Source organism: Pleurodeles waltl, chromosome 3_1 (genome assembly GCF_031143425.1).
Source record: "Pleurodeles waltl isolate 20211129_DDA chromosome 3_1, aPleWal1.hap1.20221129, whole genome shotgun sequence".
Classification (NCBI taxonomy): Eukaryota; Metazoa; Chordata; class Amphibia; order Caudata; family Salamandridae; genus Pleurodeles; species Pleurodeles waltl.
Window position 1 is genome coordinate 1,508,819,369 of NC_090440.1, and position 72,089 is coordinate 1,508,891,457.

The following is a 72,089-nucleotide window of genomic DNA, read 5'->3' on the forward strand; positions in this document are numbered from 1 at the left end:
GAGTGCAAAGCCAAAGTCTCTCAAGTCTATACAGTGGGTGGCTTGCCCACTGGGCCATCCTGGGGAGTGCAAAGCCACAGTCTCTCAAGTCTCTACAGTGGGTGGCTTGCCCACTGGGCCATCCTGGGGAGTGCAAAGCCACAGTCTCTCAAGTCTATACAGTGGGTGGCTTGCCCACTGGGCCATCCTGGGGAGTGCAAAGTCACAGTCTCTCAAGTTGATGCAGTTCTCTACTGGTACTGGGTGGGACTGGTGCCCATACTGGATGAGTCTCCATGTGAAAGTGCATGTCCTGTCACTGTCACAGCTGCACCAGGGATAAGGATGCCTGATGTGGCGGTCCATTGATTCCTACACAGTGCTTGCCCTGTTCAGCGGTGCTTTGCCATGGCGGTCTTTGCCCTGTTCAGCGGTCTTCACCATGGCGGTCTTTGCCCTGTTCAGCTGTGCTTTGCCATGGCGGTCTTTGCCCTGTTCAGCGGTCTTCACCATGGCGGTCTTTGCCCTGTTCAGTGGTGCTTTGCCATGGCGGTCTTTGCCCTGTTCAGCGGTCTTCACCATTGCAGTCTTTGCCCTGTTCAGCGGTCTTCACCATGGCGGTCTTTGCCCTGTTCAGCTGTGCTTTGCCATGGCGGTCTTTGCCCTGTTCAGCGGTCTTCACCATGGCGGTCTTTGCCCTGTTCAGCGGTGCTTTGCCATGGCGGTCTTTGCCCTGTTCAGCGGTCTTCACCATTGCGGTCTTTCCCTGTTCAGCGGTGCTTTGCCATGGCAGTCTTTGCCCTGTTCAGCGGTGCTTTGCCATGGTGGTCTTTGCCCTGTTCAGCGGTCATCACCATGGCGGTCTTTGCCCTGTTCAGCGGTGCTTTGCCATGGCGGTCTTTGCCCTGTTCAGCGGTGCTTTGCCATGGCGGTCTTTGCCCTGTTCAGCGGTGCTTTGCCATGGCGATCTTTGCCCTGTTCAGCAGTGCTTTGCCATGGCGGTCTTTGCCCTGTTCAGCGGTGCTTTGCCATGGCGGTTCTGATACGGACATTGGTGTGTGGAATGACGATCTCTACACTGGGCACTGGTGTGTGGCATGACGTTCCATCATTGCCTAGCGGGGCTGTGGCAGCCGGGGCCCTCCTGGGCTGTGACTCTGGCGGTGGACTCAGGACCAGTGGCGATAGTGGGACCCTCCTGGGCTGTGACTCTGGCGGTGGTCTCTGGACCAGTGACGATACTTGTGCCCTCCTGGGCTGTGACTCTGGCGGTGGACTCAGGACCAGTGACGATAGTGGGGCCTTCCTGGGCTGTGACTCTGGCGGTGGTCTCTGGACCAGTGACAATACTTGTGCCCTCCTGGGCTGTGACTCTGGCGGTGGACTCAGGACCAGTGACGATACTTGTGCCCTCCTGGGCTGTGACTCTGGCTGTGGTCTCTGGACCAGTGGCGACGGTGCTGGCGGTTGTGTCTGGACCGCCGGAAATGATGGCGCACCTCTCCGCCGTGACACTCACAACAGGCTGGCGAGACTTCCTCTGGACCTTCCCCACCTTTGGTGGGGTCACAGCTGACTCTCCAATCCCCTTCGAACCCAGGTCAGTTGTTGTCCCAACAGGACTCTTAAAACGGTCCCGTCGTCCACTCTCCAATTTCAGAGCCTTTACAGGGGGTGGGCTGCCAGTGCCTTGGCTCCGGGTCCCACTGCCTGCCCTAGTGGCCGGTGCACTCCACAATCCCTGAACACGCACCACTGATATTGGAGGCTTTTTGGCTAAGGCGCTACGACGGGACTGATGAATTGGAGGGGGGGGCAAAAAGGTCAATTTTACACTGGGACAGTTTCTGACGAACACAGGGATAGGTAGCTGGAGGGGGTCTGGGAGTGGAGGAAGAGGAGGTGGTTGTAAGAGGTGTTACTTTAGCTGTTTTGGGTGCAGGTAGAGGAGGCTGTCGTGAGGTGGATGGATGTTGGGTGAGTGATTGGCGGCGTTTGTGTACTTTGGGAGGGGGCGTCACAGACACACTGGGAGAGGACACAGGGGGATGTGTAAATGGCAGTGGAGGTGGTGAGTGCAGGTGAGTGGCTTGTGGTGCTGGGCGCGATTCCTGGTGCCTGTAGATGTGGTGCATGCAGGTGTGTGTGTAGACGAGACTGGGAGGGAGGAGGGAGAAGAGGAGGAGGGGGACACAGTGGAGACAGTGGATGTTGCTGTGTCTGTATGGGTGTGATGCTTGTGTGAGTGCCTGTGGGATGTGTGGTGCCTATGTTTGCTTGAGCTACTTTTGGGTGTTGACTTGTGTGCATGCTGGTCTGTAGGTGGGCTTGGGATGGGCTGGGGTACAGGGGATTGGGTCTGGCTGCCATCAGTGCTGAGGTCAGAGATTGCAGGGTTCGCTGAAGGACAGCCTGACCAGAATGAATGCCCTCCAGGAATGCATTACCGTGTTGTAACTCTCGTTCTACACCCTGGATGGCATTCACAATGGTAGACTGCCCAACAGTGAGTGACCTGAGGAGGTCAATGGCCTCCTCACTGAGGGCAGCAGGGGTGACTGGGGCAGGGCCTGAGCTGCCTGGGGCGAAGGTGATGCCCACCCTCCTGGGTGAGCGGGCACAGGGGGAATGCTGAGGGGCTGCTGGGAGGGGGGTGCTGGTAGGGGAGGTGGCGGCTGTACCTGTAGAAGTGGTGCGCACAGATGGTGCCGCCACCACAGGGGAGCTCCCATCGGCGGATGAGTCCGTGTCGCTGGTTGGTGATCCGGTGGCTGACGTGAAGCTCCCCTCGCCCTCCGTCCCACTGGTGCATTCAGAGTCCGTGGTGTGGCCCTCCATGGCCATGTGGGATGCAGCTCCCTCGTGCTCCGGTGCCACTGTACCTCCGCGTGTTGATGCTGATGTACAAAAGGACAGGGAGAGCAGGAACAGGGGGGGAGACAGAAGAAAGAGAGTTTTAGTGCATGTTATTCTGCTACCGTTAGCGGACAAGACAGACGCAGCAGCCCCCTGCATTACGCCGTGCTCCTGCACTCTTCACACGCAATTTCTGGGTTATGGCCTACATGGCAATGGTGGACATCTGCGCACATGGATGCCACAGGGCAAATAAACCTTGACTTGGCACTCTGCTGAGGTGGGGTTGAGTGCCACATGGCCTACATTACAGAGGGGCCTTGCCTACCTAACTCGCCCTGGCCTAGGGACATCCACAGCCCACCTCCCCCACCAAGACCCCTCCACTGCACGCAAAGTCCACAGAATGAGGTTGTACTCACCCCCTTGTGTCTGCTGTGATGTCCTCAATCGCCCATCCAACTCCGGGTAGGCCACCGCCAGGATCCGGAACATCAGGGGGGTCATGGTGCGACGGGCACCCCTCCCACGTTGGGAGGCCATCCCCAGCTGAGCCTCCGCGGTCTCCTTGCTGCAGCGGCGAATGTCCTCCCATCTCTTACGGCAGTGGGTGCCCCGTCTCTGGTGGGCCCCCAGGGTCCGGACCTCCTTGACGACGGCACGCCAGATGTCCATCTTCTGGTGGGCGCTGACCTACATGACATGCACAAGAGAAGAGGAACAGTCATTACCAAGTGCCCCGTCGTTGTGAGTGGCCCCCCTCCCTACTCTGGCCATGCATAACTGTTCTATGTACTCTGCCCCCTTCCCTCTTCCACCCAGCCCTCTCCACCCAGGCCTAGCCCATACAACGTGCTCCCTCTGTACTAACCTGTTGGTCTGGAGAACCGTAGAGTAGCGTGTACTGGGGGAGGACCCCATCCACAAGTTTCTCCAACTCCTGTGCAGTGAAGGCAGGGACCCTTTCCCCAGAAGCAGCAGCAGTCGTCGCTTCCAGACCGAGGTCACAGCAGCACTAGCAGTGTAGGTCCTCTCCTGTCGAAGGTCAGGTATCTAGTGATTGAACAGATAGAAAATGGCGGTGACGTCCACGGAGGTGACGACCGCGGCGGTGCGCATCATCACCGCCAGCGCACCTGTTCATTGGCTCCTGGGACCCATAGGGTCCAATGTTAACCAATGCAGCATTGCGCCGCGGTCCACGACCGCCTACCGCGACGGTGTGCAACGCCAGCGCAGTTACCCCACAATACCATTGTCCCAGTTTAGAGGTCAGGCAGCCGCCATTTCAGGGGCCCACATGGCTTCATTTACTACTGCGTCACACATAGCTAGGCCTACACTCAACACACATACAGGAAGGGTTTTGTGTCTGGTGTAGTCTTGTGTGTAACAGTGGGTACATACCTGGAGGATTAATGACTGGTTCTTCGCTGTTGTCCTTCGTAGGCACCGTCAGCTGGGACATATGAGAAGAAGACGGAATCCTCCGGTGTACCGACCGCTGGAGGACCTGTTGACAATGGAAGAAAGACATGTCATTGTCACCTACCGGTTTGACCGTGCCACTATCCAGGAACTATGTACCCAGTTGGAGCCAGACCTGATGTCACAGATCCGCCATCCGACTGGAATCCCCCCTGACGTGCAGGTGCTGTCAGTGCTCCATTTCCATGCTAGTGGGTCTTTTCAGACAACAGTGGCCATGGAATCAGGGATGTCCCAGCCTATGTTTTCCAACGTCTTGTCCAGAGTGTTGTCTGCCCTGCTGAAACATGTAAGGAGATACATCATATTCCCTCAGGTGGAGGATTTACCTACAGTGAAAGGTGACTTCTATGCCCTTGGACATATCCCCAACGTCATAGGTGCCATTGATGGGATCCATGTAGCTCTGGTCCCCCCCACAGGAGTGAACAAGTGTACAGGAACAGGAAGAGTTACCATTCAATGAATGTACAGATGGTCTTTTTGGCAGACCAGTACATCTCGCAGGTAAATGCTATGTTCCCTGGCTCTGTGCATGACGCCTACATCCTGCGGAATAGCAGCATCCCTAATATGATGGGTCAACTCCAGAGGCACCGTGTATGGCTATTGGGGGACTCTGGTTACCCCAACCTTTCCTGGCTATTGACCCCAGTGAGGAATCCCAGGACCAGGGCAGAGGAACGGTACAATGATGCCCATAGGCGGACTAGGAGGCTTATCGAATGCACCTTCGGCCTCCTTAAGGCCAGGTTCAGGTGCCTCCATATGACAGGTGCATCCCTATTCTACTCACCGAAGAAGGTGTGCGACATCATCGTCGCCTGCTCCATGCTCCATAATTTGGCATTGCGACGCCAGGTGCCTTTTCTGCAGGAGGAGGATCCAGATGACGGTGTTGTAGCAGCTGTGGAGCCTGTGGAGCCTGTGGACAGTGATGAGGATGAAGCTGAGGAAGAAGAAAACGACAACAGGGATTCAGTCATACAGCAATATTTCCAGTGACACACAGGTGAGAACATTTTCTGGTTTAACATTACATTAACTTTCACAAGTCTACCTCTATCCTGTACCTACATTTCACTCACTATTTGTTAATTGAGTTGTACCCTTCCATTTCAGTTTCACAAGTGTGGTAACCTACGTGTCAACTGCTTGCATCCTTCAAGGGCTTGTGATGTGTGACATAGGTATGTTAGCCTTACAATGGGTAACCCATTATGACACTGTGATTGATAATACAAAGTACCAAATCATAGACTGACTACAGATTTTTTGGGTTTTCAAGGGTGTTTACATGCTCAAAAAATGAAGGGGGGTTGTAAAATGGTGATGGGTGATGGTGGAGGAATGTCATGGCAGAGTCCAGTCTATTAGTCTCACAGGTGCACTGCCCATCTGGGCATAGGAAGTGGAGCTGGGGCAGTTCGAATATGGACAGGGTAACAAAGTGGGACAGTGGGAGGACAATCAGGGTGGTCTAATTTCCTGGCGGGGGTCTTGCCATCTTGCTCTGTCCTGTTCCTGGATCTCAGGGACCGCTTGCGTGGTGGTTGTCCGTCTGCAGGGGGTGGGGTGCTGGTGTGTTGGTCCTGTGGTGGGGCGTCCTGTCCACTAGCACCGGCGAAGGTGGTGGGCAGTTCATCATCGTGGCTAGTGTCTGGGCCCCTTGGAGTGCCACGGTGTCCCTCAAGGTCTTTTGAATGTCCGTCAGCACCCCTACGATGGTGCCCAGGGCGGAGCCGATGGTCCTGAGCTCCTCCCTGAACCCCAAATACTGCTCCTCCTGCAGGCGCAGGGTCTCCTGCAACTTGTCCAGGACCGTGGCCATTGTCTCCTGGGAATGGTGGTATGCTCCCATGATGGAGGAGAGGGCCTCGTGGAGAGTTGGTTCCCTTGGCCTGTCATCCCTCTGTCGCACAGCAGCCCTCCCAGTTCCCCTGTGTTCCTGTGCCTCCGTCCCCTGGACCGTGTGCCCACTACCACAGACTCAAGGTCCCTGTTGTTGTTGGGGTGGTGGGTTATCCTGGGTGCCCTGTAGTGGTGGACACACCGCTGATTGACCTGTCCTGGGTAGGGAGGTTTGGGCCCGCTGGGTGGGTGCTGTGCTGGTGTTACCAGAGGGTGGCAGCTCGGTGTTGGGCTGTGGCTGGGCAAGGGGAACCGACTGTCCTGAGGCCCACGATGGTCCGGGCTGGTCATCAAGATCCAGTGGGGCAGAGCTGCTGTCGTCACTGTGGGCCTCTTCTGGGGGTGGAGTGGTGTTGTCTGGACCCTCTGGTGTGGTGACGGTCCTTCGGTTTCCTGCAGGGGTATGAGAACATGATTATTGCATGTGTGTGTTTCATGGTGTGCAATGGGTGGGTGTTTGTGTACCCCAGTGCAAGCATTCCTGTTTGGGGGCTTGTGTGATGATGGTTGGAGGGGTGTTCTGGGTATGTGCAGTGAGCATGCTTTAGTGAGGGGTGCCTATGCTTAGTTGTGTCATGCAGGGCTTGGTGTTGGGATGGGTGGTTTGTGTTATGGGTACATTACTGAGGATGTGGGGTGATAGGGGAGGGTGTGAGGGTGGGGGTGTGTGATAGCATGCAGGTAGGGTGCGGGATATGATAGGCAAGATTTGACTTACCAGTGTCCCATCCTCCACCGACTCCTCCGAGGCCCTCAGGATGCAAGATGGTCAAGACTTGCTCCTCCCATGTTGTTAGTTGTGGGGGAGGAGGTGGGGGTCCGCCGCCAGTCCGCTGCACCGCGATGTTGTGCCTGGATACCGTTGAACGCACCTTCCCCCGTAGGTCGTTCCACCTCTTCCTGATGTCCTCCCTATTTCTTGGGTGCTGTCCCACGGCGTTCACCCTGTCCACTATTCTGCGCCATAACTCCATCTTCCTGGCTATTGATGTGTGCTGTACCTGTGAGCCAAATAGCTGTGGCTCTACCCGTACGATTTCCTCCACCATGACCCTGAGCTCCTCCTCAGAGAAGCGGGGGTGTCTTTGGCGTGACATGGGGTGGTGTGTGTGAGGTGTGGGGTGGTGTATGTGGTGATGAGTGTGGTGAGTGTAGTGGTCTGTGGTGTTTTGTGCGTGGATGTTGTGTGGGTGATGGTGTTGTGTGCCTCTGTGTGATGGGGTTGTCAATAGCTGTGCTCTCTCTCTGGCCTTCTCTCAGAATTTCTGGTCGTAGGGGTTTGTGGGTGATGTGGGTGTGTGTTTTATATTGTGTTGGGTGTGTGGGAGTGTTGTTTGTATGTGTATCAGGTGTGTGTATTTGGAATTGTCCAATGTGGCGGTGTTTTGAAGATGTGTGTGTATTTTGAGCGCGGCGGTGTGTACCGCCAATGGAATACCGTGGTTGAAAGACCGCCGCGTGGATTCGTGGGTCGTAATAGCATGGGCGTGTTTCTGTTGACGTGGAGGATTTGTTTCCGCATGTTTATCGCTGACCTTTGGTGTGGCGGTGTTGTGTGGGTGTCTGAATTTCGGCGGATTCCGAGATGTGTGTCATAATAGCTGTAGCGGTCTACCGCGGCCGCGGCGGTGTATTGGCGGTCTTCTGCACGGCGGTAAGCACCTTTTACCGCCAATAATGTAATGACCCCCTATGTTTGAGTGTGTTTGTCTTATATATTGCATTACATGTTGTCTTGATTGTTGTCTGAGTAAGTTTATGTTGTGTTGTTATTTACATATATATGACTTTTGTTGGATGATAATTGTCATGTTAAGATTAGGATTTGGTTGCTACGTTTTGCTTTATTTGATATAGGATTAAAGGTGGTTGTCTTATGTTTGAGTTGTTTTTCATTTGTATATTTTTTTCTTTCGTTATTTAGGTAGGAGAGGCATTTTCTTCATTATTTTGTGTCATATGTCAGTGGCCATAGAATGTCAATACAACTGCGTTGAAAGATTGTGGACTGATAACTATGCACTGGGGTCTGGATAGAATCATCATCAGTGCTTCCTGAGGCTTATTTCTGAAGTAAATTGTAAACTAACTGTCACGGTTTCGGGCAGGGCTGATCAGGACTTTGGTTGGGACACCCCTTGAGGTCACCGAATATCCTACAGAGGTAGTGTACTGGGGCAGAAGAGCAGCTAAAGGCATACACGGAAAGGACAGCTATGGATAGGCACAGGAAACAGGAAAGTAAAAGCAGAGCAACCCTTGTGTGAACAAACAGGAAACGGATTACCAGTGGACAAACACGCTGGGGTTGTACACAGAGTAAGGCGCAGAACCTCCCACAGTGACAGGGAATCTCAATGCCTCTGTGCAGTTTGCTCTTACAGATAGTCACCCTGCCAGCCCCATAGAAAGGAGGCAGCAGAAGTGATTCTGTCTCTGGACCCTAGAGCACAAACAAGGATAGTACTTACATACACAGGACACGCTCTTGTGGGTCCAGCTGGAAACACAGTGGCGATTCCTGAGAAAACAGCAATAGCACACTGTCACTGTTAGGCACGAAATACAACGTATAACACTGGACAAGGATGGGGGCTGGAATTGCCTCCTGGAAACCAGGAGCCAACCCCAGTACACAGGAGGACACGTATACACTGGTGAAGACTGATAGAACACTTACCAGACACAAAGAACCAAGAAGAAACAGAAACAGAAGGGAACAAACAAAGAGGCAGAGGCAAGAACTAGGAACAGGCTCAGGCTGAAGCAAAGGCGGGACTAGGACTTGAAAACAGGGCGCAAACTTCTGGCTGGGACAGACAGAGACAGGACTGGGAAACTGAGAACAGGCTCTGGCTGGAACAGGCAAGGACAGGACTGGAATACAGGGAGTAGGAAATGAGCAGTAAACAGGACTGGGAAACAGAGAGAAGGTTCAGGCTGAAACAAGGCAGGAGCAGGGCAGAGAAACAGGGAGCAGGCTTTGGAAGAAACAAACAGGTACAAGGCTAAGAAGTAGGGAGCAGACTCTGGCTGGAACAATCAGAAGCAGGGCAGAGAAACAGGAAACAGGATCAGGCTGGAACAGAACAGGAACAAAACTGGAACACCATCCGACAAGGGGTCTGTAACACAAAGGAATTGAAGTCCGATGCACGACGGGGAGCTTGAGGAAATGGCTGCTTATAAGCAGTTCCAAGCTGGGCTGCACAGGAGAGGTTTCAGGTGTGTGTGGTTTCGGACACTTGCAAGTCCTGGAGGAGAGGATCCAGTGAAAAGGAGCAACTGGACTTCTCCCATTGAAAACAATTGGAAACAGAATCCGGGTTTTCCTGACTACCAAGCTGTGCATTATGGGATTTGCAGTCCCAAGAAGCAAATGTAGTCCTACTCAAGTGTACCATGGAGAAAAGAGAAACACACAGGAGTCAGCAAGGGACTCTAGATAGGTGTTCAAGGTGATTCCCAGGCTTCTGACAGTCCCCTTACAGCGCCCCCTGGAAATGGGACGACCGAGTCGTAACAGTATACCCCCTCCCACCAGTCTGCTCAAGAAGAGAAGGCGATCCTTTGGCTGAAATAAGTTGAAGAGGAAAAGCCACAACAAGAAAATCCAACACCAACCTTGGTTGATAAGTTTACAGTCCTGCCATAGGTGAAACTTCCAATGAGCAAAGCATGTATTAATATCCATATGGGCTCCGATGTCTTTCCTCTCTATTGTTCGATTGATATGGGAGGAGTGCATGGAGTTGGTTTCTGGTGAAGTAGATTCAGGAGCAAGGAGATCTGGAATGGCATTACGGGCAGTTATCTTTATGACATTAGTTTCCTGTTCAATACTTTCCTCTTTGGAGGAGCTGATTGGTGTATTAGTAACTGTAAGGTCTGTAACTCCTTCCGACAAGCAGGATATGTCTGTTTCTGCAGCAGTATTTGCATTGATTGTGGTCTGAGGCTTGCAAAGCATAGAGACTTGGGAGACATGGGTAACTGGTGTTCTCAAGGTAAACATGAAAAAGTCAGAATTGTCTTTCATCTTGGATGACATTGGAGTATCAAATTCAGGAGCAACAGGAGTTTTCATGTCTTTAGAGACTGGATTAACATATGAAAATGTAGAAGTTCCACAAACTAATTCTTTACGGTGATCTTCAGATAAAACTGGGATTTCCTCATTGCAAGTGCTCTGTGGTGTGTTCGTGGTATCAGAAATGGTTTCTTTGCAAGGCGTTTCTACTACAGGTAGTTGATCTTCAAGTCTGTTAACATTGAAAGGTTGTTCTTTGGAAAGAAATAGAACTGGAGTCTCTTCAGAAATCACCTTTACACTGTTATCTAAATTTTCAGCTCTAGCCTTTGAATTGATGATGGTTTCTTGCAATAAAACACTAAGAACAGTACTTATCATCAGATCTTCGAATACAAGATTAAAATTCAAGTCTTTAGTTTTAGTGGGAAATAATACATCTTTCAGCACTTGAACTTCGGTTTCAGATTGCTGTTTTTCAGGAGTCTTTAGTTTCAGGGACACAGCAGGTGACATTCGTGTGGCTGGTTTTACATCAAGATCAGATACCGGTAGATCAGAGATCTTGTCTTCACTAATCGTGGAGCTGGAAACAGGATACACATTGGCAGGGATCAGCAGGTCAGGATCAGTGGTTGAGGCTGCAACTGTGTCCAGTTCTAGGCGAAGGATCTCATTTCTTATGACAGGCTGCTTGATTTCAGATTGCTGGCTTTGTTCCTTGTCTGAAATCTCCACGGTTTGCTTTGACACAGAAGAGATTTTTAAACTTTCTGAGAAGTCCATTACATTCTTAGTAATTGCGGGTATTTCTTCATGGTCAGAAAAATCCATTAGTTCACTTGAAACAGGAACTGTCTCTTTATTGTCTGAAAATTCTATGATATTGTTTGAAAGGGCAGGAGTATTCCCACAATCTGAAAATTCTGGTGTGTGCGCCATTTGTACAGCACTATCTGCAGGTTTGTTCACGGCAAGGCAGGAACCACTGTCATCACTAGATTCAGATTCTTCAACACTGTTGCACAACTTGCCATTAATCTCCAGTAAAGTCATATCTTGGTTTCTTAAGGTGCAGCTATTGGAGTCTGCATCAGAACTCTCTTCTTCCTTTGGCTTTATTTGTTCTGATAGAGGGGCTGAGACACTTCCTTCTGAAGACTCTGATCTATCCTTTGAATCAAGAGGTGTCAAATCTCTCAGAGATGTCAGAGATTCAGTCAACTGCACAGGGATATTCTCTGGAAAACTACAAGCTGAGAGAGAGTCTGAAGAAGAGGCTGATATATTTATAACTGGAGCAGTCTCTTGACATTCATTCATAGCAGGGAAAATCTGCTTTATAGCAGTCTTTGGAGAGGCACATGAGGTAGCATACTGTTCTTTAAGCGAAAGCTGGTGATCATTTTCTTTTTTCAGGTTTTCAAATTGCCTTGCAGTAGTTTCCATCAGCTGCTCGGTTACTTCTTCTACCTTACAGATAAACAGAATGTCTGGTTCTGCCAACAGTGAAATATGCATTGATGAGAAGAGCCCACGTGCACGATTTCTTGTGTACGTTACAACATATTCATCATAGAAGTCCAATATCTGCCTTTTAATCTGCCAAAACTGCTCTTTTAGTGTGTGTATGTCCATATTGTTATCAAACCCCCTCAGAATAGAAAAGGGTTTAGCAGGGCTTTTAGGGATTGAGACTGGTGTATTATCATCCCGTTTGGGAAGAGCACAAGCCTTTTGTGTCGAACTAAGGAATCCCACAGTCTTTACTGATCCCTTTGATACAGGTTCTATCCTGCTGACTTGAAAGCACTGAGGGACTGGTAGATCCTTACACGAGTCAGCACAACACTTAGGAATTGAGACTGATGTACTGTCATCCAATTTGGGAGGAGCACAAGCCATTTTAGTTGAACTAAGGAATCCCACAGTTTTTCCTGATCCCTTAGATACAGGGTCTAGCCTGCTGACTTGAAAGCTCTGAGGGACTGATAGGTCTTTATAAGAGTCAGCACTGCACTTTGAATTCTGAGAAACTGGCCTAGATGGGCTGAAGCACTCAACAGAAAACAAGGGAATCCCTAGTGTGGCTTCTTGAACAGTGTCCGGGTTCTTTGTTTTGACAGAGTCCTGGAAGTGAATTTGGGATGCACTAGCATGAAGCAAGGAATTAACCAGGTTTTCTTGAGAGTAAATGTCTTGTGCAGAAGTAGCAAAAGCACTTTCACTGTTAGGAACATTTTCCTCTGTTTGAGGTAATAGAACCTCCAAAAACTCATTATTACTTTGTAATTCTTCTACAGACAGGGATTGGGGGTCATAATCACAGATATTATAATAGTTGAACATTGATGGATCAGCAAGCCACGCAATGTAGTACTGCATTTGCAATCTTTGATTTTCTTTAACAAGCCTATCCTTTAAACTAAGGCCTTTTTTAGAGGTCTTCAGAGAATGTCTAGGTTTAGAAAGGGGTGTCTTAACATGACAGGAAAGCATTTTAGGTCTGTGTGTGCCTTTACTGCCTGGAGAGCTTGACATTTTTGGGTCGTGCATTCTGTCACGGTTTCGGGCAGGGCTGATCAGGACTTTGGTTGGGACACCCCTTGAGGTCACCGAATATCCTACAGAGGTAGTGTACTGGGGCAGAAGAGCAGCTAAAGGCATACACGGAAAGGACAGCTATGGATAGGCACAGGAAACAGGAAAGTAAAAGCAGAGCAACCCTTGTGTGAACAAACAGGAAACGGATTACCAGTGGACAAACACGCTGGGGTTGTACACAGAGTAAGGCGCAGAACCTCCCACAGTGACAGGGAATCTCAATGCCTCTGTGCAGTTTGCTCTTACAGATAGTCACCCTGCCAGCCCCATAGAAAGGAGGCAGCAGAAGTGATTCTGTCTCTGGACCCTAGAGCACAAACAAGGATAGTACTTACATACACAGGACACGCTCTTGTGGGTCCAGCTGGAAACACAGTGGCGATTCCTGAGAAAACAGCAATAGCACACTGTCACTGTTAGGCACGAAATACAACGTATAACACTGGACAAGGATGGGGGCTGGAATTGCCTCCTGGAAACCAGGAGCCAACCCCAGTACACAGGAGGACACGTATACACTGGTGAAGACTGATAGAACACTTACCAGACACAAAGAACCAAGAAGAAACAGAAACAGAAGGGAACAAACAAAGAGGCAGAGGCAAGAACTAGGAACAGGCTCATGCTGAAGCAAAGGCGGGACTAGGACTTGAAAACAGGGCGCAAACTTCTGGCTGGGACAGACAGAGACAGGACTGGGAAACTGAGAACAGGCTCTGGCTGGAACAGGCAAGGACAGGACTGGAATACAGGGAGTAGGAAATGAGCAGTAAACAGGACTGGGAAACAGAGAGAAGGTTCAGGCTGAAACAAGGCAGGAGCAGGGCAGAGAAACAGGGAGCAGGCTTTGGAAGAAACAAACAGGTACAAGGCTAAGAAGTAGGGAGCAGACTCTGGCTGGAACAATCAGGAGCAGGGCAGAGAAACAGGAAACAGGATCAGGCTGGAACAGAACAGGAACAAAACTGGAACACCATCCGACAAGGGGTCGGTAACACAAAGGAATTGAAGTCCGATGCACGACGGGGAGCTTGAGGAAATGGCTGCTTATAAGCAGTTCCAAGCTGGGCTGCACAGGAGAGGTTTCAGGTGTGTGTGGTTTCGGACACTTGCAAGTCCTAGAGGAGAGGATCCAGTGAAAAGGAGCAACTGGACTTCTCCCATTGAAAACAATTGGAAACAGAATCCGGGTTTTCCTGACTACCAAGCTGTGCATTATGGGATTTGCAGTCCCAAGAAGCAAATGTAATCCTACACAAGTGTACCATGGAGAAAAGAGAAACACACAGGAGTCAGCAAGGGACTCTAGATAGGTGTTCAAGGTGATTCCCAGGCTTCTGACAGTCCCCTTACAGCGCCCCCTGGAAATGGGACGACCGAGTCGTAACACTAACAGTATAATGCTGTGTTGGACTGAAAATGGCCGCTTCAAGGTATGTATAATCTGAAAATCAATGTGTCCACCATTCCCTTCAAGACAATCTTTATGTACGTGACATCTGACTATAAACTTTCATCACACACACACCATACAGCAGGAATGGATGTGTACAAGTGTATGGACAATTATGTAACCTGGGAGTACAATGTAAGAAATGATAGGTGTGAGTTAAGTATACAATACTACATAAGATTATAACATCATTCAGTTTATCAGGGTTCACATGAACATCAGGCTGCAGGCAAACGTAGCACAGTGCCCAAGATTCCAAATCAAGTCTCAAACGATGACAGATTAAAAAATGCAGGATGGAACACAAATGCAAATACTGAATTGACACTGTTCACCCATGCCAAGGCCCTGATCCCCAAGCATATGACACATACTGTAAAGGAGTACCTAAATATTTATTTAACAGTAAAAAAGGATAATAAAACTAGGGGAAACACCTTAACTAACCTAAACTATCCTAACTACACATTACCCACAACTGGCTCTAACTACCCTAATCTAAACTTACCTATCACATTTAACTAATCATTCTAAACATCAACCCCCCGCCCCCGGTATATGACGGGACACATGTAGGACAACATATACTAACCTAAACACATACTATCTTATCCTAAACAATATATATATTTTTTTGTTTTTTGTTAAAATATTTTTATATTTTCTTTTTTTTTTTATACAAATAAACCCCAGAATCATAGCCCACCCAGCAACCCACAAAAACCCACATGTATTAATATAACCCCCTTCACCCCCCAAAACACTTATACTAACTAATCTAAGAGCCTACTCTAACCTAACACAAAGCCCCCTAAACCCACTAAAGATAAGAACCAGGAAAGAGGAGGGAGGGGAGGGAATCATGGCTGAGGGTCCAAAAGTCACAAATTTGTCCTCCGCGGGATCTTCTTTATACCTCGCTGTCTCCTGCTATTGCGGGACACCTCCTGCTGCAGTCTGTCCATCCTGCGCAACATCCGTTGCATGTTACGTCTCATAGACTGAAATTCGGCATTGTATATCAATGCAGCTGGGGTGGTCTGTGTGCCACTAGTGGATGGCATTGCTGGTGCCGGTGCCGTGCTTGCAGGGGGAGGTGCAAGAGCTGCTGTCTGTGGGCCTGGAGCTGATGAGGTTGACGGACTTGCAACAGTGGCTGTCATCCTTTGGGCGACTGTGGTCTGAGCGGTTGTGCTGGTGGTGGTGGCTGTTGTGGTCAAGGATGGCCCCCCTTGGGCAAATGCCCTCCAGACCCCTGTGGCTCTCTCATGGCGATAACGCCGTGCCATATTGCGGAACCCAGACTCTACATCTAGTATGTAGCAGTAACGCATCGCCCGCCTCTGGAATTCCCTGATCTCATGGGCATTCATGTTGGCAGCTGTAAAAATAGAGAAAGCCAAACATTAGTGACATCATTGTGTGATACAAATACAGATGATATTCTAACACTTCCTCAAAATTAGCTGAAACAGTCCAAATCACAGTAAGGATCATAGAATGTCCCTGAGGAATGAAAGGCCAGCGCAGCCTACACATCTACTATCTAACAGCACAGCAATGCTCAAAAAGGTGTGTACCTACTTAAATGATCTGTGCTTCATTGTACTGCCATTAGTCACATAACAAATGCTGCAAGTACTCCACATGTGACAGGCCAACTAATGACTATCTTCTGGATGACAATCAAGGCCCACAAGATCTGTGATTTGTAAATGGAAATTCCTGGACAATATGCAGTTGCTAATCATGAGGGGCTATCCTAGGTTGGAACAATGGAATTTTGGAATTACATGTCTGTCTTCTACACTGGGATCCTCACACCTAGGTACCCATATTTCATAACCCTAACCCTGTGCCTCAGGGGCTGATGGACATGCAGCACATACTTTCAAACATCAAGGACAGCCAGGAAGCTTTGGACAGCTGTCCATGGGTTTAGTCAGTCCACCACAGGTAAGGAGGGCTGCCAACTAGGATTGACTCAAACATTGGACAATCACCTCCACATTTATGTTCCTAATTGCGGACAATCGTCAACATTATTGATCTCATAATACCTTTCCAAAAACAAGCACATAGATGAAAGCACCCATCTGGGCTTGAGCTGCATGTACACCTATGACATTCTACTCAAGTGCCACATAAACGTAGCACAACATGTGGAGCTAGATGCTGCTAGGAAGTCAAACACACAGTTCTAAATGTTCATTAGTTAACAGGGAGCTCAAGTCTGTGAGTCATACTTCGGCATCACTGGTCTGTGTGAATCAGGGTATGACTTGATGACTAAATCATTAAAATGGCCACCTCCAAATTTATCATTGGCATCAATTTAGCAACAAATATCACCCTGTTCACCTGCCCATTCCTATAGCGCAGCACTAGAATCCCAAAATATGACTCTCTGCCACTGATTGCCCAACTCAAACAAAATGTCAAACTTCAGGCAAGTCACATATCAGATCATGTGCCCGCACATCATACCTTGCAATGTGTCCAACACACAGGAGTCAATCACACAGCAGCTGCAAACACAACACAGAACTAACATATCAACACTTACTGGATCAGTCTGGGTCCGCAAATTGAGCCACTTCTCCAATTGTGTAGGGGGCTGGTCCACCTGTAAAACATGGAAGGGTGAAATGTGCTCAATGTCTGCTCACTGTACAAAACTTTGAACAACAAATTACTGTGTGTGACATTTTATATGATAGAGCAGCACACCAGGCATGTACACACCCCAACAGACCATCCGTGACAGAATGCATGAGCACAGGTGTAGTCATTGCACCTGGAATGGGTACTCCGAGCCCTGTGTACCTATATCAGGTATTGTAGATCATAGTTAGCCAAATTCATTATCTTACATTTGCCAAGTTGGGTGATCAGTGGTTATACAATGAGCTGACACTGTCGCCTAATTGAAACATGGTTTAGCAAATGGCCTACTTTGTCAATCTTGATGCGGTAGGTCTCAATTTGTATGCAACTTAGGAATGCCAGCACTCACAGGAATGCTGGTCTGCTGATCTTAGCATACACCCATGTCTGTGATAGCCTTCATACTGAGAACTTAACAATTGTACTTATGCTGCACTAGATAAGCAGGGGTGTACCAAACGTAAACTAGCAAACTATTTCATCACTTTAAATGTATGATGGAAGCAGTCAGGGGTCCCTTGCACATCATCATGCAAATAAATAATTTGTGACCATGCATTCACAAAGTTCAGGGATCCCATGATGACCCATTAACTTATGAAAATTGCTAGGCTATAAAGTGACACAGATGACAAATGCATCAGCTCTGTGCCAGCAATTGTGCCCAAGGCAAAATAAAACACACAGGAACAATGAACATAGGGGCAGATTTATTTTTTATTTTTTATGTGTTTCATTTACTTCACTTTTTTATGCTCCAGCTATGGAAATTAGCAAAAAACATTTACATATTATCAAGTGTGCAATACCTTGGCATCCATAATTAATTTAAATACTGCACAAACCAATTCAAAATATCAGCCTAAGATATTACCAGAGGTTAGGAAGATCTTTGTATGTATGGCCATGAATACAGTTCAGACATGTATTCAAAATAATTGGGGACTACATTCGTTCCTTGCATTAGCATGTGAAATACATCTCATTCCTGGTACACTCGCAGGCCACGAATAATACTTTTGTTTGTGCCACATTACCATCATCTATTGATGTCAAAGCGCCACTAATTTACAAGATCAAGCTGTCTTTTGTAAGTTTGTGCAGCTTTTGCGTCAACAAATGACGGTAATGCGTGGCAAATATTGTATAAATTAGGGCCACTGTATGTTCAACTTGCATTCCACATGTCCACAAACATTGCATGCAGCATGTCACCAAATCTGCTACTGTCACCACAGAGCATCTTACTGTACACATTAGTCTGATTTGTACTCACCAACAGGGCCACCAATCACCACACCCAGGTGGTCCAGCAGGTCTTGTTCTCTGGCCACAAGGTCAGCCCAGCAATGTTTGAGTTGGTGTTTTTTGCGCTGGCTGTTGAACACTATCTTTAGGTGGAACAGCACCTTGGACCACCTGAGCCTCCTCGCCTCAGTGTGATACACCTGTATCACCCTGCCACCAGCCTCTAACATCAGGGGGAGGAAGTGGCACACCAGCCAAATGAAAGACCCCAGCTCCTCCTCACCCATACTTCCCAGACGTGGCCTTCCCAACCTTACAAAAATAATAGGGGTAGGCAAGGGAAAAGAGGGAAATACAGGGAAAGCAGGTATGAAAATGAAACTTAAAGAACCCACAAACAGCCCAACAATACCCCAAATAACAATACCCACTACACACTCCCAACAGTACAAATACAAAATTAGACACAAAAAATGACAAAAACACACTTATACTGATTTACAGAGATAATTACAAACACAGCAGATGGCAATTGAAATGGCACACAGGAGACAAAAGCACAATTTTGACAGACACAACTCTCTACACAGCCACACAGTCTAGAACAATCACATAATGCAAAGTGAAAGTGAAAGTACACCCACTGTACCATTTCTGTAAACAGGATATCCTATTACATCACTTCCTGTCTCAAGTGCGGTGCGTTATTATTATGATGTGTGTAATTTTAAGATGCTTACGGGCTTTGCGTCAATATTTCTTGATACATATGCTTAAAAATTCCCCAGCATTCAAGGATGAATATATTTTTCATGGATAACAAATTTCATGGGGTGCAGTGTTGGAATTAACGCTAGGGAACAATCGATGTATAAAGGCTGTGAGCGTAATTTTTTAACGCATATGCAGCATATTTTGATGCATATGCATCTTTTTTTATGCTTTTGCGTCAAAATATCTGTCTTTAACTGTGTTTGTGTCATTTTTCTCATTTTTAACATACATGAAGTCTATAACTATACAAAGATAGGTTGTTAGGGCCTGCTGTGTGTGTTCTAGTGTTTGGGCACATGTGTCAGTCCACACTACTGCGGACCGTAATACTCATGTTGTTGTGCCGGATTTGCACTCTTAATTGACGTAACAGCAACCCAAACATTTGGAATTAAAATTGGTATTCTCTAGTTTGAGCAGGTCGTGCATCAATAGAGGATAGCAAGGCTACGCAACTTAAATAATTCACTCATGGCCTGTGTGTTTATGTCTGTGAATTGGCTATTTCAATTGTTGTTGGGCCTCTGTGTGAACGTCACAAGACATGTTTTGCATAATGTGCTTGTATGCATATATTGTAATTGTGGTTAGCCATCAGATGCCACTCATTGAGGTACATCAGTCATGATATGTGTTTGTCATATCTGTTGCGTCTTATGCTGTGTGAACTTACCTGACTTTGGGACCAAAACATCTCCCATGAAAAACTATGCACAGAATACATAGAGGTTCGTTGATAATGGCAATTTTACAAATGTAAGCCATCACATGTAATGGATACCACTTCATGGTCACCTGTGTGTATACTACCCATGAGTCCATCATTTGAACATGCTAGGCAGGTACAGTGTTTGTGACACAGAGTCCCAAATCCAATCCAAAAAAGTTATGGTACACCACAGTTTGAGTCATGTAAATGACCTATGTTTCTCCTGTGGCTGTGGAGGACCAGCAGACCATGCTGCATGTGTTCCCATATTCCCAGTGGTTCAGTGCACAAAGGTGTCCAGTTCAAATGTGTAGCCATGTGTACTCTGTGTCAGTATAGGCCTCCATGTTGTTACAGTTACGTGCAGGTCTAGTAATAAGTCTGTAGAGCCATTCCCTGAATTAACAGTGAATGAGTATCCTTCAAAGCAGATTTGACCTAAAGCCAAAGAACAACTAATGACACACATGGGGATAGTCCAGCTATGGCACTGCAGAACTCTAATAAGGCTGACGACAGGGCAACCTTGGTGTGCTTAAAAACGTTATGGATCAGTAATAGGAAACAGTCAGCTTTCATCACAACATTTGTACACAGGGTCGCCTCTAAAATTCCCACTGCAACAGGGAACATCAGTGCCTCTGTGCTGTTTATCTCACAGCTAGTCACCATGCAAGCACCATCAAAAGGTGGCAGCAGAAGTGAATCTGTGTGTGGACCGTCATACACATTGGCAACCCTTGTTTGTTGTGCTGGAGGCACCGTACCAAATCCATGCATACAGCCATAGCACACTGTCACTGTTTGGCACTAATGAATACATGCAAAACCCGACAAGGGATGGATTAGGCAATTTGAATTCATGTCTCAGAACAGAATACGATAAGGAAATTGATTAAACTTACTATATATTTGAGGATTCAAAGTAGACCTACCAGACACAATACCCCAGGAGGAAAGAGAGGGCATGGAAAGCAACTATGAGACAAATGTAGCCACAGGGAATCTCTATGGTTAACGCAAAGACATGAACCAGTCAGGCTAACAGGGTGCAGGATCTGTCAGGAACCAACATGAACATGGCAAATACACAGTGAGCAGACTCTGACTGGGAAAAGCTGGAACAACACTGTGGGAACTAAAAACTGTTTTTGTGGTGTGGTCTGCAATGTTACACAATCCTCCAAGGGCTCTGTTACACAAGTGATTTGTACACCTATGCACAACAAGGAGATTCAGAAAATGGCAGCTTCTAAGCAGTTCCAGGCAGCCCCAATGTCAGGGCAGGTTCAATTTGGCTGGTCTGAATGGAAGTGCTCACAGGTGTGTGCAGCTTCAGTCTCTCACAAGGAATGTTTTGTGAGCAATGCTTGTCATATCTGGGGCACTCGTGCTATCCATTTTCTGCTTAGATGGACTCCTTGTCACATATGTTCCTTGCAAAGATAGCTGATGTCACACTTACTGCTGTCAAGGGTCTGGTCATGCATTCTTGTTGGCAATGCAATAGCACATCCACTGCCTTATGTATGAGACACTTTTTTTTCTTATGATTGACGGTGTCTTAGTTGTGTGTCATGTGCTGCAATGGACCATGTGGGCAACATGGATGTGTGTCATAGCTGTGGTCCTCTGATATTGCCCTTCACATGTGAAATAGACAGGATATATGTAATTTACACTGTGTGTGATGTTGGCTGTACATTCATACACATCAAATGTGATGTGGCTTTTTCAGTATCCTAATCTGTATTTCTGGAATGCTCCATGAAGTGGTGACGGTGACTATAGTTAGAAGAAGTTTTGTACGATGTGTTGTCTCCGACGCAATCCTGCTGCAGTGTTTGGATGTTCCCCCTCATTTTCATGAACAGCATCCTTCTGTTCCTCCTCTTCAGGCATTTGTGGGTCTGGTTCCTAGAGGGGAATGTTCTTCCTTACACAAAATGGTGCGCAGGATGGCACAGGTCAAAATGATCTTGCAGACCATTTCAGGTGAATATAGGAGGCTGCCTCCGGTGATGTCGTGGCACCGGAATCTGGACTTCAGGATGGAAAAAAGTCCTCTCTACTATGGTGCGTGTCCTCCAATGTTGCTCATTATAGGCACGCTCTGATGCTGTGCTTGGGTTGGCAAATGGGGTCATGATCCATTGCTGGATCCCGTAACCCTGATCAGCTGAAAGAGAAAATGAGTGTAAATATTTGGATGTTGCTTGCACCTTGATTATCACATGAGGTGACATGATACTTCCACACAAACAATCGATTGCACTGTGGTGGTAACACGTTTGCCCTATATGGCCTGAACATCGCATCCAATTCTACATATGTAATAGCATGTGAAAAACAACAGTGTGGCCCTTTGATTTGGCTAGGTGACAATGTACAACACATCTCCATTAGTTGGCAGCACTGAAGTGTTCACAAATGACAATGCACAAATATCCCATGTGTGACAAGTTCTAGGCAAATCTATTTTTGTGTCCTTACAGAGTTGGCTCATGTACTAAACCTGCTCCAGGTATGCTGGCTAATTTGGTTGTGGGGGTGAAGGTTTAAGTGTCATAAGGACCATGTGCCTGTACATCTGTTATGTATATGTGTAATTGCCTCAATCCGTATGTGTAGCAGTGTGCACTTTGCATTATTGTCGCATCAATATGTGTTCATAGCACAGTCCATTTCCTTATTGCTAGCGATGTTGGTACTGCCTCAATGATTCCATGTCACCTTCATTAGAGTTAGCATCATCATGCTATGTGTCTAATGGTGTTTGACCTTCAGCAAAACACACTACACCCCTTACATAGTACGCAAGGAAGGGTGTGTGATTGAGTGTTTTTGATGTGATATTGGAAGATTCATCTTCCAGGTTGTACTGCCAGTTAAGGCCATGTAATTGTCACTGTGTGGTTTTAAATTTGCCCCTTGTGGCTCTGGAGTGGCATCTGTTGTTATTTGCATCTGTCATTTGTATCCCATTGGGTCAGGATATCAAACATGACTAGCAGTGTCACAACCTCAGTGTCTTCCTGGCCAAGTGTCGATGTAGTGGTGTACGTGTTGTGTGTGCTACAGGGTTGCTGTGCTGTGTGTGTATAACTAGGTTTCTGTACTTACCAAAAAGTAGGCCATTGCTATATCGTCCATCCTGGAAGTGTTGACTGATGGTGCAGTGGCGGAAGATGAATGAATCATGTACACTCCCAGGATACTTTGCCACGATGTTGGTGATCAATCCCCAGTGATCCACAATGGCCTGCACATTGATGGGGTGTGTGTGCTTTCCTGTTGCGGTATAGATGCTCATTTGCAGCAGGTGGCACAATCCATACATCTGTGCAGTCAATGGCACCAAGCACATATGGGAAGACATTGATTTGAAGGAAGCCCTGTTTGGTCTCCTGCTGCTTCTGCTGTGTGTTTGGGAAGCTGATGTGGCGGGGTGTGAGAGAGATGATGGCATCCAGTACCTTGGGAAGGAAGGCAGAGAATGAGGGCAGTGAGATCCCGGCAACCAGGGCACCAGTGGTTTGAAAAGAGCCACTTGCCAACATGTGCAGGACACCTAGCAGCTTGGTCTCTGGTGGAATGATGTGGGGTGTCTGCAAGCTGGGTGCCAACTGTGTCTCAATGTGGCGCCAGATTAGTCTGTACTTCTGGATGATGTCATGTTCCCTGAGGCCCTGAAGGGATGTCCTGGTCCGGAATATCCTCTCCTGCCTTCGGCATTGCTTTTGGGGTCCCTGTTGGTGTGGTGGAAGCTGCTGCTGTTGCTTCTGTGCTCTGCGTCTTCGTGCATACTGGATAAATAGCACCTCCATGTCTTCCTTTTGGAGCTCTGATGTTGCTTTTGTGGGTTTTCCTTAAGTACTAGTGTGTTTGCCCCATTTTAACTCCTGCCCTGACCCAGGCATTAATTTTTGACGCAAATCGGGATGTGCGCTATTTTCGGGCTCCGCCTCCCAGCCGTGCGTAATTTTTGCTCGGTTGGATAAATATGGCGCATGGGTGTTTGTCATTTTTTGGACAGGAATGCCTACCTTGTATCTCATTAACACAAGGCAGTTTCACGCATCCAGAAAATGAAGCACACTGAGATATTTTTACGTTAGACGGGTCTAGCGTCAAAGTATAAATAGGGTGTTAGTTTTGCGTCAAATTTGCGTCAAAAACAATGATGCAACTCCGGCACAAGCAGAGTATAAATATGGGCCATAATTGTATTTTGTAAGTTTGTGCCGCTTTTGCATAAAAAAATGACTCAAACATGGCACTAAAAAAGTATAAATATGTGCCTCTGTCTATAAACATACCAACCTTGAACAATCATAGTTTCGATCACAAGAATGTCAGACATTTTTGTCACCCTGTTATATTCTCTGACTGCTGTTCTGCAAAGGCATCACCAGAAAATTAAAATATCCCCCACTTGAACCATACCTCTAATCACATTGAGTACATGAGGCAAGCAACACTTACCATCCTAATAAGAATTATCTTTACGATTTACTCATCGATCCATCCATGTACATAGCCACCCTTTCATGCATACATCCATCAATATGTCCACATAGTCATCTATCCATACTTTGGCTCATATGTGCTTTGAGGTTTCCCTATCTCTCCATTCCTCACCATTCCACTCATTCACCCTGTAACCTATTGATAGTTCTGCTCTTTTGTCTATCCTCTCAACTTTTCATCTACCCATCCTTTTACCCTTCCAGCATACCTTTCACATTTTCCTACTTACTAACTTTAACCTTTCCTGTGTTTCCCTTTCTCCTCCCATTCCTTCTTTCATCCTTCTGTTTACCCATCTTTTGTCTTTCAGCATTCTCTCTTACCTTTCTCTCATTCTTATGTTTTCTCTTTGTCCCTCTGTGTTTTCCCCTATTTTCATAATTGCATAATTTTAGGTCTGGCCTTACCCAATATCTTTTCAGTTTACTAAACATATATGTAAATACATTTAAAAGGGCTTGCTCCCACCTCTATTTATCCGTTGGTCTGTTGTGTCATTCACATTTGCTTCCTCCCATTACAGCATACAGCATCATTCAATGACTCAGCCTACTTCAGCCACGGGCTAACTTCACTTTGAGTGACTGCATTTTAGCCCTTTCACAAGCAGCATATCAGCACACAAGGTAGTTCCTTTTAGTGCCATAGTTTTAGTTTTTCCTTTATTATTACTTTAGTGTTGCCTTTCTTTGTAGAGCATGATGTGGTATCATGAGTCTGTCATCCAGATGTGAGCATAGGGAGCATTCCAAATGTAATTGTTCCTTTCTCCTCACATTGTTATTGTGAATTCCGTTTAGAGTAGCTTTTGTTTATCTGACTGCTGTTTTTCACCATGCCAGCATCTCACAGGAACTCTGACTATATGCTCATGAGAGTGCTCCATGTTTTCAACCGTGTCTATCTGTCTTGCCACTTTTCTGCCTTTTTTGCTTCTTTTCTTCCTCTCTTCTTTCCTTCTTTCTCTCCTTCTTTTTCTTTCCTTACCTTTCTTTCATTCTATCTTTCTTTTGTGCCTTCCTCCTTTTCTTAATTGGTGCATTTCTCTTTCTTTCTTTGTTTCTTTCTGGCATTCCCCTTTTCTTCTTTTTTCGTGATTGCTTTCCTCTCTATTCTTTTTATTTCCCTTTCGTGCCTATATCTTTCTTTCTTCTGTGCCTCATTCATTTTCTTCATTTTTGGAAGTTGGCTTTGAACTTTTATTGTGCTGTTTTTTTTATTTATAATGTGCTTTGCTACTTTCTGAATTTAAAATACATTTTATTTGAAAAAAACCTGCTACCTATGCCGTAGCTAGAAGTGGCTGAACAAGGATTTTTCAGTGAATGGTGTTTTGATAAAGTGGTGAGATGGGAATGGCCCTTTCATGTGGACAAGCATGTATTCCCACCCTGAGCAATCGAACAGCATATGAAACTGATATCCTGACTTTTTACTAGTGTGGTAAACATGTTAATCTATCATGTGTGACTAAGGCCTGTGCATGGTAACTCCAAGGTCCAAAACATGTTCTGAGACTTGGAGGGGTGCACCAAGAGTACTCCTATTATCAATATAGGACTACTGTCCTTTTCCTGGTTTCCTGACATGAAACGGCACCCGTGGCATACAGATTTTTGTGAATTAAAAATCATGAGCTGTCCTTTTTTCTGTATCAGAGCAGAGTGTGACCTACTAGCTCAAGTTGAATAAAGGTCTGCTTATACGTAGCAGTCAGACTCTTGCACTGACATTCTTTGTACATATGGTTAATGTCTGCCACACATATGATAGCCAGATTCAATGTGAGATCCAAGAAGAAAGTATGGTTGCCGGGACCAGTTGATCAATATTTGGTTGCCCCTGATTTAGCATGGTATGTAATGAAGAGAGGATACTGGGGGTCATTCTGACCCCGGCCGGCGGCGGTCGCCGCCCGCCTGGCGGGAACCGCCATTTGGCCGCTCCGCGGTCAAAAGACCGCTGCAGCCATTCCAACCTTCCCGCTGGGCCGGCGGGCGCTAACATTGTTAGCGCCCGCCGGCCCAGTGGGAAGGGGGCCTGCAACACTGAAGCCGGCTCCGAATGGAGCCGGCGGTGTTGCAGGTGTGCGACGGGTGCAGTTGCACCGGTCGCGCCCAGTGAAAAGCAGGCTGGGGCCCTGTTAGGGGGCCCCTGCACTGCCCATGCCAGCGGCATGGGCAGTGCAGGGGCCCCCAGGAGCCCCTAGACACCCGTTACCGCCAGCCTCTTCCTGGCGGTGTAAACTGCCAGAAACAGGCTGGCGGTAAGGGGGTCAGAATCCCCATGGCGGCGCTGCTTCCAGCGCCGCCATGGCGGATTCGCCCAGCCGGGGGAAATCCGTTGGGAAACCGCCGGACCCGGTTTTCTGAATGGGCAGGGAAGCACCGCCAGCCTGTTGGCGGTGCTTCCGTCATTTTAGCCCTGGCGGTCTCGGACCGCCAGGGTTAGAATGACCCCCACTGTCTTTTGCCTGCATTTGTTATCTGGAGGGTGGAGACTCAGATGATGAATTGAAGAAGGCTAGAGATAGGGCTACCCTTAGAAATTCCTGTTAGGAGGGGACATCTGATTAAATTGTCCTGAAAGTTAATAACTCCAGGTATAGAGACTTCACACTTCATTATGCCTATGGTTTGGATAAACCTGCTTGGAGCCAGCATCATCACTACCTTTTGTGAGAGCCATCAGCTTCCACAAAGCCTATGGGCTGCAATACAAGTCTGGTGGTCTTAAGACCGCCAGACTCGTGGTGGCGGTTGGACCATTGCCTTCCTGGAGGTTTGACCACCAGATTAAGAACCTGGCATTCGGACCACCACCACCACCACCAAGAACTTGGTTCCCAACAGAGTGGCGACAGTCAGATTCATATTCAGCCATGGCAGCACTGAGTTCACCTTTGCTGTGCTGATCATGAGCCCTTTTTCCACCAGCTTTTTCATGGCAGGGTCCCAAACCTGGAAAGACTGGAGAAAGCCAGTGCTAGGGGCCACAGGGAGCCTCTGCACTGCTCATGCCCATGGTGGACTGTGTGCAACTGCATAGGCCTTGGCTCCCTAAAGTATGATGGTAGCCTCCCCCCCACAGCTTTGGCGGTTAGATAATTCCGACCGCCAAAGTCATAATGAGGCCCTGTGTTTTTACTTCCATCCAGGAAACTACATTTGGAAGTGTACTGCCCAAACCAATTCCAGACTGTAGATATCAGATCCCTGTTCTCTGACTGTAAAATGAGTAATTCTCTGTCTGTAAAATGAATAAAAAGGGTGACCTAAACCACCCCACAATTTTCCAGTTCCAAGTCCTTCTTGATCAAGGAAGCATACATTCTGCATAGTACTTTAATAGCAGCTGTGAGGCCGGGGCAGATATCTACATGACAGCCAGTCTCATAGAGGGTGTTTGGACAAAATATTGAGGCCCAGGTTTATACTTTTTCACTCAAAATTGCGCTAACACAGTTTTGAGTCAGAAATTTTAGTCCTGACTAGTGCCATTTTTTAATGCCACCCTGGCGTCATACTTATAGTATGGGGCTGGGTGATGCTAAACATAAGTTAGAGACAAATTTTGGGACGTTAACCATTGCGCCTTGTCGTAAAGCAAAATTACGTTAACGCTGGAAAAATGACTCTAACCTGTTTTACGACACGTAAACATGTTGCAAAATGGAAATGCACTCTTTTTACCCACATTAGCATCAGATACATACGCTAACAGAGAAAAAAGTGCAAAGGAGGGGCAAAATGGAGCCAGAGAGCCAGGAGAAACCCCAGGGTGACCCTAATCAACCAGGAACCAGGCCGGAGGACACAGACAAGACCCAGGGGAGGGAGAAGAAAAAGAGAAAGTGATGTTTCAGTGCAGAGGAGCACGAAATAAATACTGGTGAGGGAGGTGACGGAGCATCAAAATCAACTTTTAATCACCTCTATATTGCCAATTGGCAGTAGAGATGCAATTTGGCATCAGATAATAGACAAGATTAACAGTGTGGCAGAGGTGATGAGAACTGTAACAGAGTGCAAGAAACGCTGGCATGATTGTAACCAGAGGACAAAGGAAAAAATGGCAAGGACATGAAGGCAGCACTTCAAACTGGAGGTGGTAGTTCAGCACCACAAGAGGACTTGGACGAGATGGAGGAGATGGTTGCAGTGGTCATCTCGGAGGAACTGGTCACTGGAATCGCAGGACAGCGCAGACTACCAGGAAACACCACAAATGCAGGGCAAGTTGCATGGGGGAAATTAATGGTAAATTGTCAAGTGCAAAAAAGGGGAGGCACATAGGACTCACACAATGCATGTCAAAGGAGCGCAGAGGGACATATTGCACATGAAGCAAGTTGTCCCATGCTGATGTAAGCTACACATGTACCTAGGCCTTGGTAGTGCCATGCACCACAACACATACACAACCTGGACATATGTCAATAACCAGGCCCAAATATCTACGTGTACATATGCAGCACATGGGATGGATGGCATGTATAATGACTGTGCCTCTGGTTGTGTCATCACAACATCCCTTGCATACAGTCATATTAACCCTACCAACACGACCAAAACTTCAGAGACTAGATAGTCAGTCAATACCAGTCACATCATGGTAGTGTCCCTTGCAGTAACAAATTGCAACTGCCTTGCCTCATTGAACAAACACAGGTGTGCTGCATCTTACAGCATACAATTCATTGCAACTGTCCCAACAGTACCCAGACATGTGCCGGTAGCACCACCACTCCGCACATTGACAACACATTGACAACACATCCACATAAGGCTGCCACCACTCCATCATGCAGTGAGGATGTCCCCTGGGTGCAGGGAACAATAATCTGAGCAGGCGCTGGGGGAATAGCAGGTCCTGTATCACTGGAAACATGCCACTACCCAAAGCAACTAAACTGGAATAGTGTGGTACAACACATTTTGATGCTAAATAGAAATGTGCCACTCTAGAAAAAATGTACCACAGATAGCAAACTGTTGGTCACAACAGTTACAGGCTGAGCCCACAACTACTCTGACACAACCATATGAGACACAGGAATGGGGAAATAAACACACACATCCAACACATTGGGGGTTATTACAACTTTGGAGGAGGTGTTAATCCGTCCCAAAAGTGACAGTAAAGTGACGGATATACCACCAGACGTATTACGAGTCCATTATATCCTATGGAACTCGTAATACGGCTGGTGGTATATCCGTCACTTTACCGTCACTTTTGGGACGGATTAACACCTCCTCCAAAGTTGTAATAACCCCCATAGTGTATGACTGTGAACATAATGGTGTATAATTCCACATTTACAGGTGGGGGGTGGTGCATGGGCAAGTCTAGTGTTAGTAGGACTGCCAGTGCAGTGTACCCTTTGCGGTTGGCATAATGAGGCACACGTTGGAATGGTGGGTGGAAATCTGTCTGCTCAAGGTAGCTCTGTGGGGGACTTAGCACCACATTGTTGATGGATCAAATAGGGTCAGTGCCAGTTTTGGGGTGCATTGGGTATGTCAGGACATGCTGCACTTAGCCCTGCAATTCAGGCAGTGGAAAGGGCAAAGGGGCAGGGCATGGGACCCCCTGCACTGCCCATGCCAGGTACATGGGCTGTGCAATGGCAACCAGGGGCACACCCCACCACATCACCACCAACTTTTGCATGGGGGTTTCACCACCATGCTAAGGCTAGTTGAAATGCGGGAACAGACCTGGAGTGCAGCTTTGAATGTAATACTGGTCTGGTGTCACAAGGCAGGTAGCATTGCCAGTCTGTAAGCTGATAGAAACCTGCCAGTGCCAGGCCATTGTCCCATGGGTCATTCCCCATTGACAATAGTTGCCACTAGCACCTGTGCTGTTGGGGGTGGGCACATAGACAATGGTAATAGGACTGCCCACTTGAAATGAGGGACCAGTATGACTACCTGCAGAATCACCATCAAACTAGCTTGAGACCTTGACCTAAGTTCAACTCCAGTTAACTGGCTATGTCCATAAACACATCACAGCAAAACATTATACCCATGCTGGCCATCCATGGGTCTACCTCTGGACCTGTGTCAAATTAGCTGCACTGCCACCATGCTGCATCTCATGTGTCATAGTGCAAGGATTGCTGCATTGAGGGGGAGATCATAGGTGTGAAGGAAGGTACACCTACCTGCAAAGACGGAAGATTAAATTGAGCTCTGCTAGTTCCATGTGTGCTGTGCAATGTAGCACACATACACATACATCAACATGAGGAGCTATCAATGTTAACAAGAGCATTATGCCCTGGCATTGCCATCCCTGGGGTGGTGCAAGGCTTCAGTACCATGAAGGTGTATGTGAAACATATAAGAGAGGTACAGGGTCATATTGCCATGTGTGGTACTGTGGTTTCAGCACTGCAACACTCATTGCAAGGCCTCACCATGCAAATAGATGCATAGGAAGGCTGACAATGACAAGATGATGTGTACAGCCACAAAGCGATATACATCACACCTAGTAGATATGACACAGCCGATTACGCCACCTGAGCTTCCCCTCATGTGACACTCAGGTGGGACAAAGGGCTGATAGACTGCAACCATGATGTACAGGAACAATGTTTGGGAACTAAGATGACAATGAGCCTCCAATAGCAAGTCAGTGATGTGACATATCAACTGCCACAACACAGAAATATTGATTTTACACAATCTCATTGCAGAGGATGATGGCTCTCCTGCTGATCTGCCTGTCCTGGAGTACCCCGATGACCTGGATGACCAGCTGATAACCATCAGCCAAGAGCCCCTCCAAAGAAGTCCTCATATACCTCTAGACACCACCTCCAGTCGCAAGTAGGAGTAATAATGTAGCAGCCATCCCAGATGACCCACCCAACACCCTAATAGTAAGACCTGCCAGCACCAACACAGCTGAGAACTCCGATGACCCAGGGACCAGCTTTGAGAGGACAGTGGTAGGAGTAATAATGTAGCAGCCATCCCAGATGACCCACCCAACACCCTAATAGTAAGACCTGCCAGCACCAACACAGCTGAGAACTCCGATGACCCAGGGACCAGCTTTGAGAGGACAGTGGTAGGAATCCAGCTGGAGCTGGCCCAGGAGGTGCAGGTGGGGATGCAGACTATGACAGCCAGCCTAGAGGATAGATGCACGTGCCTCATTACGGCCATTGAACAGACTGCAGCCAAACGAGGAACACACTCCCCAATGCATAGCGTCCAGCAGTGTCTGAGGGACATAGCTGCTGCCATGAGGGAGAGGCCACAACAACTGCCCTCCCAAACTGGCAGCAGCATGATTGAGAACAAGCTGGACTCCATGCATAGGGAACAGGCCTCCTTCAGGGCAGACATGAGTGCCTACCACAGGGATGTTGCTGCCATCCTCAAATATCACAGGAATCGCAGGACAGATCAGACTACCAGGAAACAATACATATGCAGGGTAAGTTGCATGGGGGACAAAAATGCCTGAATGTCAGTTGCAAGAAGGGGGAGGTAAATACCTACTACACAGTGCATGGCAGCCCTGAAAATCAGGCAGTGGAAAGGGCAAAGGAGCACGGCACAGGTGCATGGGCTGTGCAGGGGCATCCAGGGGCACAACACAATTCCAACAACCTTTGCATGGGGTACACCGCCATGCCAAGGATGCTGGAAATGCTGAAGCAGACCAGGAGGGTAGGGTAGATCATAAAACTGGGCTGCTGTCATGGGACAGCTCGTATTGTCAGAATGAAAGCTAGAGGGCAATGCCCAGTCTCAGGACGTTGGCTCAAGCAGCTTTTACCATTGACAACATTTGCCACTACTACCTGTGCTGTGTGTGCTGGTAAATTAGGAACTGGCAGTTAGGTGCCCATGGCACAAACACATTAAAAATGAGGGATCAGTATGACTACATGATCAATCCCCATCAATCGCTATCCAAGTGCAACTCCTGTCAATTGCTCATGTCTATAGACTCAATAAACATCAGGTACTGTCGCATACATTATAAAGTACACAGCAGTAATCTCATACCCATGTTGCCCATTCCAGGATCTACCCCTGTGCCTGTGTCACAATAGCTGCAATGCCACCATGCAACATCTCAGGTGTCATAGTGCCAAGACAACATCATTGAGGAGGAGGACATATGTGTGTATCTAGGCAAACACACCTGCAGAGTCATAAGAGGAAATGGAACGCTGCCAACCCCATCAGTGCAATGCAATGGAGCACACATACGGAAACATCAACATGAGAAACTACCAACGGTGAAACCTGTATTGTTTCAAGGAAATGCAATACATGGTATGGTGCTAGGTCTCAGCACTGTATAGGTGTATGTGAAAAATGACAGACTGGGACAGCGCCATATTGGTATGTGTGGTGCGTGTGGCATCAGCACACCAACAAGCATTGCAAGGCCTCACCATGCTAATGGAAGCAGAAGGAGGGTTGATGAGGACAAGAAGATGGCAAGCCACAATTTGGACAGAACCCACACCTAGAAGATGTTATGCAGACAATTCCCCAAACTGAAACTGCCACACTACATGTGACATGTAGGTGGGGCATAGCCCTGAGAGACTGCAAACATTAATGACAGGAACAATGCATGGCAACCAAGATTACAATGTACCACTAATAGGAGGTCAGTGACGTCACATTACAACTGCCACAACACAGATACACTAATTGTACAATATCTCATTGCAGAAGACAATGGCTCTCCTGAGGATCTGTCTGTCCTGGACTACCCTGATGACATGGATGACCAGCTGACAACCATCAGCCAGGAAACCCTCCAAGGTGTCCTGGGAACCCTCCAGGCACCACCTCCAGTCGCAAGGAGGAGCATACATGTAGCAGCCATCCCAGAGGATCCACCCACCACCCCAATAGTACGACATGCCAGCTCAGACACAGCTGAGGACTCTGATGGCACTGGGACCACCTTTGAGAGGACAGTTGTGGGAGTACAACAGATGCTGGCCAAGGATGTGTGGGTGAGGATGCAGTCTATGGCAGCCAGCTTTGAAGGCATGCACATGTACATGACGACATCTGCAGAACAGTCAGCAGCCATACAAGTCACACAGTCACTGCTGCAAGGAGTCCAACAGTGTGTGGAGGACCTCACCACTGCTGTGAGGGAGTTAGCACAACAACTGCCCTCCCAATCTTGCAGCTGCATGCCTGACATCAAGTTGGATTCCATGCACCAGAAAAAAGCCTCCCTCAGGGCTGACATGGCTGCCTAGCACGGGGATGTTGCTGCCATACTCAATAATCAGCAGCTCCTCCTTGCTGCAGTTATGCCATATGTAGTTCCACAGATGGAAGCTGCTGGGAATTTGGAGTCCATTTCTCCAACCCTGAAGTGTGTGCTCCCCCCCAAACTCACCAGCACCACCATCAAGGGCAGAGGAGACGACACACACATCAGAGGATGAAGATGTGGAACAGATCATCTTCACCCATAGGAGTACCCAGTAGCACCAGCCCATGCCACATGGGCACTGATTTTCCTTTGTCCTGTGCTCGACAACATGCCAGTGTTGCTACAGTTGGTGACATGCACTCTTCACCGACGCACTGTTAACCTTACCACTATGGACTGTAATTGTCTCTCAGTACTCAATTGGCAATTCATGCTCCTCTGCACTTAATGACACTTCATCTCAGCATGTCCAATGACATGTCCCTCAACCTTGCACTTGTGTTTTGTCACAATAGAATGCTTTACACTAATGGGGTCACAGACTTGTACTATGTAAATATTGCTCCACAGCACTTTAAAATAAACAGCACCTACACAACCACTTTGTCTCTGTGTAATGTGGTATATCTACTTTGCTGGAGATTTGTGATGCATGTAACATGTCAATGGTCACAGAGTGTCAATACCAGATTGCAGAAATAATGTGGGCAGATATTTACCCACAAGGGCCAGGACTTCTAAATCTGCTGTGCTGTTTTTGCCTCATTTCTGAAGTAAGAGCAGCACAAACTTACAAAATATCTTTGTAATTTGTAAGTTTGTGCTGCTGTTGTGTTAAAAAATGATGCAACTGCAGTGTAATAATAGTATATTCCAGGACCAAGGTATCTAAAAGATGAAATGCAGTGCTAGCCACATCCCCAATAAGAAAGTCATTGTGTATGTCATTTGCTTCAAAACATACATGCCACACCCACAACATACAGCAGGAATGGCTGTGTAAGAGTGTTTGGTCACGAATGTCAGCTGGGAGTACAATTAAAACACACAGGCGTGAATTCTGAATACTTGACCTCATCAGAAATTGACACTACTCAGTTTAGCAGAGTTCACATGAACATCAGGCTGCAGACAGACGTCCCACAGTGCCCAACATGCCAACATAGGACCCAAACGATGACAGCTTTAAAATCACTCCTACCTGTACCTCCAATACATGGGAACCATAGTCACATTGAGTGGTGGGTACAATCGATGGCAGATGCATTGAGATTTAGATTTGTCGTAGCTGCCAATGTGACAGCTCAGTTGGAAGTGGGAATTATTATGTCAAGAGTGGGATGTGGATGCAGGACGAAATACATAGGCCAACAGAAAATTGGCACTGTACACTCCTGCAAAGCCCCAGATCGCCAAGCATATGACACATGCCGTAAAGGAATACCTACAACTTTAATAACTATGTACAAAAGGGAACTTAAACCTATGTCACACACCAATACTAACCTAATCTATCCTAACTATACATTACCCACAACTGGCCCTAACTACTCTATGCTAAGCTTACGTACCACATTTAACAAAACTCTCTGAACATTGCCCCCCCACGCCCCTCATATGACGGGACACATGTAGGACAACATATACTAACCTAAACAGATACTAACTAATACTAAACATATATATATATATATATATATATATATATATATATGTATATATATATATATTTATATATATATATATATATATTTGTATATATATATTTGTTTTATTTAATACACAAAAGCCCCAACATTAACCACCACCCACCCACCCACAAACTTACATGTAATAATATGAACTCCCCCAACCCCCAACCTATTTATCCTATCTAAACTACTAGCCTACTCTAACCTATCTCGAAACCCCCTAAACCCACTAAAAAACTGGATAAGGAAAGAGGGGGAGGGGACAGAATTAGGGATGAGGTAAGGCAGGAGTTCAGAGGTTTGCCCTCTTCAGAGCTTTTTTTGATAGACTTCAGCCTATGGCTATTTCTGTCAACGTCTGGCTGGAGAGTGTCAAGCTGTTTGAGGACTTTCCTCATGTCCCTCTGTAGATGTGATATGGCAGCCATGTCCAAAGCAGCTGATGTGGTGGTCTGTGTACCAGATGTAGTGGCTCCTACAGGTGTCAGGGGTGCTGGAATCGAAGGTGCAGCAGGTGTAGTGGGTGTTGGTCCCAAGGTTGAGGGTGCAGCAGGTGGGGCTGATGAACTGGTGTCAGCTGTGCTACTGGCTACAGTCATGCTGGTGGCTCCACCTGTTGTGACCAATGCTCGTCCCCCTTGGCTGAAATCCCACCATGCTCCTGTGGCTCTCTCCCTCCAATAGCGTCTTGCCATCATCTGGAACCAGACTCCACAACCAGGATGTTCCTGTACCTCACTGCCCGCCTCTAGAAATCCCTTATCTCAGCCGCATTCATGTTGGCAGCTGTAAAAATGAGACAGGAAACCATTAGTGTCATCATTGTGTGGTACATGTACAGATAATAATCTAACACTCTCCCTCAAATTGCACATGCAGTCCAAATCACAATGCAAATGATAAATTGTCCCTGAGGATTGATTTGGCAATGCTGCCTAACCATCAAGTATTTCACAGCACATCAAAGCACAACAAGGTGTGTACAAAACAAAGTGATCTGTGCATTTATGTAGTGCAATGTGTCACAATGCAAATGCAGCAAGTACTTAACATGGGCCAGGCTGACTAATCCCTATCATCTGGATCAACTTCAAGGCACCCAAGACCAGTGATTTGTAGATGTAATTGGCAGGATGGTATGCCATTGCTAATCATAAGGGGTCAGTGTTGTTTGGGACACACGCATACTTGAATTAGATGACTGTCATCTACCCTGTGACCATCACTCCTACCTACAGATATGTTCTCCCACCACCCCTGTGCCTCAGGGGGGATGGATCTGCAATACACATTTGTCAAGGACAACTTCAAAGTCATGTCCACCTGAACATGGATTTAGAGAGTTGAACACAAGTGAGGAGGGCTGCCAACTAGGAGTGAAGTATCCATTAGTCAATCACATCTACATTCATGTTTCCATTTGTGGACAACCATCAACACCTGATCTGCCAACACATTTCCAAAATCACCCAAATTGATGCCAGCACACGTCTGGCCTTGACCTGCATGCACATCTATTGCATACCACATAAGTGTTGCGTAAATGGAGTACAACATATGGGGCTAGATGCTGGGGGACAGTTACCCATACAGTCCTACATGTACATTAAAACACAGGGATGCACAATTTTGTGTGGAAAACTGATGCATCACCGTCTATTGAAAATGAGGGTATAAATTGCTGACAATATTGTGACACTGGAGCACTTCCAAAATCAAAAGTGGGCCTACATGTGGCTACTAATCACCTTGTTCACATGTTTCTGTCTATTGCGCAGCACAAGACTCCCAAGATATGACTCACTGCCTGTGAATGTCTAACCCTTGCAAGGAACACTATGTCAACTTCCAGTCAAGTTTTATATCAGATCATGTGCCAGCTTATCATATCTTGCAATGAGTGCAACACACAAGAGTCACTCACACAACAGCCGGCATCACTTCACAGGACAGACATTTTCACACTTACTGGATACGTCTGTGCCCTCAAATCATGCCACTTCCCCAATGGTATAGGGGCCCGGTCCACCTGTAAGACATGGAAAGGAAATATATGCTCAATGTCTGATCACTGTACAAACGTGTGGATAACATATCACAATGTGTAACATTTTGTATGAGTGAGCTGCTGATCCTGCATATAGACACTCCAACAGACATACCTCTGCAAACTCTCATTGACACTGACACTCCAGTGAGTGATAGACACATATGTACACATGCACTGGGCCTAATAATTATGTGGTGCTAAAGACTACAAAGATTTGTGGCTAATCCATTTCAGATGGTACTCGATATCATGATTTGTGATTGGGTGACAATTTCAAAGGCACTCTTCCCTGGTGCACTGCAATACAAGTACCTCAGGTATTGTGGCTTGTGCATCAAGGGACAATGATTAACTGTGTGATAGACATGTGGGTCAATTTTCATTCAGCAACTATTGTGCATTCAGTGGTCATAACAGACGTGGCACAGTTGTATGTAGGTAACAAATGCCTCATTGGCAGTGTCCCCTAATCCGTATATGCCCCCAATGCCAACATGATGGCAGGGATCATGCGTGTGTAATGATGACAATGTAGCGCTAAACATGGATAGCCGACTTTGTTGTCCCAAAACAGTGAAATATGGTATGCTGACTGTGTCTAAGCTGATCCTCATTGAGAGAATCCATGGGCACACGTGTTGTCCTTGCACCTGAAATGTGTTACTCAGGGCCCTATGTACCAAGATCAGGTTTTGTGAGTCACACATTGCGAGACTTAGCAGCTAGCAATTAGCAAGTTGGATGATCTGAAGAAGAACACTGTCAATGACACTGTTTGCAATTCAAAAATGGGGTAGCAAATGACCTACCTCATGAATAATGATGATGTAGGCCTCATTTTACAAACCCCTTGGGAATGGCGGCACTCACAGGGATGATGGTCTGACCACCATGTCTGTGACTGCTTTCAAATAGGGATGTAGATATTTGTTTAATTGCAGCCTTATTTCAGCAGGGGTAAACAGAAAGTATTTAAAAAACCTATATTATGACAGAAAACATATTTTGGAAGCAGTCAGTGGTCTGTGGCACAACTTCCTGCTCAGAAACAATTTTTGGGCATGCATTCACAAAGGGGAAGGGAGCCCATGGGGACCCCTCTCCTTTTGAAAATGGGTTTGCACCAACTAGAAACAGATAGTAACTGCAATTGTTTAGTGCCAGCATTTGTGCTTAAGAAAACATCAATCAGCGGCCTGCGACTCGATAATAGAACAGGAACACCCATACATAAATGCTACTAGTAAACCCTGTTTTATGATTGGGCATTGTGATAGCAGAATGGTAAAATTGGGGATGTGCATTTGAATGAATATTGTTCCTGCCGTAAACACAAAAATAAAAAAAACGAGTCAGTTTGTGAAAATTTTAAATAGCTTGATACATGTGGCCCTAAGTAATAGTCGGCCAAGACTCAACTAGGCTCTGGACTGCATTGTTAACATATAAACATGTGGAATACATCTCAGTACTGGTACACTAACAGTTTGTTCTACTTGGATTTCACATGGCCACAAACATTGCATGCAGCACATCAAGACATCTGCTACTGTCACTCAGGAGCATTTTACTGTATACATTGGTCAATGTGATACTCACCAATAGGCCACTGGTCACCACACCCACGTGATCCAGCAGGTCCTGTTCTCGGGCCACCAGGTCAGCCCAGCGATGCTTCAGCTCGTCCCTTGATGTGTTGAAAACTCGCTTCAGGTGGAAGAGCACCTTGGCCCAATGCAGCCACCTTGCCTCTGTGTGATACCCCTATATCACATGGCCCCCCCAACTCCAGCATCATCGGAAGAAACGGGCACATCAGCCACACAAAGGCCCCAACCTCCTCCTCACACATGCGGCTCAGCCTCATCCTTCCCGACATGTTATAGCACAAAATGTAAAGAATAATAGGGAAAAGGAAGGAAAATAAATCAGAAAAAAGGAAACTTACAACCCAAATTACAAACCCCAACTAATGCAACTAATCTAACCCCCAAACAGACACCCGGCAGTACAAATACAATTCAGATACCAATAAAATACACAAAAACACTTAAACAGGTGCAATATACAAATAGAATACACAAAAAGACACACGATAGACACCACAAGATACTATATACGCAATCCAAACAAGAGCAACACCAAGACACAACCACACAGTCAAGAAAAAGCACAGACTGTAAAGTGAAAGTGAAAGTACACCCACTGTACCATGTCTGTAAACAGGATTTTCCATTACATCACTTCCTCTCACCTTTGCAGCCCGTTTTCTGTCTTTCGTGTATTTTTTTTTACGCATATGTAGTTTGCGTGAATACATTTGATGCATAACCTACAGGTACGGCAAAATACCACTCATTACCGGGAAACGACTATTTTAATGGATATCTGCATGCGTAGGGTGCGCAGGTAGAATTAACGCTAGGGGACCATTGATATTTAGTTTGCGTTTGTGTGGTTTTTCAACATATTTGCATCCACATTTTTGATTCAAACTGTTTTTGTGTGAATTATAAATATTTAATATGCATGCAGCCTGTATTTAGATGAAGATAGGATGGTATGGCCTGCAGTGTTTGGCATAGTGGTTGGTCACATGTAGAAGACCATGCAACTGCGGCCCACATTTATACTATCTTTGCCAGGCATTTCCTTTATTTTCTGATGCTAAAGCGGCGCTAAGTTACAAAATACATTTGGAATTTGTAAGTTTGTGCTGATTTTGCTTCAATAAATGACTGCAAGGCTGCGCTACAAAAGTATAAATCATGGTCTGTGTGTTTTGTGTGTGAATTAACTGTTACAACTATATGTGTGCTTCTATTGGAACTACATGCAATACATTTGGCGTAATGCTCATGTATGAATGTGTTACAAATGGGTATGTACATCACATGGCAATCAATGATGTACAACAGTCATGATATGTGATTGTAATATGTGTTGACTCATTTGATGTGTGTAGTTGTTTGACTTTGGGGACATTACATTTCCCACGAGAAACAATACACAGGGATGATTGAGGATGGCTGATGAGGGCTATGTCGGATATGTTACCCCTCACATGTAATTAATTGTAGGCTACGACTTCATGGTGACTTGTGTGTAAACTACCCATATGTCGGCCATTTGTACATGTTTAGTAGGTACAGTGTTTGCGACATTGTGCCTCAATTCCAGTGATAAAATTGTTATGTACATGTCAGTTTGACTAATGAAAATGACCTATGTCACTCATGTTGCTGTGGTGGACCTGCAGCCCTGGCTGCATGTGTTCACATATTTTCAGAGGTGCATTTCACAAATGTGTCCTGTTCGAGTGTGTGGGCATGAGTACTCTGTTTCAGTATTGGCTCCATGGTGTTACGGTTTGTGCAGGTCTAGTCAGGAGTCTGTTGGTGGTAACCCTTGAGTTCACAGAGTATCTTGCAAGGCAGAATTGTCCTAAAGCAGAAGAGCAGCTAAAGGCATATAAAAGGACAAGGCAGCCATGGTAAGGCAGATAGTACGGAAGAGTGAATCCAGAGCAACATTAGTGTGGACAAATATGTAATGGGTGAGTAATGGACAAACACACAGGGATCATCACTAAGGCCCTCATTACAACATTGGTGGTAAAAGCCGCTTACCGCCGTGCAGAAGACCGCCAACACACCGCTGTGGTCGTGGAATTCTGCCACAGCTATTATGACCCACATTTCGGAATCCGCCAAAATTCAGACACCCACACAAGTCCGCCACACCAAAGGTCAGTGATAAACTGGCGAAAACAAAACCTCCACCCTCACACCAACAGAAATAGGCCCACACTATCACGACATACAAATCCACGCGGCGGTCTTTCAACCGAGCTATTCCATTGGCGGTACACACTGCCGCGCTCAAAATACACACACATATACAAAACACAACCACATTGGACAATTAAAAAACCACTCACCTGATACACATACACACACCACTCCCACACACCCATTACAATATAAAACACACACCCACATCACCCACAAACCCCTACGACAAAAAATTCCAAAAGAAGGCCAGAGAGAGACAGTACCAGCAAGAACAACAGCATCCACAGGCACACAACACCATCACCCATAGAACTTCCACGCACCTCACACAACACCACACTACATATCAGCACACTTATCACCACACACTCCACCCCACACATCACCTACACCACCCCATGGCACGGCAAAGACACCCCAGGTTCTCGGAGGGGGAGCTCAGAGTCAGGGTGGAGAAAATCATCCAGGTAGAGCCACAGCTATTCGGATCACAGGTGCAGCACACCTCAATAGCAAGGAAGATGGAGCTATGGCGAAGAATAGTGGACAGGGTCAACGCAGTGGGACAGCACCCAAGAAATCGGGAGGACATCAGGAAGAGGTGGAATGACCTACGGGGGAAGGTGCGTTCCGTGGTCTCAAGACACCACCTGGCGGTTCAACGGACTGGCGGCGGACCCCCACATCCTCCCCCACAACTAACAACATGGGAGAAGCAGGTCTTGCCGATTCTGCATCCTGAGGGCCTCGCAGGAGTAGCTGGATGAATGGACTCTGGTAAGACAAATCTTAATTATTACATCCCCCACCATACCTGCATGCCAGCACATACCCCCACCCTCACCCCCAGCACCCAAACTCCTCACATATGTCCCAACATCACAAACCACCCATCCTAACACCAAGCCCTGCATGCAACAACAAAGCATGGACACACATCACTAAAGCATGCCCACTGCACATACCCATACAACCCCCTAAACCATCATCACACAAGGTCCCACAAAGGAATGCAAGCACTGGAGTACACGGTCACCCACCCATTGCACACCATGACACACACAGATGTAATAACCATTCTTTTATACCCCCGCAGGACCCCTACCCAACATCACCGGACAGGAGGGTCCACACATGTCTACACCACCAACAGAAGAGGCCCACAGTGATGACAGCAGCTCTGTCCAACTGGATCTAGATGACCAACCCGGCCCATCGGGGACCTCAGGACAGTCGGTTCCCCTCGCCCAGTCACAGGCCACCACAGACCTTCCCCCCTCTGGAAACAACAGCACAGTACCCACCCAGCAGGCCCATTCCCTCCGTCCTCAGGACACATCAATCAGCTGTGTGTCCACCACTACAGGGAACCCAGGATAATCCAACACCCCAACAAAAACAGGGACCTGGGGGCAGTGGGCACACGGTCCAGGAGACGGAGGCCCAGGAACACCGGGGAACTGGGAGGGCTGCTGTGCAACAGGGGGCGGAAAGGCCAAGGGAACCCACTCTCCACAAGGCCCTCTCCTCCATCATGGGAGCCTACCACCACTCCCAGGAGATGATGGCAACAGTACTGGCCAAGTTTCAGGAGACCCAGCGCCTGCAGGAAGAACAGTATATGGGCTTCAGGGAGGAACTCAGAACCATCAGCTCCACCCTGGGCACCATCGTAGGCGTGCTGAAGGAAGTACTCAACACCAGGAGGGACACTGTGGCACTACAAGGGGCCCCTGACACTAGCATGGACGATGAACTGCCCACCACCTCCGCCGGCACTAGTGGACAGGACGCCCGCCAGAGGACCACCACACCAGCACCCCACCCCCTGCAGAGGGAGAACCACCCCGGAAACGGTCCTTGAGATACAGGACAAAGACAGAGCACGATGCCAAGACCCCGGCCAAGAAATGAGACCACCCTGATTGTCATCCTACAGTCCCACTTTGTCACCCTGTCCATACTTAAACTGCCCCAGCTCCACTTCCAATGCCCATATGGGCAATGTACCTGTGAGACTAATAGACTGGACTCTGCCATGGACATTCCTCTGCCATCACCCCTCACCATTTCACTACCCCCTCCAATATTGAGCACTTAAATAAACACACTTGAAGCACAAAACAATCTGGAGTCTGTCTGTGATTTCAAAATAGTGTATTAGCAATTACAGTGACAAAATGCTCTTTCAATTGTAATGTCAACATACCTATGTCACACAGCTCTAGTCCATGAGGAATCTAAGCAGATGTCACACAGTTGGACCCACATCTGTCAAAACGTAAGGGAAAGTGACAACTCAGTGACCATACACTGGGTGAAAACGACAGACAGTAGAGAGGTAGTAGTGTTAAAGTACATGTAGTAGGCAGGTCTGTACTCTTACCTGTGTCTCACTGGAAATATTGCTGGATCACTGAGTCCCTGTTGTTCATGTCTTCTTCCTCTGCTTCCTCGTCTTCACTGTCCACAGGTTCCACAGCTGCCACAACACCACCATCTGGATCATCCTCCTGCAGAAAAGGCACCTGTCGTCGCAAAGCCAAGTTGTGAAGCATACAGCAGGCCACGATGATCTGGCACACCTTCTTTGGTGAGTAGAATAGGGATCCACCTGTCATATGGAGGCACCTGAACCTGGCCTTCAGGAGGCCGAAGGTCCGCTCGATCACCCTCCTAGTTCGCCCATGGGCCTCATTGTAGCGTTTCTCTGCCCTTTTCCTGGGATTCCTCACTGGGGTCAGTAGCCATGACAGGTTGGGGTAACCAGAGTCACCTGCAAATGGTGAGGGACAACTGTTAGACACACACTAACCTGGAGGGATATCCCCAGACCCAGACAACCATTCCCACTGACTTGCTTCCAGGCGCTCACCTAATAGCCACACACTGTGCCTTTGGAGTTGACCCATCACATAAGGTATGCTGCTATTCTGCAGGATGTAGGCGTCATGCACTGAGCCAGAGAACTTGGCATTCACATGGGAGATGTACTGGTCTGCCAAACATACCATCTGTACATTCATCGAATGATAACTCTTCCGGTTTCTGTACACCTGTTCACTCCTGTGGGGGGGGACCAAAGCCACCCGGGTCCCATCAATGGCACCTATGATGTTGGGGATGTGTCCCAGGGCATAGAAATCACCTTTCACTGTAGGCAAATCCTCCACCTGAGGAAAAACGATGTAGCACCGCATGTGTTTCAGAAGGGCAGACAACACTCTGGACAATACATTGGAAAACATAGGCTGGGAAATCCCTGATGCTATATCCACTGTTGTTTGAAAAGACCCACTTGAAAGGAAATGGAGCACTGACAGCACCTGCACTTGAGGGGGCATTTCCTGTGGGATGGTGGATTGCTGACATCAAGTCTGGCTCCAACTGAGTACACAGTTCCTGGATTGTGGCACGGTCAAGCCTGTATGTGATGATCACATGTCGCTCCTCCATTGTACACAGGTCCACCAACGGTTGGTACACCGGAGTATGCTGCCATCTCCTCACATGTCCCAGCGGATGGTGCCTATGAAGGACAACAGCGAGCACAGAGTCGAACAACTCAGAGGTACGTACCCACAGTTTGCACAGAACACCATTCATACACAAAAGATGGCCTGTATGTGTGTAGAGTCTAGGCCTAGGTATGTGTGACACAGTTGAAAATGAAGCCATGTGGGCCCCTGAAATGGCGGCTGCCGGACCTGTAAAGTGGGACAATGGGATGTGAGGTAACTACGCTGGCATTGTACACCGTCGCGGTAGGTGGTCGAAGACCGCGGCGCAATGCTGCATTGGTTAACATTGGACCCTATGGGTCCCAGGAGCCAATGACGATGTACGCCGGCGGTGACGGTACGCACCGCCGCGGACGTGACCACCATTTTCTATCTGTTCAATCACTCGATACCTGATCTTCGACAGAAGAGGACCTACACTGCAAGTGCTGCTGTGACCTCAGTCTGGAAGAGACAATGGCTCGAGTGTCTGGGGAAAGGGCCCCTGCCTTCACATCGGAGGAGTTGGAGAAGCTCGTGGATGGGGTCCTCCCCCAGTACACGCTAATCTACGGTCCTCCAGACAAACAGGTAAGTATACAGGGAGCAGGTTGTATGGGCTATGCCTGTGTGGAGAGGGCTGGATGTAAGAAGGAAGGGGTGAGAGTGCTGCATGCATGAAAGACGGTGAATGCATGTGCCACATGGCAAGGGTAGGGATGGGGGCCAATCAGTTTGACGGTGCAGTTGGTAATAACTTCTCTTTTTCCCCTGTACATTTCATGTAGGTCAGCGCCCACCAGAAAAAAGATATTTGGCGTGCCATCGCCAAGGACGTCCGGACCCTGGGGTCTACCACAGACGGAGCACCCACTGCTGGAAAAGATGGGAGGACATTCGCCGCTAGAGCAAGAAGACGGCGGAGGCACAGCTGGGGATGGCCTCCCAACGTGGGAGGGGTGCCCGTCGCACCATGACCCCCCTGCTGTTCAGGATCCTGGCGGCGGCCTACCCAGAGTTGGATGGGCGCTTGAGGGCATCACAGCAGCCACAAGGGGGTGAGTACACTCTCATTCTGCTGACTTTGCACGCAGTGGAGGTGTCTGGGTGGGGGAGGTGGGCTGTGAGTTTCCCAAGGCCAGGGCGAGTTCCGTAGGCAAGGCCCCTCCGTAAGGCAGGCCATGCGGCACCCCACCCCACCTCTGTAGAGTGCCAAGTACACCTAGTCATGCCCTGTGTCATCTATGTGTGCAGATGTTGTCCATAGCCTTGTAGGCCATTTCCCAGGAATTGAACAGTGGACCCCAAGAGCACAGCATAGTGCAGGAGGCTTCAGTGTCTGTCGTGTCCGCCAACGGTAGCGGTAATGCATGCACTCAACATGTCTTTCTTCTGTCGTCCTCCCCCTTTTTGTGGTCTCCCTGTTCTTGTGTGCATTAGCATCATCAGGCGGAGGAGCAGTGGCACCGGAGTACGAGGGAGCTGCATCCCATATGGGCATGGTGGGCGAGACTACGGACTCAGAGTTCACCAGTGGGTCGGAGGGCAAGGGGAGCTCCACGGCGGAGATAGGAGCTGACACCAGCGACACAGACTCGTCCTCTGATGGGAGCTCCCTTGTGGTGGCGGCAACATCTGTGCCCCCCGCATCTACAGGTACAGCCGCCACCCCCCCTAACAGCACCGCCCTCCCAGCAGCCCCTCAGCCTTTGCCCCGTGCCTGCTCACCCAGGAGGGTGGGCATCACCTTCGCCCCAGGCACCTCAGGCCCTGCCCCAGTCACCCCTGCTGCCTCAGTGAGGAGGCCATTGACCTCCTCAGGTCCCTCACTGTTGGGCAGTCTACCATTTTGAATGTCATCCAGGGTGTAGAGAGGCAGTTGCCACAGACAAATGCATTCCTGGAGGGCATTCATTCTGGTCAGGCGGCCCTTCAGCGAGCATTTCAGACTCTGGCCTCAGCACTGATGACAGCCATTGTCCCCGTCTCTAGCCTCCCCCCTCTAACTTCCTCCACCCAGACCCAATCCCCTGTACCTCAGCCTATCCCAAGCACACCTACAGACCAGCATGCACACATGTCAACACACAAAGGAAGCTGTGGCAAACATAAGCACCACACATCCCACAGGCACTCACGCAAGCATCACACACATGGAGACACACCAACATCCACTGCCTCCACTGTGTCCCCCTCCTCCTCGTCTCCCTCCTCCCTCCCAGTCTCGTCTACACTCACACCTGCATGCACTACCTCTACAGCCACTACGTCCCTCTCCAGCACACCCACCACCACACCCCGCTCACGTGCAGTCCCCACCCCCACTACCATTCACACGTCCCCTGTGTCCTCTCCCATTGTGTCTGTGACACCCCCTCCCAAGATACACAAACGCAGGCACACTCCCACCCAACAGCCATCCACCTCACGACAGCCTCCAGCGCATGCACCTTCACCCAAAGTCACCAAACGTACACCTCCAACAACCACCACCTCTTCCTCCACTCCCAAACCCCCTCCAGCTACCCGTCCCAGTGTGTCAAAAAAACATTTCCTGTCCACCCTTGACCTCTTTCCCACACCTCCCCCACCCCGTCCGTCTCCTAGGTCCCAAACTAGCACCTTAGCCACAACATCTCTGGGACCAGTGGTGCCTGTAGTCACCGGAATCTCTAGTGCACTGGCCACCAGGGCAGCCAGTGTGGCACGGAGCCACAGCACAGACAGTGCCCCACCTGTGAAGCATCATAAGTTGGCCAGTGCCCGGCAGGAGAGGGGGAAGACTCCAGCCACCAAAGCCGCTCCCAGGGGTCCCGGTGGGAGCGTGGAGTCAGCTGTGACACCTTCCAAGGTGGGGAAGGGGCACAAGAAACCCGGCAAGTCTGGGAAGAGCAGCACGGCGGAGAAGACCGCCATCATCCCGATGCCCCGGAGCCCACCTCCAGCACAAGCCCCGCTGCCCAGGACAGGACCGCCAGCATTAGCCCACCTGCCCAGGAGGCCAGCACCAGCCAACCTGCTCAAGAGGCCACCGCCAGCACTAGCCCCGCTGGGCCATGAAGGACCGCCAGCACAAGCCCCGCTGGTCAATGAAGGACCGCCACCAAAAGCCCCGCTGGGCCATGAAGGACCGCCAGCACAAGCCCCGCTGGGCCATGAAGGACCGCCAGCAAAAGCCCCGCTGGGCCATGAAGCACCGCCAGTACAAGCCCCACTGGGCCATGAAGGAAAACCAGCAACAGCCCCGCTGGGCCATGACATGACCCCCACCCACCAATTAACATGTACAAAGTAAAAACCCCACTCCCAAATCCATTTATCCTATCTAAACTACAGACCTACACTAACCTAACACTAACCCTCTAAAATCCACTATAGAACATGAATGAAAATGAGGAGGGAGGGGACAGAACTGGGAGGTGGGAGTTCCGAAGACACTCATAGTTTGGCCTTCTTGCGGGATTTTTTTTTAATGTATTTCAGTCTCTTTGTATTGGCAGCCACCCCCTTCACCAAACTGTCCAACCATTGAAACACAAGTGAGAAGTCACTCTGCAGATCGTGCAGCATTTTAGGGTCCATGGCAGCAGGTGGTGTGGGCTGATGCACCGAGGTCGAGGCTATTGCAGTTTTGGGTGGTGGCAGCTGTGCCCCCCTGCACTGCTGTGGAGCTGGGTCTTTTCTGTGTGGCCTCTGCCAGTGTGGGACCACCTTTTGTGAATGTTTGACATTCTCCCGTTGATTTCTCAGCACGATAGCAGCGAGCCATCCTCTGGAACTCAGATTCCACTGCCTGGATATGGCGGTACTGGATTGCCCTCTTTTCGAATGCACGCAGTTCCTCATAGCTCATGTTGACAGCTGTTAAATGGAGACAGGCAACCATCAGTGTCAGCATTGTCTGGAGTATGTACAGTTTATTAGCTTACACTTCTACAGTATATCTAATTACACTTGCACTCCAACTCACATTCCAGAAAAGACAATAGCCCTGATAAATGTAACAGCAACGCTGCCTTAGCATAATTTCATTGACACCAAAGCGACGTAAAACATGAATATGAACCAAACATATGGAGGTGAGCATTGTTTTTGCGTAATATGTAATAATGCAAAGGCAGCACAAACTTCACGTAGATCAGGCCCAAACGTCCTCATCATCTGTGTCAATTTTCAACCATACAGCACCAGTAACCTGAACATGTTATTGGGAGGATGGGATGATGTTGGTAACCATAAGGGGTCAGTACTGATAGGAACACATGCAAGCCTGATCAGTAGGACTGTCACCTACACTGTGAGCATCACATCTACCTACAATTTTGGTATTCCTCTCTCTCTGTGCCTAAGGGGGATGGCCATGCAATCCATCATCTCAACTGTCCTGGTCATCCACCAATGCATGCCCACTCATACAGGGACTCCAGGAGTGGACCATATGTCAGGAGGCCTGACCACTAGGAAGCTGATATCCATAGGTCCATCACATCTACATTCATGTGTCCAGGTGTAGACACCCATCAATACCTGATCTGCCTATACAATTCCTTACACACCCATTTCCATGCCAGCACACATTTGGCCTTGACCTGCATGCATGGCAATTATATTCCACATAAGTGTTACATGCATGGAATGCAAAATACTGTGCGCATTGCTGGGGGACAATTGCCAGCCCAGTCCTCCATCTTCATTACAATACAAGGATACAACAAATTGGGCTCAAAATGGTGCATCCCTGTGTTGTGAGAATGATTGAGTGCTGCACTGCCAATATTCTCACAGCATTGCACTCTGTCATTCTTAGTCACATATGGTCCTACATGTGGCTTGTCATCACCTTGTTTACACGATGGTGACCATTGAGCACCACAAGCCTCACAAGAAGTGACCCGCTGGTGGTGCATGGGGATCCTTTCAATGGGACACAATGTCTCCATCCAGCTTACTTTGATACCTGATCATTGGACAGCTTATTACATCTAGCACTGTATACAACACACATGACTCACTCTCACCAAATCCTGGTTTACTTCACAGGACATACATTATCACACTTACTGGATACATCTGGATCATCAAATTGCACCACCTCACCGATCGTGTAGGGGGCAGGTCAACCTGTAAGATATGAATAGAAAAACATGCTTAGTGTCATATCACAGTCATTACTAGTGGATAACAAATTTCAGTGTGTACTCTTTGAAAGGAGTGAGCTAGTTTTCCTAGTGTACAACAGTGCAATAAACATGCCACTACAATCACATGATGACACAGACACTCTGGTGAGAGAGAAATACACATCAGTACACTTACACTGGGACAGAGACTCATGTAGTGCTACACCTTGCACTGCCATATGTGGGCAATCTATAGACGCAACTACATGGTATAAGAGGGAGTTGTACAATAAGTACATGACACCACCCTGGTGCTTCGCAAGATATTTGATTCTGGTACTAAAGCTTGTCCTGCAAGGCACCCAGAGGCGCTTTGTGACAGACATGCGGCTCAATTATAAGTCTTCAATGATCATGCGTTGAGTAATCCATGACTGATTTGGCAAAGTTGTCTGATGATATCAAATGCCCCATGTTCATTGCCCCCTAAGGCTGGTAAGCCCCCTTTGCTGACACAATGGCAGGGGCAGGGATCATGTGCATGAAATTATGACAAAGTTACACTGTGCATGAACTGCTCATCTTTGTAGACACAATCCAGGGAAAAATGGTAGGCTGGCGGTGCCTTGGCATCTCAAACATGAAACTATGCTGAGGCGCAGATGTCGCCATGGCCCCTGAAATGTGTGCTTTTATGATGGTTGTGCTTGTCTCGCCAGACATCTGACCTGCACTGGTATCATGGTCCGACATATGAACTCCATGTCTAGACAGGCACAGATACACTTCATTCTGGTTGCATGCAACCTGTCCACAACCATTGCATGCAGCACTCCAACTCGACTTCTACTGTCATACAAGAGCAATGTACAGTAACTAGTATGCCAATGGGACACTCGCCAACAGGGCTGCTGATCTCCACACCAAGATGATCGAGCAGATCCTGCTGCCTGGCCACCAGATCTGCCCAGGAATGCTTGAGCTGGGGCTCATTCCTGGTGCTCTTGTAGACCCTCTTCAGGTGGTAGAGCACCTTGTCCCACTGCGGCCGCCTGGCCTCAGCCTAGTAGCCCTGGATGACCCGGCCCACCATATCCAGCATCATTGGCAGGTAGTGGGTTACCAGCCACACAAATCCACCCAACTCTTCCTCTACCCCCCTGGTCAACCTCCCCCTATGTTATGAGTGTTGAAGGTTGACACCAAATACATTAAAAAAAATGAAAATTAATGGAAACTTAAGCCCATTAACTAATCCCAACTATCCCAAATGATTAACTACCCCTGACAGACACCCCACAGTACAAATACACATATACACAAGAAACACACAAAATCACAAATACTAGGACAGAAAGCAGACAATATTTAACACAACATGACAGGAGGGGAACCACAAGATATAACAATAAACCAATACACAACCACCAGCACCAAAGCACAACCACACAGTCAAAAAGGCACAGACTGTAAAGAGAAAAGTGAAACTACACTCACAGTACCATGCTTGTAGACAGAATTTCCTATTACATCACTTTCTATCCCTGTGCGTCATGTTTTCAGTTATGTGTGTGTTTATATGATGCATTTGACATTTTTGTAGGTTTTTTAGACACAACGCACGTGCGTTGTTTATATTGATGCATGACCGTTATGCGTTGATTTCACTGAAAATCATCATTGAGAGGAGTGCGAAGGTTAAAATCAAGCTATGGGTGCATGTGTCATTTTCTTTGCGTTTGCGGATGTTTTAGATGCATTTGTGTCATTTTATTTGGCTCAGTTCCTGTTTGAGTGTTTTCTTTCCATTGTCCTTAGATGCACCCTGAATTAACATGCATTAGACATGGGCTGTGCTGCAGTGTGGTATGTTGGCTATGGGCACATGCAGTAGTCCATGCAACAATGTGATGAGGGTGTGATTGGTCTGTTCCATCAATGTGTGTGTTACAGAGTCAACGGCATGCATATAGTTGCACGTCATGCACATGCATGTACATCCACATATGTTTGCCAGTCAGTACAATGACATCGTTCTGGTTTGAGACTGTGCATTGTGTTTTTGTATGTGATGTGTGATGTTGACATACAGAGCATAGTATTTAAAAGTACAACCACAGCTCAAGCATTATTGATGATTTGTGAACAAATGCTTCCTAGGAAATGTTACCCAACAACTGTCTCTGTATGTAGATTGGGAGTGTATGGAGACATGTGTGTCGCCTACATATATGTCTGACATGTGTACATCTTTGATACATACTGTGTATGACACACTCTGCCTACATTCCACCCAGATTATGTTTTGACCACAGAAGTTTGATTTAACTCATTGCATTTATCAATTTTTGTTGGTTTTGTGTGGTGGACTTGCAGCCCTCGCTGCATATGTTCTTATGCATACTGAAGTGCATTCCACAGATGTGTCCGTGCAATGTGTGTGGTCATGTGTACCCCGTGTCAGGCTTGGGCTCCATGGCAGTTGCTGTACAGATTACCTGCGCAGGCCCAACTTCTTCCATTATTTGTAATACCTGGGCAAATTATGATGACCATTGTTACCAATGATGTCCCACCCTTGTCAAACATGTTCCATGTAGCCATTGCAACTCTCACACTGAGTTGTGACAGTGTTCTTTTCCAACATGACTAACTTTCCAATTTTGGTCATCCACTACCTCGTGTGCGCCCCTTGCATACTTCCATTTGGAAATGATGTAGTCGTGTGTGATGAGCTATTGATGAACAAGTTGGTATCATGGTTGTACAAGATATATGTTGTGGTCCATTGATTGTGTCCTTCAGTTGTCACATACCAGTGATAAGGCTATTAGTGATGTGTGTGATGGTGGCAGTACGATCTTACACACCACATATGATGTAGCAACAGTACTTGTCAGATTATTATTTGTAACTTGCACCCTGAGGTTAGACTCCCAATCCTATAGTACATATAGTGGGCATTGAAGAGACCAAAGCAGGCTTGGTTGTATAAGTGAAATGTTTATTTACAAAACTGACAAGGTGATTTAAGTGGCTCTTAAGTGAAAAAGATCTCAACTATGTGCTGTCTGTTGCGTATCCCAGCAGCTGTGTTGTGCTGCTCCTCCTCCGTTTCTTCACCATCATCCTCCTCCTCCTCCTCCTCAGGCAGGTCATCAACCTTCTCATACATGGGGAGGTTCATCTGCACACATATGTTGTGCAAGATAGCACATGTCAGGATGATTTTGCAGACAATGTTTGGAGCATATAGGAAGCTGCCTCCTGTGAGGTCCACACACCTGAATCTTGACTTCAGTATGCCAAATGTTCTCTCCACAATATTCTCTGCCTTACGATGTTCCTCATTGTACGCACACTCTGCCTCTGTGCTTGGGTTTGCAAATGGGGTAATAATCCATGGTTTATGCCATAACCCTGATCTGCAGCAAAATATAAAAGGAGTAAGTTGTTGTTAAGGCTTGCAACAGGTTGATCATGTAGCATGGCAGTTGTTACTTTCCGTTGGTTGTGACTCATATGTGTTTGTGGTATGGTGTGAGTTCCTGGCCTTTTGCAAAGTTTTCTTAGCACTGTGTTGTTGGACATGACAATCTTGAGTATTGGCTCAAGGACCTGGGATTTGGAATCGTAACTGTTGGTCATTATGTATGTTTCCCACGTTGTGTGGTGCACCTTTGTGTCTGTGTGCTATCACTAGAGGGGACATGACACATCCTCACAATACAATTGTGTCATATGTGGTGGCAACATGGTAGCACTACAGAGCCTAGACATCCCAGCCATTTTGACATGTGTCCCTACAGATGAAGTGCAACACTTAGGCTCATTTAAATTAGTAGGTGACAATACACAACACAGCTCCAACATTGGCAGGACTGTGCTGCAACATTTTGACAATGCAGCAATGCACCATGATTGACATGTTATTAGGCAAACCTTTGTTGTCCCCTGCGCCAGTGACTAATATGCAGCCATGCACCGACTCTACCAACCTTGCAACAGGGTGCTTGGCTAGCTGCCCAGTGGAGGTGGATGTATCTGTGCAGGAAGAGACACATCCCTATACATATGCTGCTTTGATGGTCAATTAGCTCTTTCTGTGTGTGCTGCAGTATGCAGATTTGCATTGGATGGCACATTCATATGAGTTCAAATCACATTCTATTTCCTTATTGCAACTTGCAAACAGCACCCCTGGGGTAATGTTTGATTTGGGCACTGTCTCAGGTTTTAGGTGACACCTACATCTGAGTCAGCATCATCATTTCATGTATCTTGTGGTGACAGACCTGCAGCAACACACATTGCACACCCCTTCCATGCTAAGTGCTGCATGGGGGGGTGGCCGATTTACAATGTGGCTTCAAGTCACAAAAGAGTGGTCATCTGCAAATTTTACATACAGTGCAGGCCATGACAGTGGCACTGGGGACTTACATAAGTCCCTTTGTGATCCTGAGTAGCAGCTGATGTTTGTGCCAGCCATCAGGTGTCTAAGGGTGTGTATCTCATTGTTTCAGGGTGATCAACATTACTACCAGTGTCTCTGCTTTCTTCCAAAATATTATTCAGCATTTATACTGTCAACACATGCACAGTGCAGGCTATGGGATGGCGCTTAGCTACTTAGCAAATGTGTCCCTTGGCAAAGTGCATGTAAGGTCAGTGATGTCCTCTATACTCCTACAGGGACCCACTATGGCATCCATATTCTGCACTGTCTAACAGTGACTCTGCCCCATGGTGGGCCACATATTGTTTATGGTACTGACATGATGGTGTTGTGGGTCAGTAAATGTTACATGTGAGGTGGCACTACAGTAGGTGTAATGTCACTTCTCACAAATCTGGCACATGGTATGTGATGGACATTAATTTTGTATTCCTATGTGTGTGATCCAATGCTTCAGGCATATCTATATGCATATCTATATGCACACTACAGGTAAGTCAGGTATGTGTTGATTAGATGTATTTGATATGGCACCAGTTGTCTGGCATTTGATGTTTGTTCTGGCAGTGACTTGCACGGCATAATTTGAGGGATCTGTGCCTATGTGAGACTTACATAACATGAGCATGGTGTATGCCATTGACATTGCTGTGCTATTCTTTGTTTGGTTCACTTGTAGTGGTTTGTGTAGTTTTTCTGTTAGCATAGAGTACAAAACCGCACCTGTCCTTGTCCTTCATGTGTTGTGCCTGTCAAGTTGTGGGTGTGTTATGTACATGTGGATGCATGTTTGTGGTGTGCACTGATTGTACTGTACTCCAGCATGGTGCATATGTGTTATTAGCTGCACATCTGTGTTACCCTGGCCATGTGTTTTTGTAGTGGTGTATGTTTGTTGACTTACCCACAAGTAGGCCAATTCCCTACTGTCCATCCTGGAAGCGTTTGTTGATCCTGCTGTGCCAGAATATGAAGGCATCATGGACACTCCTAGGATACTTGGTCAAAATGTTTGTGACTAGTCCCCGGTGGTCCACTGAACATTAATGGAATGTGTGTGCTTCTATAAATGTTCTGTTGTTGCAGGTGGCACAAGTCAGACATGGGTGCAGCCAATTGCACTGAGCACATGCAGGAAGCCATGAAATTGGTAGAACCCCTGTTTATCTCCTGCTGCTTTTGCTGGGTGTTGGGGAAGCTGATGTGGAAGGGTGTCAGGAAGATTATTGCGTCTAACACCTTTGGCAGGAACGCAGAGAATGACGGCTGTGACACACCAACAACCAGGGCACCTGTTGTTTGAAATGAGTAACTTGCCAGCATGTGCAGGATAGCTAGCAGCTTTGTCACAGGTGGTATGTTGTGTAGGTCTGCAGGCTGGCTGTGATGTGTGGCTCAATGTGGTGCAGCAGGTGAAGTATGGCTTACCAGTTGAGTCTGTATGTCCTTATGATGTCTTGTTCCCTGAGGCCATGGAGGGTTGTCCTGTTTCTGAATACCCTCTCCTGCCTTCTGCGTTGCATTTGTGGGCTGTGTTGTGGTGGTTGTGGTTGCTGTTGTTGTTGCTGTCCTCTGCGTTGTCTTGCAAGCTGGAGCAGTAGCACTTCCATCTTGTCTTATAGGTTTCTGATGTTGCTTCAGTGTGTTTTCCTTAAGTGGTGGTGTGTGGGCCTCATTTTAATACCCGGTCTGACCCAGGCACTAAAATTTGACGCAAATCGGAGTCAACGTCATTTTTGGCTCCGCCTCCCACCCATGCGTCGTTTTTGCCAAGGTGGATAAATATGCTGCTTAGAGTCATTTTTTGGATGGGAACGCTTACCTTGCATCTCATTGACACAAGGAGGTTTCACACATTCAAAAAATGACGTTAATGCCAATATTTTGATGCTAAACCCGTCTAGTGTCAGAATATAAATATGGAGTTAAGTTTGTGCTGAATTAGTGTCAAAACGATTGACACTAATTCAGCACAAACAGAGTATAAACATAGGCAAGAGTTTTAAATTTTAGGGGGAACAAATATCATTAAAAAATATTGTTACTACCAATATATCAGGGGACAGAATATCATTGATAAGAATATTGCTTTTAGTACACTCCGCCCGCCTGGCGGGAACCGCCATATGGCCGCTCCGCGGTCGAAAGACCGTGGAGGCCATTCAGGCTTTCCCGCTGGGCTGGCGGGTGACCGCCAGGAGGCCGCCCGCCAGCCCAGCGGGAAACCCCTCCCCACGAGGAAGCCGGCTCCGAATGGAGCCGGCGGAGTGGGTATGTGCGACGGGTGCAGTTTGCACCCGTCGCGTATTTCAATGTCTGCATTGCAGACACTGAAATACTTTGTGGGGCCCTCTTACGGGGGCCCCTCGGCACCCCCTACCGCCATCCTGTTCCTGGCAGGAGACCCGCCAGGAACAGGATGGCGGTAGGGGGTGTCAGAATCCCCATGGCGGCGGAGCGCGCTCCGCCGCCATGGAGGATTCTGTAGGGCAGTGGTAAACCGGCGGGAGACCGCCGGTTTACCCTTTCTGGCCGCGGCTGAACCGCCGCGGTCAGAATGCCCTTGGGAGCACCGCCAGCCTGTTGGCGGTGCTCCCGTGGTCGGTGACCCTGGCGGTCACCGGCCGCCAGGGTCAGAATGACCCCCTATATTGTTTTCAAGAATATTTTAGTTTTTATTACTATTTTCTTTAATATAGTTGTAAACACTATGGGCCTGATTACGAATTTGGAGGTCCTGTGACTGCCATGTTGGCGGTGGCAGTCCGACCACCAACGGTCTTGCGGAGTGGACTACTGCATTATGAGTATGGCAGTTGTAGAAACAGGAGACCCCCACCGGTCTGCCAGAACCACCAGTCAGCGCAGACTTACCACGGTGAGACGGAAGCACAAACAGACTAGCTGAGCCTGTGTTTCCATGGGACTTATTATGAGGTTTCACACCGACAATGTGGTCATGGCAGTCCTACCACCAGGGAGAAGCTGGATCTGGAGAAACAGAGAGTATAAAGGGAGACACTCACATGCAATCAGCTGCACATGTCTGGAGCCGCCATGGAGCCCTTCACAAATGTCATGATGCTGCTCATGCTTGCCAAAAGACAATGAAATCAACACCACCGTGAATGACAGCAACCATAAGTACCCACACCTACCTGTATCATAAACCTTAAAAATAGATTGTAGCGTCGGCAAACACATCATAGGAGGGGTTGCCACGGTCAGCAGGTACACATCTTAAACCACACACACCCACTGACATACGGCAACACGGACAACTACACACTCACAATATGCACACTACCACTGCACTGCAACACTACACAAATACACACGGCCACACAGCTCAGGCACAGGGACACTGAAGGCTACACAACATAGTCACACACAGCAACAACTAGGGACTGTCCACACATACAACACACATATTGATCAATATTGAATAGAATACATACAACACCACCAAGAAACAACTCTGCAATGGACACACACATCACACCCAAATGGAAGCACAATGACATATTTAATAGACAGAGAGATAAGATTGACAAAGTGCACTATACCAACAATACCTGCACAGTTGGGATGGGAGCAACAGGAGCATTCATGGAAGGAGGCTGCACTGGGACCCATCTCAGGTTGATCAGACCCCTCAAACAACATGCGCACAGGAAATGGCCCTACATGGATCGCAGGGACAAACAATACCAAAACCAGTTGCCATGCACAGCTACACAATGGGGAAGGGCAAGTCAACAAAGCACATATGACTCTGGCACCATGGGAAATAAATCTACACAAACTAGCTGCAAGGGACACACACCTAAATGGCTACATGCACATGCCAATGCTAAACAACCTATCACAAATTAACACACTCCATATCTGCAATAACAAACTCAAAATACACACATCACATGTACACAATAGCCATATGAGGGGGACAGGTCCACCACCATACATGCCCACATCGGACAACACAAAAAGAAGTACTTACCATACCAAACAGTGCACAATTCCATGAAACCACCATTGCATTAACACACACAGACCTACCCAACAAAATATACCCTTTCCTTGGGGGGCAACAGCACTGCACACAAACTCACAAACTGTAGACAATAGCAAATGGAGCAGCAAGCAGGCACAAACACACATAACTGGTGGCACACAACCAAAGACACTCAGGAACAACATCAACCTGGGAAAAGAATTGCAGGACAAGGGTATAACCTACAAAATAAACTCTTTGACTTTAATGGCAACAATATTGATTGCAAAAACAATTTCCAAAGGCCATTGGTCAGTCTAATTAAAGTCCAAATCATGGTACAGTGTTGTGCCCCTACTTGACTCCTGACTGCCAGGTAACCTCCATAGTAAGGGGCATCAAAGTGGCAGGCAGGCACCTCAAGTATCATCTGGGGGATCAAATTTGAGAGGGGATTGGCTTTGGGCTTGGGAAGGGGGTTCCATTTTGGGAGGGTAGCTTCTTCTTGGGGTGGAGGTTATGGGTCTTTGCGGGGGAGGGAAGATGAGGCCGTGGAGGTAGAAGGGATGGCCTTGGGATGGATGAGGACCTTCTGGGTGTGGTACAGTTGGGACAGAGGTAAGACCAAGGTCACAAAGGAAACGTTTTTTGGACACACTGGGACAGTCATCAGAAGGGGTTCAGGGTTTGGAGGTCAAGGGAGTGGTTGTCTGACCTGTAGTTGTGGATGTCTTAAGTGTGTGCTTATGGGAGGTATGCTTGTGTGCAGTGGGTGCCTGTTAGGTGGGTAAGTGAGGGCATTTATGTGTCTTGGGCTTGGGAGGATGGAGGTGCTGGGGATGCCATGTCTGTTGGCATGGTGACTGAAGATATAGTGGATATATTGGATGCAGGTGTGTCAGTAGCTGTGGTGTCTATAGGTGTGGTGTTTGGGGTCGATGTCTGCAGGTCTGCTGGGGTGGTGTCTGTGAGTAGGATTGGTGTGGTGGCTGTGGCTGTGTCTGCTGTGGTGGTGTCTGTAGGTAGGCTTGATGTTATGTGTGTGTGATGCTGGGGACTGTGGGGGAATCAGGGAAAGAAGTGACTGTTTACTGTGCCTGGGGGTGGATGTTGTTTGTGTGTATGCTGGTGGTGTGTCGTGTGGTGCTTGTGTTGGTGTGAGCTTTGGGTAGGTAGGGGAAGGGGGTTTTGTGGATGGGAGTTGGAGGATGATGGAAGGTGGAGGGTGACTCCAAGGATCTCTGTAGGGCAGCCTTTGCACCATGAATGTCTTCCAGGAATGTATTGGTCAGTTGGAGTTGACCTGCCAATCCCTGGATGACATTCACAATGGTTTAGTGACCCATAGAGATACTTCTCAGGAGGTCAATAGCTTCCTCACAGAGGGCAGCAGGGCTAACCAGGGGTGGGGTGGAGGTGATGGTGGCAAAGGAGACACCTACCCTCTTAGGTGAGCAGGAACAGCCAACTGGGTGGGAAGCAACAGGGAGGGCGGTGATAGAACGGGGGCTGGTGGAGAAGGATGATATTGGGGGGTCTCTGATGGGTCCACCACCACTAAGAGGTGGCCACAGGAGGAGAAATCCAATGTTGATTAAGAATGGTCAGTCTCCCCCGTGGCAATCCCCTCGCCCTCCAGGACACTGGGTCCCTCTGTGGAATCTTGACCTGAAGTTCCGTGGCCAGATCCTTTCCCTCTTGGCTGTGCCCCATCTCCTTTGCTTGCTGGTGTTAATGCTGAAAAAATAAAGAGAAGTAGGGTCACAACATGTACCTGATAACACTTCAACCATAACTAACTGTTACAAAGAATACCATCAGGTCCAGTGGGTCTCAGAAAAAACTTACACCTAAGTGGCACATACATGTGCCATAACATATGCCAGCATACCATCTGGATTTCCCAAAGTTGACCACAAGAAAATCAGGATGTCAGCCTACTATTAGTGCATGGATGAAATCTGGCATAACCCACAGCCATACTACAACTAGGTGACCTCTCTATTCTCAATGCTGTGCCACATGCAGCAGAGTTCACTTAACGTGGAGCCAACAAACAAATCCTATTGTAAAGTACACACCCATGTTTGACAAACAAGTCTGTGCATACATACATTTTTCACTTTCATGATACACCAACAAATTGAGATGAAGCCAGTGACACTCAACTGACTGATATAAACGTGCAATATCCTAGAGTAGTTGAAACGGAAATACCCATATCATAATGGACACATGTCGGCAATGTACAGATCTACAAGTGACACCTGCCAATATAGTGTCAAAGAGGTACTGTCAGTGTCACACAGAGGCGCCAGCATGTGTCAATGAAAGGAACACCATTGATGTCTGGTTCAATATTTCAGGGAGAAATGTCTTAAGGATACACACAACAAAGAATCAGTAAGCCCCAGGATAGTTACTACTAATGTCTGACACTGATGACAATTACAACATCGGTATGTCAGTAGTACACATCAGTCCCTTGAATGTTGTAGAGACAAAGAACTCACACTCACAGATAGAAGGCACCAACTTGTTATCTAATGAGAAGCAAAATCACTACCCACATTTATGACATGCCAAACATGCTAGCTATCTGTGGATGAATGCATGAACTCAAACACATGTAATGTCAACATCAGTGCAAGACATCCCATGATGCATGACAACAGTCAGGGTACAATCCTCGAACAATACACATGTGCAGTTAACTCTTCAACATGATGCCACATCACGGGCATAGGTAAACACAGATTGGTCCCACAATCTAAGCCCACGTCATATCCCTCATTGCTACAACTTTTCTACATGCCAAATGGCGTACTATGACACATGAAGGTATCTGTCAGACAATACACAGTGCCAACACACTCCTGTCTGTGATACAACATGGAATGTACCACAATTATTAATATACCATTCCACTAATAGTTTACATAGCACATGTATGCAAGGGGATACAGACATCATACCATCAATATGGCTGGGACATGCCTGAAATAGCAGATAATTAATGTTTCCTAAAGGGAAAAGGACATATGCTGACATGTTTGCATGCTGAATGTTGGCAACAGTCATGGGACATAATTCATGTAAATGGACATTCCCCACTTTCAAACAATTATCCAGATAAGCCAGGACACATATATGATGAGCATCAGCACAAAACAGACTGCAGTGAGGCACCAGTACCCATCATATACTGAAGATAACTTGTTTTTTGGCATCAAATGTCTACAAACACATATGCCCAGACACATGGCAGAGGGCATTGGCCAATAATACAATGACCTTTTGTCTGTGACATTCAGTGGAAATGATTATTGGCTCACAAGAAACACCCACCCAGTATCTCACACAATTACCTGGAAATGGGACAAGAAGAAATTCTCTGTGTACTCACCCCCTTGTGGTTGCTGTGCTGCCCTCAAACGCTCATCCAAGTATAGGTAGGCCACCCCCAGAATGCAGGCCATTGGGGGCGTCATGGTCTGACGGGCACCCCACCTACTTTGGGAGGACAGCCCTAGCCGGGCCTCTGAGACCTTCTGGGCCAAGTCTAGGGTCCTCCCACCTCTTTCTGCAGTGGGCGCTCTGCCAGCTTTGGACCCCCAGGGTCTGCACCTTCTTGGCATTGGCTGACTAAATCCCTTTCTTTTGATGGGCATTGACATGCATGGATACACAATCACAAGACAGGAAATTATGTCCTCAGATCACATAAAAATGGCAGTCACATGCATGTCAGTACACATTGCAATGAACAAAGCCCAAAATGTCCAAGTGGGACCAAATCACCATCCTGCTCAGGCCCTCCATTAACTAGGATGGTCAACTGACATCTTGTGGATATGCCCTGGCATTCTGATAGACATTTCAAAACATATGGGACACAACACAACTCTATGCTTCCTAAGCCACTGCAGCTCCATGGCCTTTACTACAAAATTTAGCACACATGTCCAGAATCTAGCCTGTGAAAAGGGAATATATGTTAAAGTACAGGGTAAAAAGTAGATATGAGGCACCTACCTGATCCTCTCGTGTACCATAGAGCTGTTCATACAGGGGTAGAACCTCTTCCACCAGCCTCTCCGGCTCCTCAAGGGGGAAGGCAGGGGCTCTATCACCTGTTGGCCATGGGATGACATGGCATGTTTTCTCCCAGAGGAGGTACACTAAAGCACAGGTCGTCGAGGTCTTGCTGGCAGCAGTGCCAGGAGTCAAGTGAGGGATTATTCAGAACATGGCAGTCATGCACATGTCCTTCATGTGTCCTTCACCACCAGGGAAAACACATCCATTGGTCCAAGACCACCATTGGAAACAACATTAGCCTATGGCTATGTTCACCTTGTTAGCAACCGCCAAGACAACTTCCTCTGGTGGATGTGGGTGGTTCCTAGTGTCTAGAAGGAGTAGGTAGGTCAGGCACCCACCATTTTAAAAACATGTTATGTGGTATTTGGCTAATAATACATGTGTCACAACTCCGAATAATGGTCTAAACAACTAATAAGTGCCGGTATTATCCTGTCATGTATGTCCCTCTACATTGACAGCATTTTTATAGATTGCAGGCACCTATGGTAAGTTCATTTTGGTAACAGACACCCTCCCACGTTCATTTAAAATTTAGGAATTTATGGTTCTGTCACATTCTGAGTAGCATGTTTCATGGAAAACTTTGCTGCTGTCCAGATAGAAGATGTATAGACATTTGTGGTAAAGGAATGGGGAAACATGTTACTTCTGTGGAATTCACATTGGTAATGCATACTGAGCATCATGTAATCAAATCATGGCATGCCTTGTCACAGTATGTCAATAACATACATTATGTATGTTGCAAGAAAAATACTGGATGATGACTATACTAATTTCTTGTCCCACATAGGTACCCAGGGATGGGAAGAATCAGACATCCTTCTGTCTACCGCCCACTGCCAGACTTGTATGCTAAGGAATGTATGTACCGTCTGAATAGGCAAACAATTGTGTATTTCTGTCATCAGTTGGAGCCAGATCTACTGCCTGCCATTTCTTAACCAAATAGCATACACCCATTTTAAAAGTTATGGTAGTGTTGCACTTCCTGGCCACAGCATCCTTCCAAAATACAGTGGCCCTATTTGCTGGCATGTCCCAGACTATATTCAGTCTCATATTGAAAGATGTACTCTCAGCAATCTTGAAACACCTGGACAGCTATGTTCAGTTTCCTCAATGGGAGGATTTTGCACATGTGAAGGCTGACTTCTATGGTTCGGCACCATGTGAGGAAACTAACTATGACAGGGGAAGTCCACTTCAATGATGCCCATGAACGAACACGTTGTGTTGTGCAGTGGACATTTGGGCTCCTTAAATTCAGATTTAGAAGCATAGACAAGACTGGTGGAGGAATATGTGACAGAACAACTAGGTCCTAAACAACTATAGCCTAAACCACTACTGCTAAACAACTAAAAAGTCTCTACAACTAAGTACTGAACAACTACTGTCTGAACAACTACTGTGTCTGAATAACAATTGCCTGAACAACTAATATATATATATATTCTAAACAACTAATAAACCATAAAAACCAAAACGAAAACCTTACTTTAAAATTAGTTGTTCAGGCAATTGTTATTCAGACACAGTAGTTGTTCAGACAGTAGTTGTTCAGTACTTAGTTGTAGAGACTTTTTCGTTGTTTAGCAGTAGTGGTTCAGGCAAGTAGTGGTTTAGACCTAGTTGTTCAGGATGTTTCCCCTGGTGGAGCCCTCCTCTATTCACCCAAAAACATATGTATGATCATAGTGGCCTGCTGCATGCTCTGCAATATTGCACTGAGAAGGAACATTCCACATATACCAGATGAGGGCGAGGTAGCAGTGCCACCGGGTGAGAATCCTGAAATGCTAAATGAGGATGACTGTGATGAGGAGGACGATGAAGACTTGAGGGCAGATCTCATCACTCAATACTTTACTTGAGTGTAAGTGTGTGATAATATGTGATTCAGGGAAATCTATGGCAATCTGTAGTTGACAGGATGTGTTGACTAGGGCATTTTTTTTTGCAAAGGACAGGGGATCTCACGTCATGCAGTGTACAGTCAAATTCAGACTGAAAATAAGCTAAGACCATAATTTGCTTCTTTGTTTGTGTCAGTCTCATGGAAATGTGAAAGGTTCTACCGAAGTCTAATATGAGGTTATGATCATATGTATGTATTTTTCCATCCTAAACTCCTTGCATGTTTCATTCAGGTCTCTTCACCATACAGTCCTCATGTGGGCTTTTCAGAGTTGTGACAATGGCATGTAGCTGTTGCTGTCCTGACATTTGAAGTGGACATCGATTGCTCCAGGTAATGTTGGTCGCAGATTTGGGGTGCATATGTCCTTTGCCAAAAGCAGCTAGGACAGTGGGTGGTTGGAATTCTGAAGTGCACAATACACTTGTTTGATGTGGTATGTTGATACCATTGTCTCATAGGTGTATGATCATATGGCCTTGATACATGTTGTCATCCAGTGCAATCCATGTATTCTCCCTTCACATTATCTTAACACTGAAACGGCATGTAGCTGTTGAAGTGTTTCCTCATTGCAGGCCACAGTGCTTGTGCAACAACACTGACATAAGTTTGTATCATACCACCAGATGCTTGCTCATTGTAATAGGATGGACCTACGATTAGGGGCTGTTGGGCTGCCCTCTCTCTCTGTCATGGCATATGTCAAGTTGGTAGACCTTGTTAAGGTATGTGATAAGGCTGAGTCTTGTGACAACACCCACTAATCTGTTAGCCTAGTCTATGGGACAAGGTCTTCCACAGCCCTTTCTTCTATGATCTGGGGGATGGTACCTTGAGCTGTCTAGCAAGACTCAACATAGTTCTTCCATTCTTGGGTATGAAAGTCCATTTGTTTTGGCAGCCTATGTGCTGTACAGTGTAATAAAAATGCTTGGTTTGACTAGTCACTTGTGTCATTGTGTTGGTAGTAATCCTGTGCATGCCACTACCTGTGACATATCCCTCCTTCCATTACCATGGTATGTATTATTCAGTGGCATCACAAGGATTTAACATTCAAATTCTCACAATGATGACAAATTACTTGTAGGCATTGTTTTAGTGTTAGGTGTGTTTATATACATGTGCTCACGAAATAAAGGTAAAACTCTAAAAAAGAAATTGACAGTGAAGAAATCAGTCATGGTGGATGTAATCATTATGGTTGATGCAACAATATTTGAAGTCCAATGTCCAGTGTCCTACTAGCATGGAAAATGGATAGTGGTTAGAGAACAGTCAACTTAGTAAATCAGAAGCACACAAAGGAGTTTCATAGGGAAGGGTTCACTTCCTGGCAGTGGTTTGTTTTGCCATCCTCACCTCCTGGGTGCTTGGGTGGACATCCCTGCTTGCAGAGGCAGGGGTGTGTAAGGCAGGTCCTTACCCTGGCAGGGCCTCCCTTTCAGTGGCTGCCACTGATGTAGAAGGGATTTGCATAGACTGTCCAATGGAAGGGGTCTGGTGTTGTTGACAATCCCTTCTCAGGATGGTGTTAATGTCTCTCAGCACCCCTGTTATGGAGACCATGTTGCTATTGTGGGCATCCCACTGTTCATGAAATTCCCAATGGAAGTACTTCTGTAGCTCCTTCATCTCCCTGAGTTCAGCTAGTACCTGGCCCATCATGCCTTGCAATTGTTGGTATGCACCCAAGACTTCCGTGATGGTATCCTGGCCAGAACCATTTCCAGTAGCCACATGCCACTGGTCCATACCATCCCTCCCAAGCACCCTATCCCAACGTGCCTGCACCCTTGTGCCCTACTACTGGCACCAGGACCATCAAGGTCGAAGGTGTTTTGATGTGATTCAGGATCCTTGCCTTGGGGCACAAGATTGTTGTCACTGTCCTTGGGACACAGGTTTGGGGGTGACTGGCTGCCAGAGATATTGTCGCAACCGGGCTAGGAGGAGTCGATGTGGTTACGGTGATGCTGACAGGTGTCGTCTGACCAGGTTGCCCGGTTGGGCAAGAACCATCCTCAACGTCTACACATCCAGAAGGGTTGTCCTCACTGAGGGCTTCTCCATCATGGGGTGGTGTTAGTCTCTTGAGTGGTCTCTGTGTTCCAAGTGGCAGGTAGACCTGTTGATTTGAGACACAGAATGTTACAGGTTGTATTGTTACATCTACCTCCAATGGTTAACAGAGACATTTGACTAATGCCATGTGCACATTGGATTTGCTGATTTGCCTTATTTGACAGGCATACGTGTTATCAACTGTACCGAGCTGACATTTGAGTAACATACAATTACATTTCAGGCAACTACAACTATCTTCAGTATGTTTGAGTTTATTAGGACTTGAATGGATGGTCTGTAGGAGGCTGGCCTTGTTTGTGTTGGGTACCTAAAGTATTTACACCTTATAACAGGTCCAGTTATCCCTTATTAGTGAAATGTAGGTAGTGTCTAGAAGCCAGGCTCTCATGAAGTAGTTGTAGCTGAGCAGCCAAGGCTTATCTAGGAGACATGGAAAGCTCATGCAATACCACTGTAGTCACATAGTACTCATGCACATGAAAGAAAATACTCAGTGTTACTAAAATAAAGGTACTTTATTTTGATGACACAAATGCAAAAAATACCATAGAGGCTATACTCCCTTAGGAGGTAAGTAATACACAAATTATAAACACTAGTATGCAAAATAAGGTGTAAAAACAGTTAGAAAACAGTGCAAATAGTGAAAATCACAATCAGTAGAAATGGGCCTGGGGGAACACAAATCCTATACTAAGAAAGTAGAATTCAAATGTTGGTTTCCCACCTAGGTAAGTGTAGTGTGTAGAGGTGCGCTGGGAGTATTAGAAAACACCAAAGGTATGTAATAGAACCAACCCCAGAGCCCAGGAAAGGAGGAGAACACACAAGAACACAAGAAAGAAGATTATACAAGAACCAGAAGAGACTGCAAGACACCAACAGTAGATTCCTGGCCCTGAAAACCTGCGGAAGAATGGGACCAATTTCAATAAGCACAGAAGAGTCCAAGAAGAACAGGAGCCCCTGCTATCCTGGATGAAGGTGCAAAAGATGAACCACCTGTGAGAAACAACAGTCAGTACTGCTCATCTAGGAAGATGGATGTGGGTTCCTGGTTGGTGCAGGTGATGTCCCACAGCGCTGGAGAACCACTCAGGAAGCTGTGTACTGCAAGAAAGAGTGCTGGGGACCGTAGCTCCAAGGTGCATGAAGAACTTTGTGGAAGGATGCCAACAAGCCTTGGCAACTGCAAAACACTTGGTGCACAGGGGTACTGTCTTGCGTGGGACATCATGCCCATCAGGACCACTTCAGCCCACCACCCGTGATACAGGATCCACGCAACTCTTCAGCAGAGGGGACCCAGGCATCCAGTCGCCGATGGACAGAGGTGCTGCTGAAGCAGGGGAGAGACTCCTTCACTCCAAGGGAGATTCCTTCATTCTTCTGGTGCAGGCTGAAGACAGGCTGTCCTCTGAGGATGCACGACTGGGAAACAGTTGCAGTTGCTGGCAGGAGCTGAAGATATGATGTTGCAGAAGTCATCATTACTTCTTTGTTTCAGTTTGTAGAGTTCCTCTAGGGTCCAGATGCAGTTTCTTCGGTGAGAAGGTGAAATAAAGGATGCAGAGGATTCCTGCTGGAGGCTTCCAATCCAAATCTGAAGACCCACCCAAGAGAGAGACCCTAAATAGCCCTGGAAGGGGGGTTGGTCAGCTACAACAGTAAGCACCTATGAGGGGAGGGCTCTGACGTCACCTGCTGGCACTGGCCACTCAGATGCTCCCAGAGTTCCCTGCCAACTTGGAATCCAAGATGACAAAACCCAGGGACCCTCTGAAGGAGCTCTGAGCACCACTCCTGGGGACGGGATGGACAGGGGTGTGGTAACTCCCCTTTCCCTTGTCCAGATCCATGCTAGAGCAGGGACCTGGGTCCCTGAGCTGCTGTAGACTGAATTATGCAAGGAGGGCACCAAATGTGCCCTTCAAAGCATTTCCAGTGGCTTGGGGAGGCTTCCTCTCCCAAGCCTGTTACACCTATTTCCAAAGGGAGAGAGTGTAACACCCCTCTACCAAAGAAAATCCTTTGTCTTGCCTTCCTGGGTTTCAGCTGCTCAAGCAAGAGGAGGGCAGAAACCTGTCCGAGAGGTGGCAGCAGCTGCAGCTGCCTGGAAAACCTCAAAAGGCTGGAATGGCAATACTCTAAGGAGCCACCAGAGTGCATGGAATCATACAACCAATGCTTGAAAAATCATTGGGGTATGATTCCAACATGTTTGATAATAAACATGCCTATGTTCGGAGTTACCATTATGTAGCTGGACATAGGTAATAACCTATGTCCAGTACACACGTAAAATGGTGTCCCCACACTCACAGAGTCTGGGAAAATGGTCCTGGAGGTCGTGGGGGTACCTCTGCTAATGCAGGGGTGCCCTCACACACAGGTACTCTGCTCCCCACCCTCAGGGCTGAAGGGCCTGCTATAGGGGTGACTTTTAAGTGACCTGGTGCAGTGTAAATGACAGTTAAAGGGTGCATGCACCTTTTCACACTGGCTGCAATGGCAGTCCTGTAGAAGCCTTTGCACGGGGTTCTTATGGGTGGCAAAAGATATGCTGCAGCCCATAGGGATCACCTGGAACCCAATGCCCTGAGTACCTAGGTCCCATATACTACGGACTCATAAGGGGGTACCAGTATACCAATTTTGGGTAAAATACTGAGTTAAAAGCATGCAACAGCAAAACTTAGAAGAGAGAGAGCAAATTCACTGGTGTACTGGTTAGCAGGATCCCAGTGAGTACAGTCAAGCACACTAACATCAGGCAGAAAATAGAGATAACCATGGCAAAAAGAGGGTACTTTCTTACATGGTCATAGACTTATATCTTGCCAGCAGTGCAGTGAAAACATTGGATGGGCAAGATGTTGTTGAGGTCAGGTTAAGACCTAGTTGAATGTCATGCAGTCAGATCCCGAACCTTGCTGTATATGTGATAGTTGTCATCATGTGGTCAGTGCTTTGGGAGTATGTCTGCTGCCAATACCATTCAGAAGATGCATTTTGGTGCCTTTGATCTGTGATTAATGTTTTAGGCACACAGAGCTGTCCTTTCTGTCCACATTTTCGGCATCTTGGCATATCTACGCAAGTTGGATCTAGTTGTTTAGCCACATAACAAAGTGTACCATGATCTGTATCTTGGTCCCTCCCAGGTGGGTAAACTATATTTGTGAGTTCACAAGCAGCTGCTCATTGTAATATGGATACTGGCCTGGTTTTTAGAGTTACAGGGACAGGCCCTCCTTGGATATACAGTCATGTTACTTCAAGATGCACACACAATATACATGGGTCATCCTCTTTGGTGAGTCAGTTCCATTGTAAGTTTACATTCACGGATACTTGAACAGATGCAGTGGGCTGATATTTGGCATTGGGTATACAGTGCTTCCTGGCCTTAGCATCACTGTTAGTGCCTTTCCTACACACACAGACTATACAGATGTCATCCTCTCATGTGAGTACAGTTTATTGGTTGAATAGAGGTGGAAGGGTCATAGTGGGAGAGGACAGTGTTGCGGCTAAGTAGAGTGAGAGTAGCAGTGCCTCGTGGCCTTAGCATTGCTGTCAGTGCCTGTCCTACACACAGATTATACAGATGTAATCCTCTCAGGTGAGTTCAGTTTAATGGTTGAGTAGAGGGAAAAAGGTCATAATGGCAGAAGACATTGTTGTGGCTGAATAGAGTGAGAGTAGCAGTGCCTCGTGGCCTTAGCACTGCTGTCAGTGCCTGTCCTACACACAGACTATACAGACGCCATCCTCTCAGGTGAGTAGAGTTTAATGGTTGAGTAGAGGGAGAAAGGTCATAATGGCAGAAGACAGTGTTGTGACTGAGTAGAGTGAGAGTAGCAGTGCCTCCTGACCTTAACATTGCTGTCAGTGTTTGTCCTACACACAGACTGTACAGATGCCACCTTCTCAGTTGAGTACACTTCAATGTGGAGTTTGTACTAAATGTTAAATTTGAGTAGGCCACACTGTTCTGGTTTTAGTAAAGTTGAAACAGTGCCGTTGGGATTTGGAGTGCTGTAAATCTCTGTACTACACCCACAATACAGAGATGTAATTGGCCCTGGTGAGTCTAATTCACATGTTGGATGCCAGACAGGGGTCTGCGGACAGGTGTACACTGGACTGTTGAGTGGGGCAACAGTGAGGGTTGCAAAAGGTGATCAGTAAGCATGCATGCGTATACATTTTGGTGTCATTTTGATTGTTGTGACTTACCTGACTCCAGTCCCTCAGGTATTCATTTCAAGCCCTCAAGATGCAGGGTGACCAAGACCTTCTCCTCCCACGATGTGAGTTGTAAGGGAGGAGGTGGGGGCCCACCACCAGTCTTCTGGACCTGCAGCTGGTGTCTGGATACCATGGAATGGACCTTCCCCCTGAAGTTGTTCCACATCTTCTTTATGTCGTCCTTTGTGCGAGGGGTGAGGCCTTCAGAATTCGCTCTGTCGACTATCCTTTGCCACATTTCAATTTTCCTTGGAATAGTAGTGTGCTGGACTTGGGCTTGAAATAGATGTGGCTCTACTCTAATGATTTCACCCACCATGACTCTTAACTCATCTTCAGTGAAACAGGTATTTTTATTGGTTTGACATGGTGATGAAATGCAATAATCAATTGTAAAGATAGGTGCTGGGAATTGAGAAGGTGATGGTAGTAAATGGAGTGGAGGGGTGCAAATGGGTGTGAGGTTGGTGTGTTGAGGGTGTGGGATATTTGCTCAGTGAGAGGGGTGCCAATTAAATTGGAAATGTTCTTTTTTGGGGTTCTTGGTGCATTTTGCGTGAGAGTTGCAAAAGGTTGTGGTGTGTGAAGGGATGTGTTTTATAGTGTGATTTGTAGGTGTGTTGGGGTGTAAATGTATGTCAGCTGTGTTGTTTTGAAAATCATCCAATGTGGTGTGGTGTATTACTGTGGTCACTGCGAACTGCTGTTTTTTGGACAGCCATTGGAGGACTGCCGTGACATGACTGACACAGCAATTTTGAACTCATAATAGATTTGTTGGTTGACGGGCTGTTAGTGCTGGTAGTCGGACCACCTATTTCCTGCCCTCCAACTTGCTGGCGGTGTTGGATTTTTTGCTTGGTTCTGGCAGTCCTGGATGTGTGACTCATAATACGGCGGTCTGTATGACTGCCAAAATGGAGATCTTTTAGCAGCCGCCACTATGGCAGTCTGGCGGTCCTAATGCCAAAGTTGTAATGAGACCCATAGATTTTTTAATTCATGGATTATTTTTTACCTAATATATTCTTTTTAGGTGTTAGCATTGTTCGTAAAATTGTTACAAGTTTTTTTAAATATAATTGATATATATATATTTTATTTAAATTTATTTTTTATTCAAGCATAAATAATTTAAATTTAAGGCAAACTGACTTTTGAAGAATATTTATTTAATTGGTTATTAATTGTGAAAATTGTTTAAATGTATTATTTTTGGTTTAGTTTGCTCATTTTTATGTATATTTTCATTTTATTATAAGAAATCATAAAGAGTGAGATGTTAATTAAAGTAAGATTAATTAAAATGTAATTGTAGTAATTTTTTATTGAATATTTCGTTTTCTTGTCATTATGTAAACAGTTTATGTATAAATTATACATGTTAGATTAATTTGTTAATCTTAACGTGTATTTCAATTTTATTATTACAAATAGTAACGTATAATAGTAGAGTCTTGTTGGGTTTGTAGAGGAATCGGGTGAAAATGTAATTAAAATAAATGTAATAATAAATGCATTTTTATGATAATAAAATATTACTTGAACATTAATTATATAAACTACTTAATTTATTAAATTGATCTCTAAAGTCTATAGGGTTTTTATATTTTTTTAATGAGTTTAATATGTAT